Source organism: Sodiomyces alcalophilus (assembly GCF_042370955.1).
Source record: "Sodiomyces alcalophilus JCM 7366 unplaced genomic scaffold ACRALscaffold_10, whole genome shotgun sequence".
Classification (NCBI taxonomy): domain Eukaryota; kingdom Fungi; phylum Ascomycota; class Sordariomycetes; order Glomerellales; family Plectosphaerellaceae; genus Sodiomyces; species Sodiomyces alcalophilus.
The window spans coordinates 115,042-186,128 of record NW_027263541.1 but is presented as its reverse complement, the minus strand read 5'-3'; the positions used below and the strand labels follow the sequence as shown (position 1 = coordinate 186,128).

At 42.3% G+C, this 71,087-nt stretch overlaps 8 protein-coding genes across 8 annotated transcripts in view, besides 3 other annotated features; 4 read left to right on the top strand and 4 right to left on the bottom strand.

The window, feature by feature from the left end:
• Positions 1-860, bottom strand: part of ACRALDRAFT_1045166 (uncharacterized protein) — a gene marked incomplete at its 3' end in the record, with an annotated part of 9,139 nt that extends 8,279 nt beyond the window's left edge. Inside the window, exon 1 of the mRNA XM_071015387.1 lies at positions 1-860. This exon is cut by the window's left edge and continues 756 nt beyond it. Within this exon, the coding sequence (XP_070871012.1) occupies positions 1-354 (354 nt within the window).
• A 287-nt stretch (positions 861-1,147) lies between these two features.
• Positions 1,148-2,962, top strand: ACRALDRAFT_2114603 (uncharacterized protein; the record flags this gene model as incomplete). The annotated part of the gene is made up of 5 exons (XM_071023691.1): positions 1,148-1,319; positions 1,399-1,458; positions 1,534-1,803; positions 1,864-2,232; positions 2,316-2,962. The coding sequence occupies 5 exons, from the start codon at positions 1,148-1,150 to the stop codon at positions 2,960-2,962; spliced, it is 1,518 nt and encodes a 505-aa protein (XP_070871011.1).
• A 28,676-nt stretch (positions 2,963-31,638) lies between these two features.
• On the top strand, positions 31,639-32,071 carry ACRALDRAFT_2023078 (uncharacterized protein; the record flags this gene model as incomplete). The annotated part of the gene is made up of 4 exons (XM_071020123.1): positions 31,639-31,703; positions 31,804-31,813; positions 31,879-31,928; positions 31,999-32,071. 4 exons carry the CDS (start codon positions 31,639-31,641, stop codon positions 32,069-32,071), a joined length of 198 nt encoding a protein of 65 aa, XP_070871010.1.
• Positions 32,072-32,108: 37 nt separating this feature from the next.
• ACRALDRAFT_2113979 (uncharacterized protein) lies at positions 32,109-33,234 on the bottom strand (the record flags this gene model as incomplete). Its single annotated transcript, XM_071023655.1, has 2 exons — positions 32,109-32,333; positions 32,392-33,234. 2 exons carry the CDS (start codon positions 33,232-33,234, stop codon positions 32,109-32,111), a joined length of 1,068 nt encoding a protein of 355 aa, XP_070871009.1.
• A 35-nt stretch (positions 33,235-33,269) lies between these two features.
• On the top strand, positions 33,270-34,539 carry ACRALDRAFT_213467 (uncharacterized protein; the record flags this gene model as incomplete). The annotated part of the gene is made up of 5 exons (XM_071024078.1): positions 33,270-33,323; positions 33,485-33,626; positions 33,651-33,829; positions 33,903-34,472; positions 34,525-34,539. The coding sequence occupies 5 exons, from the start codon at positions 33,270-33,272 to the stop codon at positions 34,537-34,539; spliced, it is 960 nt and encodes a 319-aa protein (XP_070871008.1).
• A 2,174-nt stretch (positions 34,540-36,713) lies between these two features.
• ACRALDRAFT_1045163 (uncharacterized protein) lies at positions 36,714-40,454 on the bottom strand. Its single transcript, XM_071015386.1, has 5 exons — positions 39,893-40,454; positions 38,271-39,829; positions 38,021-38,208; positions 37,831-37,969; positions 36,714-37,773 (listed from the first exon to the last, which is right to left on the bottom strand). The coding sequence occupies exons 1-5, from the start codon at positions 40,071-40,073 to the stop codon at positions 36,904-36,906; spliced, it is 2,937 nt and encodes a 978-aa protein (XP_070871007.1). The 5' UTR covers positions 40,074-40,454; the 3' UTR covers positions 36,714-36,903.
• A 343-nt stretch (positions 40,455-40,797) lies between these two features.
• On the bottom strand, positions 40,798-42,420 carry ACRALDRAFT_1083597 (glycoside hydrolase family 61 protein). The gene is made up of 6 exons (XM_071019475.1): positions 42,223-42,420; positions 41,982-42,155; positions 41,729-41,899; positions 41,516-41,630; positions 41,312-41,452; positions 40,798-41,249 (listed from the first exon to the last, which is right to left on the bottom strand). Exons 1-6 carry the CDS (start codon positions 42,275-42,277, stop codon positions 41,219-41,221), a joined length of 687 nt encoding a protein of 228 aa, XP_070871006.1. The 5' UTR covers positions 42,278-42,420; the 3' UTR covers positions 40,798-41,218.
• A 1,388-nt stretch (positions 42,421-43,808) lies between these two features.
• ACRALDRAFT_213463 (uncharacterized protein) lies at positions 43,809-44,783 on the top strand (the record flags this gene model as incomplete). Its single annotated transcript, XM_071024077.1, has 6 exons — positions 43,809-44,041; positions 44,075-44,113; positions 44,142-44,202; positions 44,303-44,317; positions 44,355-44,718; positions 44,764-44,783. The coding sequence occupies 6 exons, from the start codon at positions 43,809-43,811 to the stop codon at positions 44,781-44,783; spliced, it is 732 nt and encodes a 243-aa protein (XP_070871005.1).
• Positions 44,784-58,420: 13,637 nt separating this feature from the next.
• Positions 58,421-58,531: a sequence feature (Protein overlapping with rRNA (ACRALDRAFT_2114194, KAL2751974.1) was converted to a misc_feature.).
• Positions 58,532-58,549: 18 nt separating this feature from the next.
• Positions 58,550-58,660: a sequence feature (Protein overlapping with rRNA (ACRALDRAFT_2114194, KAL2751974.1) was converted to a misc_feature.).
• A 731-nt stretch (positions 58,661-59,391) lies between these two features.
• Positions 59,392-59,601: a sequence feature (Protein overlapping with rRNA (ACRALDRAFT_1037516, KAL2751973.1) was converted to a misc_feature.).
• Between the last annotated feature and the right edge of the window lie 11,486 nt (positions 59,602-71,087).

Genomic DNA, 71,087 nt, shown 5'->3' with positions numbered 1-71,087 from the left:
CTCCTTCTTTGATACGGGGAAGACGGTTGTGTCGAATTGCTGGATATCCACGTCCTCAAGGAAATACCCTTTGTTGATGGGGATAGTCCCAGCCGTGCCAGACGGGTCATAGAACCCATCCATGTTGAACCGGTCTCGGGGTACGTCGCAGAGCCCGCTTCTCTTTGCGGAAAGGAGGTTCCAAAAATCTGTCTCATTCCTGACGCGCCCGGGGAGACGCATCGCCATCCCAATAATGGCAACTGGTTCAAAACGCTCAGGAGCATGTCGTTGGCTCCGTCCTTGGCAGCTGATCCCGGTTGTTTGGACGTTCGCATCAGCGGACAGTCCGTCCTCTGGTGCCAGAACAGCCATTGTGAGAGGTTGTGTTCAAGCGGCTTGGAGGATCGAGGTAACACACGGGGTGGTAATCCGTTATAAGGGTAGGACCAAGCTCGAACGTGACGGGCAATCACAAAACTGGGTGTTGAAACCTAGGGCCTGAAGTTGAAAAAGATCACGAGGGAAGAAAATGACTATATGTTGGTTGAAGGCTTAACTCCAATGACATGAGAGACGAGACAAGATATGCAGACAACGGTCTATTGTGCAAGACGTCTGCATAAAAAGTAATCAACGCAGATCCCTCCGGATGCCGCTTGACTGTGATGTGGCCCGCGCCGTACCGACTTGAGGTAATGGCCGAGGCAGAAACCGAGTCGACTCGGCGAATATCCCACGGCTCTTGATCCAGTGTGAGTCCATATAATCATAATACACCGGCGCAACGGAGCTTATTTCCATAGCAATCGTCATGCTCAGCCAACTCTCAATCATATAATGTATTTTAATACGGTGCGAGTAGCGTAATATTGTCTCGCTTGAAAATCTGTAGCTGTCGGCCACTGAAGTTTGCTTTGGTCACTTCACAATCGGCATTTTCGTCTCTTCGCGTGTAATTCTGTGAACCCACCCCCACCAGACCTTCTCTCACATCCTGTCTGTTCTTTGGGGGGAGACGATTTATCAGTCCAGTTTCTCAACATGGGATTCCTGGAGGACTCGGTCGTAGCTAGGACAGTCATCGCAGGATGCCTAGCTAGCTGTATTCTCCTTGTAAGTAGAAGCACTTGCTGGCGTTTTTCCACTCAAGAAATATTTCACACTGATGATAACGCTCCTTTGCAAGGCCGTACTTCAACTTGTCTATCGCCTATGGCTTCATCCCCTAGCAAAGTACCCTGGTCCCCTGCTGGCTAGAATTACGAATCTCTATGGTGCATACCATGCATGGAGGGGCGACATTCATCGGGATATCCTTCGTTGCCATCTAAAATACGGTTGGTTTTTTTGGATTCTTTTCTTTTTCTGATGACGAACTCGCTCTTTGAGGATCAGCCAAGGCTAACTCGTGTGTAGGCAATCGCGTACGCTATGCACCCAACCGGGTTTTGATGAATACACCAGCAGGCCTTCGGGGTGCGTTTCTATGACGACCTGTTGTAACAGGAATTCCATGAAGTATTGACTAATCTTGCGTGGGAAACATTGAAGACATCTATGGCCACGGATCGCACGTACGCAAGTATGCGGGATATCAGGTCTTGTCATCGCAGGCGGCCAACACCCTGACCATGTCAGACAAGGTGCAACACGCGCAGCGTAGGAGGATCCTAAGCCAGGCATTTTCGGAGAACAGCTTGCGCAAGCTGGAACCCATGATTCAGCTGAGGATAGAAAGGTTCTGCAACATCCTCAGCAGTAAAACCCGGGATTCCGAGTCTTTGGGCGACTGGTCAGATCCAGTTGATATGGCGAGTTCATGTACGTAAACAAGTCCGCCTGCGTCTTTATCGGATCGCATCCCCTAACAAAGAGCTGCAGTCACCAATCTCGCGTTTGACCTAATGACAGCTGTGTCTTTCGGGGAGGAATACCGCACGATGGAGGAGCCTCAATTTCGATACGTGGCGGAAGCTATCGAGAAGTCCAATGTGCGGCTGGGCGTCCTCATGCAGGCACCCGAGTTGACATTGGGAGGGCTGGACCGAAAACTGTTCCCAGCCGCGACAAAAGCTAGCGCTAGGTTTGTCAAGTTCCTACGCAAGCTGTTGCAGAAGCGCCTTCAACAGGAGCTTTCCAGCGATTCCGTGGACATCTTCTCCTTTCTGCAGCGCTGCAAGGATCCCGATACGGCGGAAGGGCTCAGTTCCATGGAGATTAGCACCGAGACGGCAACATTTATCGTGGCTGGTGAGTAGGCCGTGCGCTGCCGGCAGTTTTATATCCTTGGAGGTTATGTTGCTAACATTGCGTCTCGCCCCCCGCCGTTTCAGGATCCGACACGACGTCAACAACGATGGCAGCCCTGGCGCATTATCTGGCCTGGTCACCACGATGCTACAAGTGCGCGGTCGAGGAGGTACGGACAGCGTTCAGCTCCGCAGACGAGATAGCCTTCGGCCCCAAACTCAACTCATGTCACTTCCTTCGAGCTTGTCTCGACGAGGCGCTGCGGGTGACGCCTCCTGGCGGAGGCCCTCTCTGGCGCGTGGTAGAGCCCGGCGGAGCTACAATTGACGGCGAGTATGTGCCAGCGGGGTGTGAGGTCGGCGCCGGCATATATGCCATGCACCGCAGCCCACGAAACTGGTCCAGTGCTGCCACCTACATGCCCGAGCGCTGGCTTGAGAAGAAGGGGAAGGACGAGAGCGGGAACACGGTGAAACGTGACACCCGCCAGCCATACTTTCCGTTCAATATCGGACCCCGCAGCTGCGTTGGCAAGCCGCTCGCTCTCGCCCAGGTTATGTTGACATTTGCGCACCTTCTTTGGAAGTTTGATCTTCGCAGAGCCGATGCTACGGAGGATTGGTCGGAGTCGGACGCTGATGATACACCGCCGCCCGAGTACATGCTCCAAGATCACGTCACAGGGCAGAAGGGTGGGGGTCCCGTCTTGAAGCTTCGAGCTCGTGTTTGAAGTATCTCCAGCGGGAGACTCGAGACTTTTTCACACTGTTTGTGGATTTAGTTCTGGTTCGCATTGTTTTAAATAAAACAAGCTTATCGTTCTTATCACAGCCCCGCTATAAAAGTTGGCCTTACATGTGAAATATCATTTCTTACATAATAGATAAATAATCCCATAAAAAATCATGGTGTATCAAGACACCTCACACATCATTTTGCACGGGGGGTAATTAGGCGATGACTGGAATTGCATATCTTCACCCCTTATTTCATGGGACATGCTACTTCATCCAGTGCGATGAACAGGCCTACTGCGACAAGAACGGCTTATTTAACTCAGTCCATGGCTAGGTATGCACCGACCAATTTACATCGCATCTAAAACCCAGTTTATGGTAGAGTTACGCCGTAGGATCAGAATGGCTTAATGAGAATGAAGTGTTTTGTGAGTTGAAAACTCACAAATCACAAAAGCCTACGTCTATGTGGACACCGCGAGGCGATTCGATTATGCATAAATTTGTGCCTGGACTTTATGCGCGCAAGCCTTATTTTTTTGAGGAACCGATGGCCAGACTTCGAGACCCCAGATACATAAAGCCTTATCTCAGCAAGCTCAGACGTTTTGGTCCTAGGCGTGGAAAAATTCGTGGTATATATAGTGATATAGTTCTGCTTAAGTTATATAAATATAAAAAATGCACTTAATAGGTGTAAACCTGAGCCACACGCTATAAAAGATATATTAACCTGGTATTTCTAAGATACCTAGGAAAAACGTCTAAGGACTGAACGTAAAGATAGGTACCCCCGGCGAACGTTTTATATAGGTAAAATTTTAAGGCTATGTTTTTAAACTATTATAAGATAATAATAAAAAACATCATAACCTTAATTCTTTTCGTCTAAGTAAGAGAAATAACTAAATATTAGATTCGTGTAATATTTTAAGCCGTAGGCTTATTATAGTTACTTATCGTAATACCCTATTAAGAAAATAGACCGATAAACGCTATATCTTCCTAATAATAACCCCCCTCTAACTTAGCCTATATACTAGATACCGTTAAAAGAATTACAGTCTAAGGATTATCGAATATAGGAGAAGCTTAGACGATAGGTTTTATAGCGTTTCTATAAGTTACTGCTTTAGTAATATACTAATCCTGGTTTTCGGGTATTCTTTTTCCTTTTAGTTCTTCGAGGAATCGACTAAACCCGAAGGTACTAATATAAAAGTTAGTCTAATTCGTTATACCTAGAAGACTGCTTTGTTAGTTTTCTATTATAGGGCCTCTTAAATTTTCACCTTATAAACCGCCTATAATAGTATTAGTTAGTGGCGAGCTTATCGCGATACTAACCTATTAGTAGATAATTACTATTACTATAAAGATATAGCCTGATAGTCCCGATAAGATAGAGTCTTTTAACGAGGGTTCTAATAATAAATTCCGCCGACGCGTTAACTAGCTATATAAGAACGCGATAAATAACCCTAGTACTTAGCGTATAATTGTATCGAAGGTTATTTATCGTATCCTACGCATATAAGAACCGCGCCGGGGGTAGGTTAACTGCGTTTAACGCCTTATATTCGATAAGAAGGACACTATGCTTATAGCTGCTACTGGATATAGTAAGAGTATAATCCTGTACGTATACACGGCTATTATAGCTAAGATTATAATCGTTATCGTCCCTTTATCGCGGCTTAGTATATAGTAGGCTAAAGCTATTAAACGCGATATCCCGGGGTTAATACCTATTTAGATCGAAGCTAAGAATTATCTAAAGGTTCGTTTATACTATTAGTATACTATTCTTTTTTATATAACGACTAACCTAGCCCTAGTAGTATAGAATCGACGTGTTTAGGATAACGTCCGTAAAGGGAAATATTCCTATATTATCCTCTCGCTAAAGTAGTTAATAAGCCCTGGCTTTAAGGCCGTTACTCGCGATCCTGTATTCGGATAGAAGCTAGGACTCCTAGCTATTAATAAAGTCTATATAATTAGCTAGTAGCGTGAATTCCGCCCTAACTTTATATATATATAGGAAGCTTATCTACTTATACCGCTAGGTACTCCGCTCTTTAGTTATACTACGACGCTGGATCGTAAAGGGCAGGACTTTATCCTAGAGTATACCGGCTTTAACTATACGCTTAAGATCTTTAGGATATCTATTAATAGATATAATATCTTTATTATCGTTTAGCCGCTTATCCGGGGGTATATAACGGACCCTTAATATCTTAAGTTTATCTTATAGATAGCGCTAAGACCCTAGGATCTGCCGAAGACTATCGTCTATCTGGATTTAAAGCCGAAGCTATTTACTACTCGTAAATACCTAGTTTATTGGCTATATAAGAACCAGGACCTTAGTAGTTTATAGGCCGCGGCTATTATCCGTCGGTATAATATAGATATCCGCCCGGTAGATTAAGACGCGATATACGATAAGTTTTATAAGGAGGATTCTGTTATTAGGGTGATACTTACTATTATCGCTATAAGTATAGGGGTCGATATCCTAGATATTAAAAATATCGTGTAATTCGGCTTACCCCCCTAGCTAAACCTAGCCGATATTATCCAGAGCTTCGGGCGTGCTATGCGTAAGGACTATAGCAGAGGAGATTAGGGGACCGTATACCTCTTCGCACCCTAATAGTGCTTCGATTATCTTAGGCAGACTAAGACTATCCCTTATTATAGAACTAGGCTTCGCCGGGCTATTCTAAATAAGCCTGCTCGTCTTAGCCACCTTAGGGATTAAGTCCTTTTAGAAAGGGATAATTATAGCGATACTAACTCGTAGGCTTCGGGTATAAGCGACTAGGATTAATAGGCTATTATAACGGGGAAGTTATAGACTCTATTCGGTATTAAGAAGAAGGTTAAATAATAGAAATCGGAACTTAAGCAGCGCGAGGCTCTTACTAAGGATTATCCGGAGGTTATAAAATTCCTAAATATAAAGTGCTTCCGTAAGGCTCTCCTTAACTACCTCTAGGAACTAACCGATAATCTAGGCCTTAAATATAAGCGTGATATTATACTAGAGGTCTGCTATAATAGCTATAACTATAGCCTCCGTAAAATCCTATCTTTATAGCCTCGGGACGCCGGGGAGAAGATACCGTCTATTAGCTCCCTAACCCGCCTAGCTTTTAATATAATTATTAGATCCTGGTATTAAGATAAAGCCTAGAGTCTTATTAGCGTTAAGCAGCGCCGTATAATACTTATCCTAGAGATATAGATAAAAAGCCGACTCCAGTAGGCTATATCGCGGTAATTTTCGGGTCTTATAAAGGGTAAGGGTTAGCTACTATTTACTAATATAGCGGAATTAGTCGATAAGGTCCCGGGTCTAGTAGACTAGGAGTATCGTAAGACTTACGGGCAGGAATTAGTCGATATCTGCTTTACTAAGTTACCTAAGATCTTATAGATATAGGACGAATCTTGGAGGATAAAGAAGGGTTATAAGCGAGCTCGTGGCTCTCCGGGGCCTTAGTCTATTAGCGGGCTAGCTATAAAGAAATAAGAGAGATAATTATAAGTAATTATCTCTAGAAGAGCGATAATTATAGAAGTAATTATTATAGAAGGAAATAAAAGGATAGTTACTATGATTTTAGCGTGAGCCTAGCGTGTAGTCGAATATAGTAAAATTAAGCTTATAACCCTATATATTTCTTATATAATTATAGTAATAATTTAGACGTTGTCTTATATTATTCCTTTTTAATTATTCCTTATTATAAACGTTAACGGGATTTTACTTTAAGATATTAAGGAGCTCGTTAATATCCGGCTTATCCTCCTTTTACTCCCCCTTTTCCTCTACTACGCTGCCTCCCTTATTTAGCTCGGCGAATAATCATAAAGTAAACGGTTATAGTAGCTTAGTGTTAGGTTTATTAGGTTCCTCCTCCTACTACTATTACTGCTTCTGCTATAGCTCGACCTTAGCCTATACTAAGGCCGCTATCTTAATTTAAAGCCTTATCTTAACGCTGGCCCGCTAGGTATCCGTTATCTTTAGATATTCTTCCTTCTTCTATAATAGGTCTAGGCTAGCAGACCTAGGTAGTATAGTACTTAGTAAAACAGCGACTATAGGAGGGAGGGCTGGCGGGCTCGATGGTAGTAGGGGGGCCGCCGGAGTCGATAGTAGTAAGGGGGCCGCCAGAGTCGATAGTAGTAGGGGGGCCGCCGGAGTCGATAGTGGTAGGGGGGGCGCTAGGGTCGAGGAGGGAGGGGGCACCGAGGATATAAGATAATCTACTAAGTTTAAAATATTAGAGGTAAACTAACTAGTATAGTTATCCCGATATATACAATTATAAAAGGTGTATTTACTGCCCTGGCTATTATAATAATAATAGGCGTATACGCCTCTTGTGATACTACGGAGTAAGGGCGGCGGTATAATGTATATAGCCTATAATCCGAACCCGTTATTATATCGAGTATATAAAAAGGGAGTCTTATCGCCGGATACCTATAATATAGCGGTAGGAATATTCTAACTCTTATTAGTAGTGAATTTACCCTTATTACTAGCGATAAGGCCCCTCTTTAATACTAAGTCGGTAAACCGGTAAGCAGCGCCGATGGTAGGGCGGGAGAGACCGGGTATAAGATAGCGTTTAATATATTTATACGCTATATAATATTAGTTCCTATCTATAAAGTATTAGGTGTATTAAAGTCTTAGTTACTAACCTATCTACGGCTCCTCCTTATAAGTCCGAGGGCGCTTCTCTTACTACTTCTGCTTCTGCTTCTTTTTAGGCCTTTTACCCCCTGGTTCACCTATACTTATAACTTAGAATAATACTCTATATAGATAATAATAAAGAATATACGTTATTCCTCTTCCAAGGAAGACAGGATATCGTATATATCGCGGGGTATAGTGAGGATAATAATAATAATAATAATAATAGTGATAGTGACGATAAAACGGTATAGCTTCTGTTACTGCTATTAATACCAGAGATATTAGGATAGTTAGAAGAGGCAGCCCGTAGTTCTAGGGATGATTATAAGTAATTACCCTTTACGATTTATCTATTCCTTACTTTATTATCACTTCTTTATTATAAGCCTAAGCCTATAAAGCTAGTATATATCGTTTAATATTTACTTTGTCTACGCTATACCTGACTATTATTAGATTAATATATCTCTTTATAGTGGTAATTATAAATATAATTATCTGCTTCCAGGACCTTAGACTAGATATAATTATAGGGTAGGCTGTTTATAGTGGTAATTATAAATATAATTATCTGCTTCCAGGACCTAGACTGGATATAATTATAGGGTAGGCTGTTTATAGTAGTAATTATAAATATAATTATCTGCTTCTAGGACCTGGACTGGATATAATTATAGGGTAGGCTATTTATAGTGGTAATTATAAATATAATTATCTGCTTCTAGGGTCTTAGGTTAGATATAATATAGAGGGGTGGATCGGAGACCCAGTGCCATGTCGTTGGGATATCACGTGACGTTATAGGACGCGCGTATCTTTTTCATTTGTCTTGTACATTATATATACGTGGCGACGCCACCCAGACACAGAGGATGCTCATCTATCCCACACAATCATTATCCTTTTAACCCCAAGTTTTGCCACGTTTATTATATTCACTTCGTTTAAGCTATATTACCCTAATCAGAGCAGCGCGCACTCCTAGGAACCTTTTCTGAAGGTCTCCTTATTATATATGTTATTTTGGTTATATACACTTCGTGGTCTTAAGCACTCCTATTATCGAAGACTTATCCGAGATTATACTGCCTAAGCCGTTCTGTATAGTAACGGCTTCGCCTTTCTTTAATTAGTGCTCGGAGGCGGATCTATTCGGTGCCTAGGGAGTCCTGATCCTCTAATTAGGGTAACCGAAAGTACTCGAGGGGAGTTCCGGCCTACCTAAACGAACTACACGTTAATTACGGAAATAGAGAGGGAAGTATACGACTAAGAGGCCGAGATTAAAAATAAAGTATTAATATTTAAAATTAGAACGGAGATTACGATAATAGCCTAGGAAACCTGCCCCCCTAAGTGGCCTTAATAAAACCTAATAACCAGAAAACGGGGACGGATCCTCCCTACTAAAAATAAGATAAGAGCCACGGATAAAGAGATAGGCCCCTACCGCCGATAAGGTAAAGGTGGACAGAAAAGCGAGAGATAGCTAAGAAAAAGGTACGACGAATAAAATAAAGAATAGATTAACTATAAGATAGATTCCGGATATAGTATAGATATAGATACGGAGGGCGCGCTCCCTTACCGGAATAAGAAAAGCTACGGATATAAACTATTAGGGGCTATAGAGCCTAGATATAAAAAAATCTTTTACTATAACCCACTAAGTATAAAACGACGACGGTATAGGGTTAACCTTACTATAATTAGGGTAATAAAAGCCTATACGAATAGCGGTAAGTCCCTAACCCCGAGAATTTTAAGAAAATCTAGTTATATAAGGCCCCGACGGTTAGAAGAACCTATCGAGGAGCCCCGAGATACCGCGCCCTTATAGACCCGGCGGTTAAATAAACCTGCTAGTAAATCCCGGATACGACTTAAACTAATCTCCTATAATAGCTAGCGATACCTTATCCTATTCTTTATAAGTATCTCTGTTAGTCTGACTATAGTAGGTTCCCTCCTAAGCCTTAGCGGAGAGTACTTATATTATATCCTTTAAGGCCCCTAAAAAAAGGGTTCCTCCTACCCCCTATCGCTAAGTAGAATTATCCTTAGACTTATAGACTTAATACACGATTATTTCTTATTTCTTAACCCTTTTTTTCTTAAAGACCCTGATTCCCTTAATCTGCCTAAACCTATTACTATAATAGATTAACCCCCCCCTTTTAATAATATAACGGCTTTATAATAAACCGACTATCGCGACCCTCCCCCTACGGTTATAGTCTATAGCGACTCTAAGCCTAATAATAACAGCACGTACGCGGCTATCCTAACCCTAGCGACCACGGTTACGCCTAATCAGGGTAACGCCGCTCCTACGGCTAACCCTCCTCTCCTAACCGCCTCGCTTAGGTAAGGGGACGTAAACCCTAGTATCGGCCCGTTAATAACCGTCTCTTACGGTTAGGGCGCCCCGGCGTCCGGCTACGGAGCCGTATCGGCCTCCCCTTCGCCTAGTCAGGGTAACCCGACCCCTATCGGCGGGCTAGCTCCCCCCGCTCCCCCCGTTTCCCTTATTCCCCCTATTTCCCCCGGACCGAGCGCTCCCTAGTAGGCCCACGCTCTTAATATAGAGGTCGCGCCCCCTAATAACGTCCTAAAGAACTTTAAGGCGAGTCTTACTATAAAGACGCTCGCGGCTATCCACTAGTATATTAGCCTGTACGACGATAAGAAGACTCGAGCTACTATTATATCTTACGCGCCCCTAAACCCCTTCGCCGTGGGAGCCCCTCGCTTTAGTGGAAGGGCCCTATCTAACTTCCTTAGGGACTATAAAGACTATACTAAGCTTAACCGCCTTAGCGAGGCTAATAAAATCTCCTACGTTAGCCTATTCACGGAGCCTAGTATCCGTCCTACGGTTAATAAGATAATCCGACTAGTCGAAGTATCCGGCGGCCGATAGAAGCACTTAAAGCAGCGGCTTATTAACGAATACTCTTACCTAGATCCCGACTAGCAGCTCGACCTATCCGACTAAGTGCGCCAGTTACAACTTACTTATAAGCATAAAAAGGTTAAGACCGTCTAATAGGTTAAGTAGCTATTAACGAGTATCACGGTTTAAAAGTTAAGAGTAGACGAGGTCGGCGGCACCTTTATTAAAGACCACGAGCTTTACGATATCTTCCTCGCTATCTTATATAGAGATATTAATATATAGCTCGCTAACCGGATAAAATATAAGTTCGTTAACCTAAAGGACCGACTATATAGGTATTATAATCTATCGGATATATTAAAAGAGTAGGCAGAAGACGTCTAGGTAGCCGACAGGCGGCCTATTAACGAAGTAGCGAGTATTATAGATATTCCTACCCCTACGCTAACCACTAAACCGATACTAGCCGTTACGCCTCGGCCTAATTAGGCTAACCCGATAATATATACGCCGACTATCTTACGGAGGCCCACTATAGTGCCTAAACCGGCCATATAGATAAGGAGCGATATAGATAAGTTAACGGAGCTTTTAGAGAAGTACGCTATCTCTATAGTCTATAACGGTACGGGCGTTATTAGGAACGCGGTCCCCTAAGTCGTGGCCCTCTCGCGCCGAGTAGGAGCCGATAAGGTTAACGCGATCCTGGCTACCGACCCCTACCTAAAGACCCCGTTCTATGCCGCCTTAAAATAGTCCACTTCGGAGAGGTAGGACGCCGCTCCGGCAGCTTATTATATTACCCCTAATCAGACTAATATCGGTATATATAAGGACGATATATAGTACGGGTAAGGGCCACCGCGGTATAGGAATAGGAATTCCTACCCCCGTTCCGGCGGTCCGTTATAATACCACCCTATCGATAACTAACCCCCCTATTACTTTTATTATAAATAGGAGCGTTACCGCCGCGAGCAGTACGCGGTATTATAGCTAGATAAGACCTAGCACCTAGTTAGGTTCCGCTACCCCGACTACCTCGCCTTAGACCAGAATAACGAGTAGTAGCCCTGCCCCTAGGATATATACCTTAAGCAGTAAGACTAGCCGTACCGGCGGTCCGTCCTCTACTAGCTCAGCACGCGCCTTTAAGGGAAATATAAAGACCTAGCTAAAGCCCACTATATTAGCACTAACTCCGGAAGCCTCCCTATTAAGATAAAAGACGTTATAAGAGTGACGTTAGAATATTATACTAGGCAGAAAGAGGAAGAAGCGAAGGCTAAGGCTCCCGTAGTAAATACTAGCGTTAATTTCGTGTCTATTACGTCCGATTATTAGTAGGCGGATATCTATACCGCGTCGAAGGATACTCGGAGAGAGTAGCCCCCCTCGTAACCTCTTTATACGACTAGGAGCGGGAGAGTCGTTAAAGCCACTCCTAAAGCCGTCCGTTTCCCTGATCAGGTTATTAAATAACCCCCGTAGAAGTTAAACCCTAGTCCAGGCTACCGGGTCCCGACTCTACTTATAGCGGAGACCGTCGACGAAGAAGTGGATATAAACGAAGCGCCGATATAGTATAAGTAATAGCAACCAGAGACTATTAGTAAACATAAGCCTAGCTACTCCGCGGATTAGCCTTATAATATAAAGTAAGCTTAATTAGATCTAGACAGGTAAATCAGGGACCTCCGTATAAAGGTTCCTATCTAGTACCACTTTCTTACTAACCCGGATATAAAGCTAAGAAATAATAAGAGGATACACGCCGCTAAGACTAATTAACCGTAGCGCGAGATCGTTTATCTAACCGCTAATAAAGCCTTCTTCCTTAATAGACAAGGTCCCCCTAGTATACCCCCTCCTCCACCTACGTTAAAGGGATACACCGTCTTATTCGCCTAACCGGATAATACTAACTTAAGTACCCTTATTATTATAGAGAGAGAGGTAGTCCCTAAAACTAATAACCCCCTAGTTATTACCCGGTATATAGTCTTAAAGTGCCGGCTTACTCGAAAGGGTGCTATAACGTATAACCCTAACGTTTTTATTAAGGCTATTATCGATATAGGGGCCACCTTTAACACTATTTCTATAGCCACCGTTAAACGCTTCGGTTTAGAATATCGTATTAGCCAGACCGAGATCAGAATTAAGGGCGTTAATAACCAGGAAGGGTAACCGTGTACTAGATACCTCGAGGAACGTTTATGGGTCGGCAAGCAGAGCGGCGTTTTTAACTTCTAAGTCCTCCCCGGTCCAGGGCCCGATATACTACTTAGTATACCGTGGATCTAAGAGACTAGAGCGTCCTTTTCTTTCCGGGATAGGTGGATTAATACCGACTTTATGCTTAGTAACGCCCGTATTCTTATGCCTATCGCCTACTATAAATAGATTAAGGAGATACCGAGGAACTAAAGCTAGCCGAACTATAAGGCTAATAAAAGGCGTCGGATTAATAAAGATCGGTCTAATCAGGCTAATTAATATTAGCTCTAGGATAGCGACCCTACCTATTAGCCTAGGGCCGCTGCCTTACTATCTATTAAGGAAAAGGCTAACTATTACCCTTCGGATATCCTAAAGGAGGGCGATAAGATTTAATATATAATTAGGGACGCCGACGCGGCGTCTCTAGTAGCCTTTATGTTCTCTAAGGAGATTAAGCCACTTTTACTAAGGGCGTGCGTGGCCTTAAGGGCGATACCACGGAATTAGGGCCAAGGGTATAGGAAATACGACAAGGAAGCCCGATAACACTATAAACACCGTTTTCTTTTACTACCACTATATTTTTCTATAAATCCTTATCGTAGTTACCCTGATTAGCCTAATTTATACTAAATCACTTATACTAATTTTAAGTCGGAAGCGTGGAAGTCTTACTAGTCGTTAGCGTTATCGGCTTTAAGGGCCGAAGATACGCGTATTACTAGCGCCGTAGTAGTGGCCGTAAGGAAGCTATAGACCCCGAAAAGAAGAAAGTACTAGGACCTGATTAAGGAAGTATATTACGAGCCTGATTAGGCTATCTATACTATATATAAGCCGAAAGCCCTTAAGATTCACCCTATAAACGATACGCCGTCCGATAGTTCTGTCCCCGAAGGCGACCCCCTCTAGAAGCAGAAGATCTTAGCGGAAATCCCCGAGGATATATAGGAGCGAGAAGATAACCGTTTCGTTAGCCTAATCACCCTAAAGTTCTCTAAGATTACCCCTGGCTCGAGACTTATGGAAGAGCGACTTAAAGATATCTTAGACTCTGCCGATTATCTACTGCCTATAGAAAAGGAGCTCTTAACGAAGACCCTCTTAAACCGCGAAGCTACCCTCGCGTAGAATTAGTAAAAGTGCGGGAGACTCGACCCTAGAGTCGCCCCGCTATAAAAGATTAAGGTGGTTCCGTATAAAGCATAGTAGGCGAAAGGGATCCCGATTCCTAGAGCCCTGGAGTCTATTATCGTTAAGATAATTAAGGATAGGAAGGATAAAGGGGTTATTAAGGAAAGCCACGCGGCCTACCGAAACCCCTAGTTCCTCGTAAAAAAAAAAGACAGTAATATACGCCTTATTAACTCTACCACTAAGATTAATGCTATTACCCTATATAATGCCTTTATTCCGCCTAGGGCCGACGAGTTTTCCGAGGACTTCGGTATATACAAAATAGTTTCCCTTCTAGATTTCTTCTCCGGCTATAATTAGGTTACCCTTAATAAGGAATCGAGGGACTTAACGACCTTCGCCACGGTTTTAGGACTCTTTAGGATATATACCCTTTTATAAGGGGCGACTAACTTAGTGGCCTAGTTTATATATACTATAACCCGTATCCTCTATAACCTTATTCCCTAGTGCTATCGACCCTTTATTAACGACATCGCGGTTAAAGGGCCGACTACTACCTACGATAATACCCTGATTAAACCCGGAATTCGCCGTTATATAGCTAAGTATATTAATAATATCGACAGAGTCCTTCTTAATATAGAGCTCGCTAAAGGCATTATAGCTAGCGCTAAAAGCTAATAGTATTAGAAAGCAGCCACTATTATAGGCTACGTATACGGAACCGATAGCCGTTCCCCTAAATAGGCTAAAATAGCTAAGTTAACTAAGTAGTAGAAGTGCCGGACTATTTCCGAAGTCCATTCTTTTCTAGGTCTCGCCACCTTCTACCGTATCTGGATCTACCGCTTCGCTATTATCGTGGGGCTATTAATAGACCTACTAAAAAAGAATTCCACCTTCCTATAAAGCGAACCTTAGCAGTACGCTATAAATACTCTTAAGGTTACCCTAACCTCTATACCGGTCCTGATTATTATCGAGTACGGTAAAGGGGCTAGTATTATCTACGTTATCGTCGACGTATATATCGAGGGCTAGGGCGGGATCTTAGGCTAGTATATCGACGGGAAAAAAGCTATTACCCGGTACGAAAACGGTAAATAGAACCCGGCAAAGAAGGTCTACGATACCAGTAAGCTAAAGCTAAGGGGAGTATTAAAGGTGCTTCGCCGACTCCGTAACTATCTCTATAAAGTCCGTTTTATACTAAAAACAGATACTTAAGCCTTAGTATCCTAGCTTAGCGGCTCTACCACGGACCTACCTAGCGCACTTATCACTTAATGGATTACCTAGATCCGACTCTTCGACTTCGAGGTTAAGTATATAAAAGGAACTAAGAATACTATAGCCGATAGACTTTCGAGGATACCTGCCACTCCGTCTAATCAGGCTAATAACGCTATAAAGGGAGATATTAACGACTTTATTAACGGCCGAATCTTCCTCGTAGATACGGATAAGAGGTTTAATAACCCTACCCTAGCCGAAAACGTTTTAAACCCGGATATCACCTAGAGCCAGTTCTCTCGATAAGTGGCCTTATATTTAACAAGCCTATAGATACCCTCTAGGATAGACCCTCGTAACGCCCGCCGCGTTAAAGATCGATCTACCCGTGTTTTCGTAAAGGACGGCCTGCTATAGATAAGAGTCACTAAGAAAGATTCGACTCCTAAGAGGTGGATTAACGATAAAGAGACTTAGGTTACCCTGATTAGGAAAGCCCACGACGAGTCAGGCCATTATATAAGGGACAGGACGTACCAGAAGCTTACCCCCTTATATACCTAGGACGGTATCTATAAGCAGACTAAGGAGGTTATTAAAGCATACGCCGAGTATTAGAGCCGCCGAGGCAAAGCATACAAGGATCCCCTAATCGCCACTTAACTGCCTTAATAAGCCCTCCCCTTTATATAGGTAAGTCTCGATATCCAGTATCTTAGTGGCTACTATTTAGTAGAGGCTCGATATATATTCACGGGATAGGTTAAAGCCCGTCTACTACAAAAGAACACGTCGCGAGCCGTCGCGATATTCCTATAGGAAGACGTTATCTACCGGTATAGGCTATACTAGTATATTATCGTGGACGGAGGACCTAAGAATAAGGGTAGCGTGATTAAGCTAAATCGGGCGTACCTAATAAAGCGTAAGGTTATCTCTGCCTACTACCCCCGCGCTAATAGCCTAAACGAGGTAGGGTATAAGCCTATCGCCTACGCGCTTACTATCTAGCAGAAGATTTACCGCGGTACGTTATATAAAATCCTGCCTATAATCCTTTTCGTAGACCGCACGACTATCCGAGTATTTACCGGGAGGACCCCCTTTTACCTCCTTTATAGTTACGAGGCCATCACGCCTATTAAGACGACTTACCTTACTTAGAGAGTGCTTAACTAGGGCCGCGTTAAGACCCCCGAGAAAGAGATATTACTACGCCTAAGGGCCTTCGCCTAGTTAGAAGCCGACCGGAGGACTACTACCGATATAGTTAATAAGCAACGGCAGTAGAAGACGGACTCTATTAACCGTTTAAGAGTCAGGACCCTGCGTAAGCAAAGACTCCGAGTCGGAGACCTTGTCCTCGTGCACGATACTAAGCTGGCTATCGATATAAGCCGCGATAAGAAGCTAGACTACCGCTCTAGGGCGTTACTTTTACCGCTAACCGCCTTAAGAAATTCATCCAGGACAAAGACGGACACTAGGAGCCGGAGGACTAGACGATACTAGAAAGGGACTATGCTAGGGAACTAATAATTATATATCCTGCCCGCGGCGTCCCTATTAATAAAGAGCTGGTTAAAGCACCCCTCCTCCTAGGTGAATCCACTAATAAAGATGCTAGGGCCGAGGATAACGAGCGTTAAGATAACGCAGGTTCCCCTGATTAGACCGTTAACGCACTCCTGCGACGGTTAGTAAGACTCCGAGATATACTAGGCGAGTATTATAAGAGGTTAGAAGCGGAGCTCCGGAAAGCGATATAGTCGGGAAGAGTCGAAGTCTATATCCCTAGAGATCCTGACTTTAACCTAAGTGAGTATAAGGACTATACTAGGACCCTATATTTTATCCCCTACTATTACTTCCTACCTAGTTAACCTAATCGTGGTAATACTATACTTAATAGGAGTCTTATATATAGTATTAGGGCCGAGGATATATAAGGCACCGCTATCTGCTTATCGTCGAAAACTAACTACCACCCCCCTAAAACGAAAATACCACCTTTAGGACTCCTTTACTTGCTCTTTTTCCTATTTTTTTCCCGTTTACCCTTTATTACCCTAATTACCCTATTCCACGCCCTTCCACTTATTATTTTATTTATTAGTTCCTTTTATTTATATTTTACTATCACTATTTTCTATTTACACGCACTAACTAAGTAGACACCGTAAAGATATATCTACTAAATATATTTATTATTTATCTATTTTTCCTTTACCTGTTTACGCCGCGCACCGAAATAAAAATATCCTAATCACACTAAGGTTACCCTGATTATAGTAATCACTACCCGAAACACCTATCTATATCTTACTCCGGCTTACTCTTATAGTCGCTATTACTAGGGCCGTATACTTCCGACTTATACCGCTAAACCTAAGCCCTAGAGATAAAGGGAATATAATACCACTCTACTGTCTTTTCTTAATCCCTCTTTATCGGGTTATTCTGAATAGTATAATAGAACTTCTCGAGATCGTCCTTATATTTATACGCTAATATAGGGACCTATACTATTATATAGTCCCACGGTTTAAGACCCCTTCCTTTATAAACGTCGCGTATCTGCCGAGCACTTTTATAGTATAGAGTAATAGTGCTTACTATAAAGACGCCGTATTAAGGCGATAGCCGCGGACGTATCTTATCGTCGTAAACGGATTATAGTAGTATTAGTGAGTCCTTAGTATATAGATCAGAGTAACTAATACCTGTATAGTTACTATCTGGCTATAAGACCTCCTAATTAGACTAATAGAACTGCTTTTGGAGCTTATTATCACGATACGTATAAGCTATCTTATAAAAATAGTAGTTAGCGTAGTCCGGAAATCGATTATTACGCTAGAGCGATACGCACTTAAAAAAAGGATAAGTGATCTTATTATTAACCCGATTACTTATAGCCGACCACCGCTCCTTATAATACTAGTATGGCACCTTATTAATAACCCCGAACCCTTAGATAATTAGGGCTCTAACCGTATAAGCTCGGGTTACCGTCTTTATAATATACTCCTTCTAGGGACTAGCGAGGTCCTTAGCCACGAATACACGGCGATAAAACAGAGAAGAACTATTATTAGACCTTACCTTCTTAAATAGCTCCTATTCTATGTCTTTATTAGTAAGATTTAGTAGGCTATCCTATACCCGGCCTGCGATAGTAGCCTTGGAGTCACCTTGGATAACTTGGCCCACGAAATCCAGTTCGATGTACGAAGCGCCACCCTTGCTGGCCACTTTGTACTAAATAAAGTGCGAGTTTGCCTGTATCTATAATATTAGCTTACCCTAATCAGGGTAACACGACTAAAAGCGTAAAGAGAACTCACCACTATATCTTAAACCGTCGTAAAAATATTATACTTATTAACCGTACCTGCGATAAGTCGTGTCTTAGACTAGAAGCACGGTATAGGACGGACCGACTCCTAATAAGCCACGGCTTTCTTACGTTTATAAAAGCTAAGGTTATTAAGCCCCGTGATTAGAGCTTTAGCGGATATATCGATAATCTTATTATTATTAATAATAAGAAGTTAGTAGGAAAACGCGACGTTAAGTTATAAGATAATATAAAGACGTAGAGCCCGAAAAGATACGCCTCTGGCTAGCAGCCCTCCACCTTATATCCCTTAACGATAAGTAACGTGGCCTAGCGATTTATAGCTTAGTGACTTAAGGAGGCGTAGTTAAATAAACAGCCTATTTTAAGTTACTAAAAAGATTAGGCTTTAAGCGTGATTCACGATTACCTTCCTTATATCGCTTTATTATATAATCGCGATTATAGGTATAATAAAAAAGGTACTATCTAATCTTTTCGTCTAATTAGATCGGTTACACGGTAAGCCGACTTCCGTATTTAGATCCCGCGCCTAATTCACTAAGTTACCTTTATCCGAAAACCATAAATAGTATTAGGATTACCCTTTCTTTAATAATCACGACCCTATTTAACTAATAGCCGTAATAGAAATCCTAGTTAAAGCTAGTCTTATAAGGGAGGCACTGCCTAGAAATATTAGATATCGATAAAGGATATATATCCCCTATCACCACCTCTAGCTAACCCGTTTTCCCTCTTTTCCTTTTTTTTCCTATATCGTTAAGTTCGTTTTTCTAACTTACCCCGATAGCTATTTCTTTATTATTTATTACTCCGCTACCCTTATATATTTCCCTTACGTCCTCTACCTATACGTTACCGTGATTAGGCTAATAAAGATATTAAGAATATCTGTATCCCTTATTAACTACTAGGAGCCGGCTCCCGCCGGTCCTGTCCTTACCGCTAATATTATCCCTACTACCCGCGTCACTATTAATAAGACCATACGCCCCCGCCGTATTAATAACCCTAATAATAGCCGATAGGTATTCCCTATACAAGGATTACCGTATCGTCTATTTAACGTCCCCGATAACGCCGCCCCCTTTATAGGTTTCCCCTAATAGCCTAAAGATAATATACGTATAATCCAACGTCTTCTTAAGAACGTGGTGGATAGCGAACTTAACGCTGCCACGGTTAATATAATACTACCTTATATTCCTATAATAAGCACGTTTAGCGAGAGACTAGGAGATATTTACCCGGTAATGCAGTCTTCTTTTAGGACTTATTATAACCTAATAAATAAGAGGTGGCTTAAAAGAGGTAGTTTAGAAGATATAATACGTGCTATATTTAAGCGTAGATAAGGGGATACCCGTCCTATAGCCTGGATTAGTGTTACGCCTTACTAAGAGCTAAATAGCCGTACTATAGTCTACTCCCCTTAACCACTTAGGGAAATTAACCGTATTAAGAGGAGCCGTTTCGTCCCTATTATTTACCACTTCGATAACCATTTTGTTAGTCTGATTATAGATTAAGAGATATAGTGTATATACGGGTATAATAGTATTTAGAATACTAGTAATACCGAAGATCGCCTTTTACGATTATTTAAGTACGCTATAGGTTAGCTACGCAGCATTAATACACCTAATAAGGCCGTCTCTAGTCTCACACGCCGTTTCTATATTATTCCTGGCCCTTATTAGACTAATAATTACTTATACGGCCTCTTTATTATCGAGTAGATATAAGCGGTTATTTAAGAGGGCTACTTATTCCCTTAAAGCTCTAAGATTCACCGGTTCGTATAAGGACGTTACTATAGGAATAATAGCGTAGCTTATACTCGTTATATTAAAGAAGAGTGGCTATCTTATATTAAAGCGATCCTCGGTTTTAGTTATTAAAAGATACTAGCGGTCCCGGTGATTCCTTAATCCCCTTAGCCACCTCCTCCTAAGAGTATAGGTTTCACCCCTATTAATAAACCTATTATTAAGTCTAAGCCCGCTATCCCTGGTTCCTTTAATTAGGCTAAGAAGAAGACTTAGGCGTTATTTAGGAGCACTCCTAAGAAAGATACTAATATTCCGGTGCGTCCTAAGACGCCTAAGAATATCTCTAAGAAGCCTTTGGTACCGGTTACGCCTAAGAAGGTTACTAAGGTCACGAAGAGTCCTAAGAAGACTCCTAAGTCCTCTAAACCTTTTAAGTTCGCTAGTATTAACTTAAATAGTTATAAGGTTATTTAGATATCGCTAAAAAAAGTCTTAGTATAGCCTAGGAAGATTAATATCCAGGGTAAATGGATTAAGGATATAGAGGAGTAAGATAAGGGTATCGAGATATCTCGTAGTTACCTATTTTATAGACTATATAATCCTCGCCTTATAGACTCTCGCGTTAGCCTGATTAGGCCTAGCTTATTCTCCCGGGATAACTAGGTTCACTTATATAACAGTGTTTACCGTATAATACTTTATAATACCGCCGTTAATAGTTCCTTATATATACCGCCTTTACGCGCGATTCCTTAGGAAGGATAGCTACGATATAATACTAGAATTAAGTGGGATAAGGATATAGTTACGACTACTATAAAGAGAGCTTATACTAAGAAGGAGGACTATATAGTTAGCGGACGGACTCTCCGTAAGCGTAAGTGAGTTTTAGAATAGTTTTATTAGATTATACTTAGCTTAATTAGGGTAACCTAATTATATTTAGAGTTATTATAGCCACGAGGACGTGAGCAAGATAACTAGGGCCGATTATAGAGGGGTGGATCGGAGACCTAGTGCTATATCGTTAGGATATCACGTAACGTTATAGGACGCGCGTATCTTTTTTATTTATCTTATATATTATATATACGTGGCGACGCCACCTAGATATAGAGGATGCTTATCTATCCCATATAATTATTATCCTTTTAACCCTAAGTTTTGCCACGTTTATTATATTCACTTCGTTTAAGCTATGTTGCCCTGATTAGAGTAGCGCGTACTCCTAGGAACCTTTTCTAAAGGTCTCCTTATTATGTGTGTTGTTTTGGTTATGTGCACTTCGTGGTCTTAAGCACTCCTGTTGTCGAAGACTTATCCGAGATCATACTGCCTAAGCCGTTCTGCATAGTGACGGCTTCGCCTTTCTTTAATAATTAAAGGCATTACTATATAATATTATACGACTATAAATCGACGATTACTTAAGGGTAATTATTACTATAATTGCCCCTCTAATCGTCCTAGTTAAAGCCTCTAGCCTAAAAGTTATATTCCTTATCTATAAATAAACGATCACCCTCCTTTTAATAGTTAATCACGTCTTCCTCTCTAACCGTTCTAGGGACGCCGGCCTGTTTACTAAGGTTAAGTGGCTTCTTAACGCTATCGTTAAACTCGTCTATACGCTTAAGAAGAGCCTCTTAGCTAAGCTCGTATATATTAGGCGTATTAAAGGCAGGCCTATTATAGTATTAAGGACGAGTAGCTCTATTATTATACAGCTTATAAGCGTACTCTATAATCTAATAGGCAGCCTGTCTATGCGTGTAAGTGCCTTTCTGTTTAGTACTAAGGAAGCTCTTAATAGCCTTATAGATAATAGCGATATAGTTACTATTTAGGGCTAATCTTTTAAAGGTAGATAAAATATCGTGAGTAGAGTTCTTATTATATTTAATATCGAGCGTATATAAGGCATTAACGTGCTTAATTAGTAAGTTAATTGCCTTATATCCACTACCCGTAATTATATAACGGATAAGTCCACCCTTTAAAATAGCGTCGCTAGCCTTTTAATCGGAGATATCTAGGTATAAGATCTATACGAAGTATAGTATCTTAGGACTATACTTCTAGGACTTACCACCCTAGAAAAAGATAGGTAGCTAGGGGATAATATTATAAAGTAAACCTGTTACGGGCTAACCCCGTGGAGATAATCCGGTAAAGCACCGGATCTTCCGACTAATCATAGTATACTCCTAGTGGGTCGCCGCGATATTATATTTAGGTTATAGGCACCTATAGAGTTTTCCCCTTTCCTTCTTTTCTCCTTAGCTTTAGATAATTTAATTATTCGGCCTTACTCTATAAATAACTCGTGACTAGCCGCTTATATATCTAAAGCTAAGCGAAACCCACACGCTACGCTAATAAAGATAGACTATCACTTCGATCCACCTCCCGGCGCTCCGTCACGCCTAGCGGGCGAGTCGCCCGAGGCTATAGAGTAGAGGAGGGAGATTATTAACCCTTTATAGACTTAAGTCGCGACCTTAACTACCTAGATCTAAGAATAATAGAACGCTATTAACTAGCTATTATAGGCGATATAAAACTAATAACGTATAACCACGCCTTATCTCGCTATACTATTAGAAAAGACTATATAGGGCCCTTAGCCGCCTATTACTACGCCTATACCCGATATAACGCCTATTCCGAACCTTAGGACTAAAGCGCTTCTATTACCCTAGAAGTTTAACAGTAAATACTCCGAGTATATAAGCTAGTCGTCCGAGATTCGCGAAAAGCTCCTACTCGATTAATATCTTTTTTAGAACGCTCGCGAGAAGTGGTATTTTATTAACGCCTACTTAGATAAAGCTCCCCGCCGCGTTATCGCCTCCTTCTAGGCTATAGGCGGAACTAATAATTAATACGACCCCGAAGACTTCCTTAATTACCTTAACCGTATATATAAAGATATTAATAAATAACCCCGCGCGCCTAACACCCTAAGAACGTTATGCTAGCGTAAAGACTAAGCGTTTAGAAGCTTTATACCCGGTTTTAAATAATAGCTTATTATCGCCGGGGGAGGTTAATAGGATAATACTATAAAGATTATATTCCTAAAGGGAGCTCTTAGTAATCGCCTCCGCGCCGCCCTTATCACCGCGAAACTACCAAATAACTACTACGCTTAGGTAACCGAAGTATAAAGCATCGCTTAGAGACTTAAAGCCCTTGCTATAAGGCCATGGTTCGGCTAAGCGCTATATAATAATAATAATAATAGTTACGCTTATAATTATAATAGTAATATAAAAATAGGAGGAGTTAATCGAATATAGACTAAAAAGAAAGAGATAAGAGAGTGCTATAACTATAGAAAGAAAGGATACCTTACTAGAAGATACCGCTTAAAGAAAAAAGACGCTAAGGATTATAAAGAGAACCGTATAGCGAAGGTCTTAGTAGCCTTAGATAATAAAACGATCTATACGGGAGTTATAAATAACGATAAAGACTCGGAAAAAGAATAGCTTTAGTATAAAAACGGGTATTAGAGCCTATTATAAAGGAATAAAGGGATTAAAAAGAGTTTATATTATAGTCGCGTAGTAGTTATTTAGCTCTTATATAAGCGCGGATTAATAAAAAGTTAGTTACCGCTCTTATAGATACTAGATATAATTATTACGTAGCTATAAGTAAACGTCTTATAAAGTCCCTCCGCCTCCTATTAGTCGATAGGACTAAAAGACCCCTCTTAGGGTTCTCTGATACTATAGGGTCTATAAGGAGTTCTGGTATCGCTATATATAATCTTAAGATTAATAGATATATATAATAACTATTCGCTTATATAATACTAGGATTAGATTATAATATATTCCTAGGGAAACTATAGATAGAATATAACGATATTACTTATTACGCGAAAAGACGTTACTTTTATTATAGAGTAGCCCGGATAGATATCCGACTCTAAGGCGAGGAAGAACCCGATAATATCAGAGCTATCCGTGGAGCTTAAGTAGTAACCGGATCGGTATTCGCCGGTATTATACGGCGATTATAAAGGAGATAATAGTTCGGTAAAAAGGAACTCACGCTTTATACCGTTAGTATTAAGGATATCGATAAGGCCCTCCAAAGTAAGTCCTTAATCGACCCCCGGAAGTATATCCTAGAAAAGATACTATAACGATTTCCGGACCTATTCTCTAACTTATAAGTAAACGGCCTTCCCCCTTATCGACCTAGGGTTAACCACGAAATAAACCTTATATAAGGGCCCGATAGTAAGGAGCCAGAATTACCCTAGGGCCCTCTTTATAATATATCTAGAGAGGAACTCTTAGTCCTACAGAAAACCCTTACCGACCTTATTAATAAGGGGTTTATATAAGCTAGTAGCTCCGCCGCTAAAGCTTTAGTTCTATTTATAAAGAAGCTAGGAGGAGGGTTACGATTCTATTACGATTACTATGCCTTAAATATAATCACCTAAAGAGACCGTTATCCTCTCCTACTAATCACGGAGATACTCTAAAACCTATAGTAAGCTAAGTGGTTTATAAAGCTTAATATAGTTACTATATTCTATAAGATCCGAATAGCCGCTAGCCATGAAGCGAAGATAGCGTTCTAAACTCGATTCGGCTTATTTAAATAGTTAGTATACCCTTTTAGACTTAGTAGCGCCCCCGTATCCTTTTAACGATATATTAATAAAACGTTATAACGCTACCTTAACGACTTTATTATTATATATATTAACGATATCCTGATTTACTTAAGCGGGTCCCTCCACGATTATAAGAAAAAGGTTAACCTAATACTATAATCGCTAAGCGATATAGGATTAACGCTTAACCTAGCGAAATACGAGTTTAGCGTAAAGACCGTAAAGTACTTAGGGTTTATAGTTACCGCCGGCTAGGGCGTTTTATATAACCCCGATAAACTAAAGGCGATCCGAGAGTAGGAAGCCCCGACCTCGGTAAAAGGAGTCCGAAGCTTCCTAGGCTTTATAAACTATTACCGTATATTTATAGAGAACTTCGCCTATATTATATCCGCCCTAATAAGACTAATAAAGAAGGATCGAGTATTCTCCTAGGGTCCTAATAAATAAGCGGCCTTTAAAGAGGTTAAGAAAAGGTTCTAGGAGGAACCGATCCTACGATAATAGGTCTTAAGTAATAAAACCTTTATAAAAACCGACTATTTAGGATTCGTATTAGGAGGTGTATTAGTTTAAGAAAACGAATAAGGACGTTATTATATAGTCGCCTATTACTTAAGGCGACTTATAGGAGCCGAGTATAACTACCCTATCCACGATAAGGAGATATTAGCGATTATAAGTTACGTGACGTATTAGAGAGCAGAGCTCCTAAGTTATAGTCGCTTTACGATCCTATCCGACTATAAGGCCCTAGAATACTTTATAATAAAAAAGATACTTAATAAAAGGTAAAGCCGATAAGCCGGCGAGCTCGCCTAGTTTAACTTTATGCTAGAATACCGTAAAGGTGCCGATAACTATACCGCCGACGCTCTCTCGCGAAAAGAATAAGACGAACCGAAGGACTTCTCCGATAAACAGGAATAGGCGCGATATATATAGTTAATCCCTAAGACCTTAATTCCCCTAAAGATCCGCCTCCTTCGCGAAAACCTATAAGTATTCGAAGCTAATAACGAATTATAATAGCTATAGGACGTCACGGTAAAAAAAGATAACTAGTATCGCTAAGCTATATAAGCCGTATCTAAAGGCGATTAATAGTTTTCCCCCTTATTAGGTCTCCGAGCCTAGATTACCGAATACGGGATTACCTTATAAGGACTACTAATATTCCGAGATCGCTTATAGGTATTAGGAGCCTAAGAAAGGAGTATATTATAAACGCGAGTAATCTAATCTATATATAACTCTACGATTAGAGGTTACCCGGGGCGAGATAATATAATTACCCTTATAGCGAGATGCTTCTTCTAGCCGGGAATAAACTAAGATATACGTAGGTTTATACGTAACTATAACGTTTATAACTAAAGCTATACGTGGCGGAACGCTTAATAAGGACTCTTAAAACCACTCCTAATTCCCGAATAAATAAGGAGCGACTTATTAATAGACTTTATAATAGATTTACCCCCCGCTAAAAAGAAAAAGTATAGATACTTATAGGTTATAACTAATCGACTTATAAAGGCTATTACCCTTAAAGCGATAAACTCTATAAAAGCAGAAGCTTATACTAAACGGTTCCTATACTATTATTTTCGGTTCTATAGTATACCTCGCTTAATTATAAGTAATAGAGGTTCTAACTAAATAAATCGCTTTTAGCGATACTTCTATAAATTAGCTAAAATCGAATAACGATTAAGCACTACGTATCACCCCTAGACTAATAGAGCCACCGAATAAGTAAACTAAAAAATATAGGCGTACCTCTAAGCCTTTATCTACTATATATAAGATAATTAGGACCGGTTACTACCCGCTACCTAACTAGCATTAAATAACTAAAAGAGCTCTATTACTAAGATAAGCCTGTTTTTCCTTAAACACGGATACTATATTAACCCGATCTAGATCTATAAGGAACTAAGTAGCGACGCTTAGGAGTTCGTAGCTTATAACCTGCTTCGCTATCTCTAAGAAGCTATAGAGTTCGCCTAAGCCTTAATAGCGGCCACGTAGCTATAATAGGAAGAGTTAGCGAATAAGCGCCGTATCCCCGCTAAACGCCTTTATAAAAGCGACCTTATATAGCTCTTACTCGCGAACTACTTTACCCTAAGACCGTTATATAAGTTAAGCTAGCTATACTAGAAGTATAGGGTTATTAAGGTTATTAACCCGTATATTATAAAACTAAATATGCCTTTAAACGTATACCTAAGGTTTTATATAGACCTTTTACGATATATAAGCGAAGACCCGCTTCTTAGTTAAATTCTATACGACCCCTAACCCGGACTAATTCGTAACGGCCTTAAAGAAAACGAATAGACGGTAAAGGAAATCTTATACGCTAGGAATAGGAGGGTAAGTAGAGGCGTAAGAAGAGAAGCGTTAGTAAAGTAAGAAGGATATACCTAGATATCTTAGGAACCGATAGAGTCCCTATAAGAATTAACCGCCCTGAATTATTACGAAAAGAAGTATAGCCTAATTAAAGTTAATAACGGACTATACGAACGGTATAAGAAGAAAAAGAGTTATAGGAAAGGTAGTAAGGGTTAAGTAAAGGTTAGGATAATAGTAAAGCCGTCCACGTTAATTAAGTCGGGGCGGATAAGCCCCACCCCTAGCTATCGGGTTTAGGTATTAAGATTAATATCGTTACGAGTATCCTTATAACCGTTAACGCTTTTAGCGATAATAGGAGATAACGTAAACGCTATAACCTTAGCCTACCTATCCTTTTTCTTTCCCTTAAAGGACTCGACATCCTTTACCTTAACACGAATAACCCTTATAATATTCTTAACTACCTATAAGAACCGGTTAAGCCGGCATAGGCCTTTTACCCCCGTAAAGGTAATCGTTACGCTAAGAACGGGCGTAATAATAGTAGGAGGCGCTATAATAGGTATAGGTCCACCTACTATAATATAGGAGTCCCTATAGGGGGGGGAGGCGGTGGCTTATATTAATAAGTAAGGCTTACCGGTACCCGAGTCGATAGGCGTTAAGATAGGCTTATCCTCCTATAAAGTGCTAAAGGTCTCTTTTAAAGCCCCGGACGCCTTCTAAAAGGCCGAATAAGCCGCTATAAGCGCCTTTATCGCCTTAGGGCTATAAAAGGGGTTATTATTAACTACCTTTACCGCCTCTAGGAGTGCTACCGATAGACTAGTTATCCTAGGCGGAGGAGGAACGCACCTATAACCGCCCTTCGAGTAATTATAGCACTTAGAATTAGGTATCCTCGCTCCGGGTCCCGACTAGTCGCGGTAGCGCCGCCTATCCTAGCTATTCGTAATAGCCTTTACGTAAAAGTAGTAGAAGACTAAACGGGTCTTTTTAGGAGGATATTTTATTTTATAAGCGCGCTTCGCGGGGCTTTTAACTATTATAGAAGCTTTGCCCACGGAACGCTTACCCTTAGCCTTAGCGGCTCGGGCTAGCTAGGCGCGGCGGTCTATAGCCAAGGCAGGAGAAGTAATCTCCTTACTAGCCGGGGCGGGAGCAGGTGCCTCCTTACCGGTATTATTATTATTATTATTATTAGCCCCTTATATTATATATATAAGTTAGTAAACGTCGCGCGAAGCTCTTAGGAAGAATAGGAAACGTATTTTAGGGGCCGGAGATAATCCTAAAAACTTAAATATCTTCTAGAGAGAGAGATAAGGGGTTAGAATAATAAAACGGCGTGTAAAAGGGTGGTAGGCGATAAAAAACGTACTACTAGTAGTAAAGGATATTATTAAAGAAAAGAAGAAAAAATAAGATAATAGAGGTAATAGTAAAGTTAGTATTATTAATAAACGAGTTACACGGTCAGGGAAGGTACGCCTATCGGTTCCTTATATAAAAGGAACGATCCTACGACCCGTCTATAAATAATAATAATAGCCGTATATAATACGTTAATTAATCGTATAACTATAAAGGCCTACTTTAAGCGCTTTTTAACGAATAAAGAGGTTATTCGGGATTAAAAAGCCACTAAGGGTCGTTATTTAATTAATAAAGAGGCGTTATTCGATTAAATAATAACGCTCCACGAACCTATACCGAAGACTAACGACTCACCGAGGGGGGAGGGGGGTAATATTACGGGCTAACCCCGTAGAGATAATCCGGTAAAGCACCGGATCTTCCGACTAATCATAGTATACTCCTAGTGGGTCGCCGCGATATTATATTTAGGTCGTAGGCACCTATAGAGTTTTCCCCTTTCCTTCTTTTCTCCTTAGCTTTAGATAATTTAATTATTCGGCCTCACTCTATAAACAACTCGTGACCAGCCGCTTATAAAACCAAAGTCTCTATAACACATAGCCTTATATATAATTAGCAGGACCTTAATATATTATAGGAGGCGGTAATAACTACGGAATTTAACGTTAATAGTCCTATTATCTAGTCGTGCTATATTACTAGTCTAGGCTTTAAGAGTAAATAGCTTATTCTATACCCTTATAAGGCACTTATCTAATTCGCTAGCGGAAATCTCCTTTACTACCTCTTTAATAGTCGATAGCATAATAGCTATCCCTTCCTTTTAGGATTCACTAAAGAGCTTATAGATAAGATAGGCTAGAATTCTTACCGTGAAACTATAGAGGAGGGCGGGAAGGGCCTAGTAGTACTTAATATTTTTACGATTAATATAGCGGCCTCTCTAGAACTATATAATATTATAGGATATCGTGGTATTAGACTAAACTCGTTAATCCCCGGTATCCTAAAAATTACGGAATAGTATCTTTAGTATATTTAGTTTAATATAGAAGAACGTGGGGATAAGAAGTATCTAATCACGCCGCTCCCACGGAACCCTAGACTCGAGCTAAGACTACTTAATATTCCGAATAAAGAAGGTTATCTTCTAATCCCTATACACTAGGATAAGTTATTTATTTATAGTGTTCTCGTTATCTAGGCCTAGGCGTGTTTTAAAAAGCTCTTTATATAAAGCATACACGCCAGAAATAGTTCCTTTATTCTTAAAAATCGCACCTAGCTAAAGGTAGGGGCTATTTATATAACTAACCTTCTTAATAGTCGGCAGCTTAGGCTTTTTGATAGGAAGGACCTTAAAGATAGCATAACGGATTATAAAACGGGATACCTTATCGAGTAAGGGCTTACGAGGAATTAGATACTCTAGGACTATCTTCTTCGTGAACGGTTTCGTTAAGTCGACCTATCGCTATATAATAGGCCTATTAAGCTTAGGGTATTAGATAATTAAGGAGTTAGTTAGGTTAATAAAGTAATCCTGCTTACCTCCGGCTAGATCTCGGACACGATTTAAGAAGTTAAAGTTATCGTAAACAATAACGGCGTTCGGATTATAAGCTACACGTTTAATATTAGCCAGTATAATAAGTTAGCTTATTATAATATAGGCGGAGACTCGGAATACTTACCACTATAATCTTCGATATATTATTTAGTATATTATTTAAGTGTCTATAGGATATAGATATACTAAGATAAGCCATACTATTAACTACGCGTCAAGGCGTCCTATTAGATAGCAGGTATAAACTAATAACCTAGCAGAAAAACATAATGCTTCTCTTAGTATATCTAAAGAGTAGGAGGGCCGTGATAATATAGGTAGAAGGTCGATTATAAATATTAATATTATCCGCTATCTGCTTAGTGATAGTATTAACTAAAGCTCTTTACTAGGTTATTAACTGGCTAAGTAAGGCTATAAGATAAGATACGTGTACCTATAGAGTATCCTAAACGCCCTAAAGCGTGCTATATAACTATTCCGTCTTATAAACTTAATTAACTATTATCTCGCCTACTTTTATATTACGATAACTACTTAGATCGAATATATTAAACCCACTCTTATCCTTTAAGTCCCTAAGCTCTTAACGAATATACACGGAATTAAAGACGTGGTTTTCCTGGGTAGTATCGTTATCGGTAATAATAGTAAGGCCCTAGGCCTTTAGATACTCACGAACTTTAGAGTCACTAAGGGCCTCCTTAAGTAGATAAGTCCGATACGAGCTTTTTACCTAAGATAAAAGGAAAGACTTAATCGACTAGGCAGTACTAGATCCACGATGATAAGCTTTTCCGCGTTCCCTATACTAAAGCTCCTAGGTTAATCCGACGATAGGATTATCCTTATTAGTACTTCTATGCTTTTCCGGAAAAGGGTAAGCGACTAGGGTGTTAGCTGCTTTAGTGGCGGCTTAGCTATCGGCTTAGCTATTAGCTTAGCTTAGTCCGCTTAGTATAGTGGCGAGCTCGCTTAGCTTACTACTAAGATTATTAGCTATTATAGCGATAATATCAGTACTATTAAAAAGCCCTGACTTTTACGATCCTTATAGTTAAAGATTAACGACTTTAATAAAGATATAGCGTTATAGGATCGGAAGCCGTAAAAAAGGATTAACCCAGCGTTTGTCGGTATAGGTTTATTTATATTCGGGACTTAGACCTCTTTACGGGAGAGAATACGATAAATAGATTAAAAGCCTCTAATTAGCTAGATTACTAAAACGGACCTATATATACGTACTATACCGGTAATTCTGCATAAATCCATTTCCTGTATATACTACGCTATACTCCTCTCCCCAGGGTGGTCTGAGCTTGCTAAGATAAATAAAGCCCCTAGCAGCGGATGCAGAAGCCTGTTAAAATCGCGGCAAGTTATCGAGCATTGGATCTATACCTTGCCGCTCCACCGTATAAGCGTATCCTAATAATCGGCTTCGCTCTATTGTAAGCGTCAAGTAATTACATTATATATAGTCTCCGGGCGTATATTGGAAATCGGTTCTGAAAGCTGCCGGTCGGTGAATATAGTCTAGTCCCTTAAACTTAAGCATAGTCGCCGGATTCGCCGTTACGATCAATCAAGCGCATCGTCGCTACGATTAATAAGTGTATCGTCGGTATCGTCTGGTCGCTGTGGCCGATTTTAAGCGTATCGTCGCGACGATCAATTGAATTATAATTATGTTTCCACGGAAGTATCTAGGCACAGGCGGTGCGAGCGGGCGGGTGTCACCGGCTGTCAATATCGGACCCCAGTCGGATTATCCTCACCCTAAATAAAGTTAAATAATTTTGATTGTACCCGTATTAAAGCTAAATGCGAGTGTCCTTGACCACCCAGCACCAGTCTGGATCTATAGTGTATGCCCCTCGATGGACTTCAAGAAGCTTTCTTACAAGGTCGTCTCCAGGGCCCTCCGGGATGAAGCTGTACTTCTCGCCAGTGGCCGGACGACTCACTGACCTCAAGGGCACAGCAGTCGCACCAGTGCCCACCGCAAAGATCTGAGAAAAGCGGTCAAGTCCGGCGAACGGAACCTGTTGAGTTGTCAGTGGCCTGAATCCCTTATACAAATATATATAAAGGCTCATTTACCTTTTCGCGGTGCACCTTCCACCCATTATCCCTGGCCACAGCAAGTAGGGAATCGCTGGTGACGCTGGGCACGGCGTTGTTCGTGTCAGGTACCCATACCTCGCGCCTCCCATCGGCGGTCAAAATGCCGACGAAGCCACTGGTGCTGAACTCCTCCACCAAAGACCTCGTGGCGCTGTCCAAGTGCAAGGTAACGGGGAAACCAGCTTCGGCAGCCTTGGTAGAATAAGGCCAAACAGGAGCATAGTTGCCGCCCAGCTTTCCAGCGCCGACACCGCGGGGTGCGGCACGGTCGAAGTCGTCAAGGACAAGAGCGTCCACGGCCGACGTGCCGTGGTAGGGACTGGCCATGGGCGCGACATAGACGGCGAACACAATGTGCTCGGGCGGCCGCAGCATCAACTGCGGACCCGCGCCGAAGAGTACGGGCCGGAGGTACAAGAAGCCTGATTCGCTTTGTACAGGAGGTACAAACTCGGCGTTAGCCGCCACGGCCATCCGCACGCACTCGAGAAACAGGCCCTCAGGGACCTCCGGGAGCAGTACCATGGCCGCAGAATTACGGATCCGCGCAGCGTGTGCGTGCGGTCTGAATATGTGGATCGTGTTTGCCTCCCCTTTGGCCCGGAACGCCTTCATCCCCTCGTAACATTGCTGTCCGTAGTTAAGACCCGGCGCCAGGCCGTGAACCCGCATGTACGGGTCCTTGACAAGGTGCGGCTCACCCCAAGTCTGCGTTGATGCTGAATAGTGCAGCTCGACATGCCCGTTGTTCTCGGGGAGGTTTGCAAGGGTCACTGACGACCAGTCCAGGTCAGCTGGTTCCGGAGGGAATGTACCCATGATCGAGGAGAGCTTTTGTAATGGTGGTAAGCGAGATGTTCTTTCACGCCAAAGGCATCCACAGTGTAAGTATATCCGGATTGATCCCAGTGACTTATATCTGTGAAAAGACAAACTTTTATGAATCAGCCAGACTGACAAGGGGGGGGGGGGGGGGGGGGGGGGGGGTTAAGGAATACCTACATCAAGTCCACGTAAAGTCGGCAGCAGAAAAGTATCGGCGATTAAAAGGCATTCGTGATCTTTATAGACCGAACACTCAAATCGGGTGTCTGGATGTTTATACCAGTCGGCCCACCAAAGACGTAAACTCCTGCGCACCAGATATGAGTTTTCGTACCTGCTGCAACAAGTCTACTATCAGCCCTCGATTCTCTGGATTTGCGAAATTTGTTAGATTGTTCTGAACTGTCCAGACTCGACGTTCGCCTCATGGCCGGATCTGGGGACTGTCAACATGGCCATATACTATAATGACATTCTTCCACTGACCTTGGCGCTCTTCGCGGCGTATCTGACCAACTTCGACCCCTTGCACTCGATCATCTCTGTCTTCATTTGTCTCAACCTCAAGGTGATGCCCCTGGCGTACACGGTATGTCTTTCCCGGTCCAGCATCATCCCGCCATAGCGAGCGAGTAAGTAACGTCATCTCTTCGGGTTCACAGGCCCGACTGGCCCCATCACTGGCCCGCCTGTTCCTGTTCCCAGCGGCCCCTCCACCCAACGACGCCCTCTTTCAGCCCTTATCAACACGGTCTCGCGCCAGCATGCTCGAGTGCGATGTCAACCTGCACAAGTCCAACAGCACATACCTCGCCGACCTGGACACAAACTGCGCGGCGCTGCTCTCACGGCTCCTGGCGCGCCCGCTCCGCCGTGCCCACGCCGGACTCGTCCTGGGCGGCGTCGACGTCTGCTTCCGCCGCGAGATCCGCCCCTTCCAGACGTACGAGACGCACTCGCGCGTCCTGGCCTGGGACAGGAAGTGGATATATGTTCTGTCGTATCACGCCAGGCCCGGGGTCGTGGTGGGTGAAGGGGATGATGACTTGGGGTGGCTCGAGGCCATGCTGGGAAAGGTTTCTACGAAACCCCAGGGGCCTAGAATAAGCGGTGCTGTCTTCACTGTTTCTATTTCGAAGTACGTGGCCAAGGCAGGCAGACGCACGGTTTCACCGGGAGACTTGTTCGAGGCGAGTGGGCTCTTGGGCAGCGAAGACTCGGAAATTAGGCGGGTGAAGAGCCTAAAGATCCTGCTTAATACCGGGTTACAGGAAAATCCGTGAGCAGCAAGTCATGTGACGCAATACTTGTGTAAGCTTCCACAGGATATCGGATCCGGATTATTATAGCGGCCGGCTTAGGGCAGCCGGAACCGGAAGCAGGAAAACGTCGGTGAAGACGCAGGGAAACGTTTATCAGGATGGATTAAAGCTATATGAGGAAAGGTACCTTAAACGGATCGTATTTATATAGGAAAGTCCCTGTGTATAAGTACCTCCACTCAAGCCCACCTGGGATTAAGTGGCCAACAGTTCATAACAGTTCCTTATAATTAACTAGTCCCCTTACGTAACTTCTGCTAGGCTGCTCCTAATCTTATATGGTAGCAACTGGAACTACTGCTTTTGGAGCTCTGGATAGCTCTACGATTCTGCCCTCTTTTTTAAGCTTAATAAAGCTCTTCTTTTTAAGCCTATTCAGGCCTCTCTTTTTAAGCTTTTCAGCTCCGATTTTAACCGCCCGCCCGCCTACGAGACGCCGGCGTTAAGCAGAACGATCTTTTTCAGCCTAGCAGCAGCAGCTCGCCTCTTTAACGGCTTAAGCGTTAACCACGTTAACAGCTCGCCTCTTCTTTAACGGCTTAAGCGTTAACTCGTCAACCCACGGCCTACCCTCCTTCCTAGGCAGCCATAACTATTTAACTCCTTCCCTTCTTATGGACTCTCTTGTCCACCCTTTTTTGCCCTCTTTTTGGCCCTGTCTTTTTAGCCCTACCGACGCGCCCGATTTTCCACGCCGTCGCCAGTCTCCCGAAGACTCTTTTATCCTTTTTACTCGAACCCTTTACTAGTCCCTCGAGCCGCCGACCTACGAGAGCTATCTACGCCGCCTATCGCTATTAGCTGCTTCGAGCCGTATAGACCTGTTATTTTAAGAACCGTCCTTTTAAGGAGCTTGCTAACGTGCGCCCTCTTCTTTTATATACGAGACCGCTAACGAGCGTCGCTACCTATAGAGCTGCTAACGAGCGCCTACCTATAGAGCTGCTAACGAGCGCCTATTTTAGAGACTGCCTACGTGGAGTCCGTTTCGGTTACTCTGGTCTTCTTCTTCTTCTTCTTTACGCTTAGCTATTACGGCCGCCTCCATCGAAAATCACGAAAAGGATATAGTTTATGGATCTGCTAAAAACCATTAAAGGGAAGAGTTACTAGACCTCTCGAAAACCAAGCCTTTTTAGCCCCCTCTAACCACCTAAGTCCCTCCTCCACTAACTGATATCGTTAACCGTTCCTCTTTAGAAAGCCTATTAAATCGCGTTTCGTACTTACGCTATAATTTAAAGGGGAGCGCCGTTCCTCCTATAAAAGCTTAGTAAATCGCTGCTTCGTACCTACACTACGATTCGAAGGGGAGTATAAGCTTTTATAGGATATCGAATCCGGATTATTATAGCGGCCGGCTTAGGGTAGCCGGAACCGGAAGCAGGAAAACGTCGGTAAAGACGCAGGGAAACGTTTATTAGGATAGATTAAAGCTATATAAGGAAAGGTACCTTAAACGGATTGTATTTATATAGGAAAGTCCCTGTGTATAAGTACCTCCACTTAAGCCCACCTGGGATTAAGTGGCCAACAGTTTATAACAGTTCCTTATAATTAACTAGTCCCCTTACGTAACTTCTGCTAGGCTGCTCCTAATCTCATAACTTGATTGTTTGCTATAGTAGACCTTACTGGCTGCAACTATCTAAGTGCTTTGATTTGTCATAATATCCCCATTAATCAAGGGTCTAAGTTATTCCGACTATACCACTTGGTTTAGTAATGTTATTCCGACTGCAGTTCTATAGACCTATATTCACGACCAATTAGATTTATTATCAACCTATTAAGTACTAGTTATCGTTAATTCTATTATCTACTTAAGAAATCGATATTATTAATCTGATTATACTAATCGATTATATTAATATCTTTAATCTAACCGATTAGCGATATAAACGTAGAAGGGGAGGAGGGCGTGGGAAAGGAAGACGAAGAGGGTGCTGCTACTAGTAATAACTTCAATCGAACTGACAAGCTTATCTGCCATTTACAACAAAACAACAACAGTAGTAGCAGCAGTAGTAGCTTTAATGCATTTCAATTAATCAGATATATTAGTTTCATCAAATTAATTCAACATTTTAAAAGGCGTTAGAGCGACGATCAGACTCTGTGCTCCTTTTTTTTTTTTTTTTTCTTTTTTATGTATCGCGATGCGAAAGAGGAAAAAACGGGTCTATGTTGGAACTACAATCGAAATAACCAGATAGTACAGTCGGAATAACCAGATATTACAATCAGAGTAACCAGATATTACAATCAGAATAACCAGATAGTACAGTCGGAATAATGCGACCCTTGATCAAGCGCCCCCGAACATGCTTGGACTGCCAACTCAGATCGAGTCCTGGGCGGACGGTTTCTCAGACGGTTCCGTTCCAACCTCCACGCCGGAGATCAACATGGCACTCACGCCTTCCATCAAGACAACGAATACACACACCAAGCTAGCCACGACAAAGTGGCAAATCGAAGACCCGATCTCGAGCCACGACCCCTCGTCCCTCACGACCCAGAAGAAGTGAAGCGTGAGGATATCGCTTATCCCCACGGCAAACATGAACAATGCCGACGGTGCCACGCCCAAGAGCTTGTTGAGGATGCCGAGGCTCGCGGATACAAAGACGAAAGGGATCATGATCTTGAAGATGAGCATCCCCCCTTGCGCGAAAGGGTCGAACACCGGGAGGAGCCGACAAACGCTCTCCAAACTGAAGCTTGAGATGGACGCGATGTTTCCCGTGCTAAAGAAGGCCGACTGGAAGAGAACGAAGAAGAACAGCGCCACTCGGGCGTCAGATAGTCTCAGAGGGCGGAATCGCAGCCCGTTGCTGGCTGCGCTTGGAGGAGAGTGGGTCTTTCGGGCCTCCTTCGTTGGAGGGTCGGTGGGAGGAGAGCCTGTGAATGCCTGGATGCGACTCTCCAATTGTATCCACGAGAAAAGGGTTGTGGCATAAACGACGTAGAAAAGAGCCTCATACGAGGTGGTGAGGATCACGAACGTCGGCGCGAAGGTCAAAAATATGACCATTAATCGGTGGATGTAGTGGCTGCTGGGCTGCAGTTGATGTGCGAGTGGCACGAGCAGGGAGGCGATTAATACCAGCCACCCGGCCACTTGTTCCGTACGAGGCAAACCTTCCTTCGCCTGCAGAGAAAGCGCGCTGGAGCGCGTAATGATAATTGAAAGCATGACGAGACCCGTCTGATTCAAGGTCAGAAAAAAAAAACGTTCTTAGTTGGAGTGGAGTTTAGCACTCACCTGAACGCCGATCAGGGTCCGGGATATGTGATTCTCGAACGACGGCTTGGAACTGACTCCTGGGAAGTTGGCGACTATTGTACGTTCCAAAAGCAGATATCCGGCTCCAACGGCTACCATAGACAGTCCACCACATACGCTGCTGCGTGTTAGCAACTGGCTCTCGCTCCTCTTCTTGGGGGCTACTTACATCAATGTGATGTTCTCAACCTTATTTGCCGGCAGAAGTGTGAAGATGCCCATGATCGCACACGAGACAAGCCAGGTCGTTGTCAGGACGGGATGCTTTTGAAGGAAAGAAAGGCCATGGGCCAACGGGTAGAACGCGGCAATCCAGAAGAGTACCGTGAGGACTTCACGGTGTGTGTACCCAACCGCCTACAGAGATCACTGGGGGTTAACAACGGTACCAATACTCGCAGATAGGTCGGTCACTTTACCAAAGATTCGACAATTCCGAGGTATACCACAGCCCCTAGAGCCAGAGATAGCAGATCGTTTCCGGATGTAATGTGTCCGAAAACAGCTTTCCGAGCTCTGACCAAGCTTTCCCTTCGCGCATATACTTCTTCCCAGAAAAAAACAGGGAAGAAGGCGTATGCGTAGTACGTCAATGGCGAGCGGGATGCCATAAACAAGGCATACAAAGCAGCCAGGATGGAGGAGAAGACTATCGTGCCGCCGGTTGACCGCTGTGGCTGGGTGGTACCCTGAAGAACATGAAGATCAACCACTGTAGTCAGTGCAAATGCTGTCCAACCAATATATCCAATCGTGATGAGCGCCCGCAGGAACAGCCAGTCGTAGGTCTGGAGGTACCTCAAGCCCTCGAGGGCGGTCTTGATCAGGGTAGCCGTCTCCTCGATAGCTTCTTCAAAGCTTCCTCCGTCGATTAGGGTCCGGATCGCCTGGATTCTCTCTTCGGGGGTACGGTGCTCTGAGCTCAGAGGCTTGTACGGGACGTAACGCAGCTGGTTTGTCTTCTTGATGCGCTCTTTAACGCCGTACATCTCGAGGATTGCCTGTGCGTTAGCGAGTAGAGCCTCTGCCTTTTCCTTGGGCTTCGCGTCGAGGTAGGGAAGAGGCAGTTCTCCAACAGAATTGACCGGGAATTCCACTCCTATCAAGTAGGCCATTAAGGCTGCCACGTCCGCCTGTGCCACGTCGTGCCTCCTGACGTTATCGAGATTCCAGTCGGATGAGTACTCATCGTGACCAGGGGCAACGGAACCTGCCGGATAGACCACAGGCTTTGCGACCCCGGATCCCCAGGCGATAAGGGGGGTCCTTGTATTATCAGGGTGGCCGTCTCCATGACTTCCCCAGTCGCTCATACCATGATCAGCCGTAAAGACGAAAGCTGTCCTATCGTCCGCATAGAACTCGTTGATTAATTCAGTGATCTCTTTGACGCCCTGGTCAACCAGCTTGATGTTGTTGAGGTACTCCTTTGAATAAGGGCGATGGAAATGCCCGGCAGTATCGATCCCCAGTAGGTGCAGGAAGAAAACCACCTTGTCCTGTCTCAAGGCTTCGTTCAGAGTTTTGTTTGTAGCCGCTGCAGCAAACAGATCCTTCACATGGTCGAAGACCCATAGATCGAGTTGGGTAGAATCCTGCGTAAAGTCTTCAAAGTCGGCATCGTAACAGTACGCGTCGATGCGCCCAGGTGTCGCGCCATGCTCGAACATGGGGAGGATGTCAGGGCTGCCCCAGCTCCACGTGTGCCTGCTGCGGTTGAAGACGCTGTCGAAATTAACGGGATTCATCTTCCAGCCCGTGGCAACGGCTGACACGTCCTCGTACAGACCGGCGATGAGCGCGACGTGCCCAGGTCTCGACTCGGTAGGCACCCTCGTCCAAGACACACCAAAGGTACCATGGTCGAGCACCCGCGAGCGCAAGAAAGGCGCCAGATGGCGTGGCGTCAGGTCGTCTTCAGTCTTGGGGTAGGGCTCTGGGAAGGCTTGGAAGGCCTTGTCAGCGCGCAGCCCGTCGCCTATTCGAGTTTCAGATCAGCAAGCTCCCCAAAAATTGCGATTTAGCCACGTGGCGGTCATACCGACGAAGAGAACAAGACGGTCGGCGGGAGCTCTCGTTTCCGGGGGACGCTCTATGGAGACAAGCGGCATTCCCGTGACAATGGGGCTGACGAAGTAAATATCGAAAATGGAATAGATGTACGTCAGGTGAAAGACCATGGCTATTGCCAGGAACTTGACGCGGGTGGTGCCTGCGGCCATGTTGACGGTGTGTGTGTGTTGTGGCCCTATCGAGCGCGCGAGAGGTGAAGTGGCGCCTCAAGCACAGGATCCCGCTATCTCAGGGTGTCAAACAAGGCCTAACTGTCCTATACTCCGACTCGCATCTGTTAGGCAAAACCCTGTAAGGGATAGAGGCGACACGGCGCGCGCGACCTGACGGGAATAGGGGTCCGTCTGAAAAGGACTAACGCGCTTCGGAACGGCCCTCGTTCCGACTCCGCGTAACTAATACGCCCCGTGTCTAGAGTGGCCTGACTGTTCAGCAGGCTACAATAGCAGGGTGTTCGTTTGCTGACGTGGTGGAGGGTTTGATTGACGGCCGACGTGGTGATGCTCACAGGAGACTGTGCGGGGTATTTGGAGAAAGTGGAGTTTCTCTGTATCGTCTTGCTATGAACTTTTATGATGAATACATGTACACTGCACGTGTAATACAAGAACGGAACGGGTTATTCCGTGCCGAAATTAGATACGGGTCACCTGCAGGGTCGGGAGCAGAGTTTTCCCAGAACAGATCCTCTTCTAGAGACGTAAGGGCTTAGCTAGAACGAGCGTAAGTCCTACTATTCTGGCCGTAATTAGTGGGTCTTGGTGGATCCACGCGATAACGTAAAGTACCGACGGCCTTAACGGAGACCTTGGGCATACATAAATGCCTGACAGGTTCTATACTTGCTACTAGTAGGAAGCCCAGAGGTTTATACCAAATCCTCTTTATACCTCTTATAACTGGGGTAAGTAATTACCGTGGTATAATGTATCGTGTGCTTGAGCCTAGTCACAAGGAAAGAACATTTTATTTTGTTCGAGAAGACCAGAACATCAGTCATAAGAATTCGTATTTCTGCTTGGCGTGTCGCGTATATACATGAAAGTAAGCACATTGACGCTCGATAATGCTCCTTTGCAGCAGCGAGGCTTCAGCCTTCGCGCACGGAAAAAAATGTTCATGGAAAAGGAGGGACCTGGAAATCCACGTTTGTTGCACTGCTAGCAAACATGAATCCATTGCCGACGACAACCTCGGACGGCCATCGAAGTATATCAGACGACCGGTCTCCAGTGACTCAAAAGCAGAAGTGGCGGCAGCACTATCTACAGTTGATGTCGTACTGGGCACCGACTTAGCAGGACCCAACGGGACCGCCAGGAGCACTAGAAAGGAATTAGCGTCATTCGGAGTCTAGAAGTGGCACTGGGACCAGGCGTCTACTTACGTGTAAGAGGTGGGAACGGGCCAGTACATGTTCATGTGCAGGCCGGGGTCGTTGGGGCTGTAGGAGCCGGGGAAGCTGAGCATGCCAGCAGGGCGGTATCCGCCGGAGCCGCCCTGGACGTTGATCTGGGCGCAGCTCAGGCTGGTGAAACTGTCAGCATCTCACCCTCAACTGGGAAGCAGTGCAGGGGGAGGAGAGAATTACTAGAGCTGGGCGCCGCCAATGCTGGAAGCGGAGTGGAGACCAATGTGCTCGAAGCGCAGGAGATACTGGCCGTTCTCCAGGCACCTGGGGAGAGGAACATTGACGGCAGCGGCGCCTAAGGGAGAAGAAAAAAGATGATTAGTACTGAATCCCATGATCACCAATCGGAGAGTGCAGACTAAAAGAAAGAAATAGGGGTGGGGGTGGACGAACCCATGTTGGGCCAGCTGATGCCGTTATTGCTGATGATGGCATTGTCTTGCCAGATCTTGAACCAGACGGCACCCTTTCCGTCCCAGGTCGAAGCGCTCTGGCCGGCGGGAACCTTGGCGAGGTAGGCGATGGCGGGGCCGGGGTGGAAGATGGGAGGGCTGGAGGAGAAGGCTGTAGGATTTCGTTATTAGTGTCTCTGCGGCTTTTCCGAGTAACAGGACGGCGGACGCCGTGCGAAGAGGGTGTAACTCACTGACGGTGCTGCCGGCCTGGACGTTCATGACACCGGAGGGGCCACGGCCGGGGTTCAGCTCGTAGCAGGTCATGAGCGGGCTGTAGACATCCTCGATCGGGCCGGTGTGCTGGTGGTTGACAGTCTGGCGGACATATTGCCAGTTGCCGGAGTTGTTGATGGAGGGGAAGATGTCTATTGCCGTTATGTTAGTTTGCAGGCCTTCGGTTGTGTTTGAGTTGAGGGATGCGAATGGACGAACAGTGAGCGGCGGCGGCCTGGGCAAGCGCCAGGGGCAGGATGGCGGAGAACTTCATGGCGATCAATGTAGATCAGTAGGTGATAATCTGGAGTTTGAGAGGAAAACAACGCTGATCAAACACTTGATTGAGAAGACAAGAAGCTCTTGGGTAGTTGATCCTTTCCCTTACGGAAGTCGACTTGACTTATAAGCTCTCCGAAATATGGGGGAAGACGTCCTTGAGGACCCAAGGGCAGGTAAATGCTGGGGTTTGAACCGGATAATACGCCTCCATGGGTCGGTTAATTCTGCACTCCACGGGATAAAAGGCAACAACCATTCATCACTTGCCTATTTCTCCTGACCCCCATTCTAGAAAGAGCTGTCTCAGCTTGGGAGCCAATGGTGAGGACGTCTCGTGATCTGAGGTAGCATTGTGACAATTTAGGCATGTCCCGATACGGACCGGAGCCACCGGGATGAGTCCTCCGCATTGCCGAATTGATGGCACACAATCGTGGGGGATGATGAAACACATCCCACTGGTAGCCCGCTCTGGGGCTCGGCGGCAGTCGAAAACAGGCAATTCCTGGGGTAACTCCGTGATTCTTCCAAGTCCGGACTGCGCAGCAACTCACGATGCAAAAGGTGACAGGAATATGCCGCTTCCCCTGAGAATATCAGCACTCACTCCGTGGGACGGGATTCTGTTAAAGGTTCTAGGGACTTGTGATCAAGTCGACGGAGACAACTAAGAAGGACACATGTAGTCGAGTACCGGTATCCCGCATAGGGCCTGTCCGGTATCCCGCATGCGCTAATTGATTTCTATGTACCTTTAAAGTACCTTTCTAGCTAAATTACGTGGTAAGGTACCTGTAAGATACCTTAAGTGCCCCGCTATATTTGTGGAGAATAGACTATGTATCTTTAAGGTACTGTCCCGGCCAAGTTTAGTGAGAAGATACTTTATGGATACTTTACCCCTAGGGTACATCATAAAATAACAACAATGTATCTTGTATGTACCTTATCAGCTAATATCAGTGACTAGGTACTAAAAATTACTTATACGCTATGATCTATCCTATAATGTATGTACCGGACTTCGGGGTGACTTAATCGGGCTCGGTGAACCTTCCTAAAAGGGATAGGCGCATGCGGGATACCGGACAGGGCCTATGCGGGATACCGGTACTCCATGTAGTCCTGGAAACATACAACGTAGATAACATAGTGCCGACTTGACCCTTGCGCGGATCAAGATTATGGATTCGGCACTTGAGCTCTAAGCTGCAGGCCGTTGTGGAACTTGTGGGATGACAAGGCTCCACTGCCTGCTAGGCGAATTTCTCAGCCAGTGATGGTTCTGGTAAGTTCCGGCGCGAAGCATCATGTCGTAATCCCAACGAGATTCTGGTCTCTTTATTGGGCTCACATTCACCACGATGATGACGATGGCCTCGCAGAAGACGGGGCCGGGACCTTAGCGCTGTCTTGGGCCGAGGTGTACGTGCCATGGGAGGCAGGGAGGACACATACCGACTAGGAAGCGCTTATAGGAATATATCTTCGGCTTGGTCGCAAAGAAATACGGTGTACACCCTATGACTGACGAGACTCTCTATCACATATCTGGTCGATTTACCTTGGCCAACAAAGCCTGTGACTGCAGCCTGCGCCGTGTCCAGACGCTGCCCATGGCTGGTCCTATACCAGGACAGGAATCAACCGACTTTCGCCCATCACCCATGAACCCCTCAGCTTGGCTCACAGTTCCTGACCAAGTCCAGTGCTGCCTCGCGGCCCTTGCCTCTCTTCCCGGTATTCCGACCACTCCGTGCGAATATGGATTGATATCTTGGCAATTGAGGGAACTGGAGCCACTGACACAGCACGCGTCCAATACCAAGTGGCCGCCGAGGACATCTAGACGGTAGGAAAGAGTTGCCTCCTCATCCCCTCGTCGAGTTCAAAGTCGGAGTCCACCGCGTCATCGGCGTATGACAGCCTTCCAGCGTATAAGGCGCACCGAGAAAGACGAAACTGTTATCTGCTCCCATGTATTCTGCCTCGACATAGCTCTCTCCGACGGGCCTAGTTCTGCCACTCAATTGTGGTGGCTGGGGCCTCTGTCCCCTTGACTCCTTGAGCTCCGACCTGGTCTTGGCCTTCTCGCCACCGTCGTCTGTTCTGTTTGCCCTTTCTGGAACTGCCTTGTCGTTTTCGCCGTGCTTCAGGATCCGGACCAAGACCCAACCACGGAGAACAAGCAGCACGGAGAACAGGCAGGAGAACACCTGCCATGGAACGCACGGCAATACCCGCTGCCATGCCGGGAGAAATACCCCCTGAAAAACTGCAGGCTGTTGCATATGCAGTCGCCGAGGGGGAGGAGTCAGGTGTTACTAAAGGAGAGCGGGGTGCTCCGCTTGCTCTCTCGGCGGGGTCAGCTTGTTTCGGCACGGGAAGATGTCTTGACTTTTATTCATGGGTGCCCAGTCAGCATTGGTCGAGGTCACAGGCAGGGGGAATATATTAAGAAGCTTGTGTTACAAACAGCGTACAACTTGATTGCGTAAAATAAGCGATCGATCTGTTAATTTAATTGACTCTGTGGAAATCTCTGATCGTTATGCTAAAATCCTGCCCTTATTTCTGCGGCAGGTCTACTCTTATTTTCGGGCCCGGAATAACCCGTTCCGATCCTGCTTTAGGCCAGCCTATACAACACACACCCTGACTAAACGACTATTCGGCAGTTATTTAGTTAAGGTTATTCACAGGCTCCTTCTATCGGCATATCCCCTTCTATCACATCCATATAGCTTCTATTAAACTTCTCTTCCTGCTTTTCTAAATACGCTAGTAAGATCTTCTTTAGCTTATTTATATAAAGATATCCTTATATATCTATTACTCCTACCTACTTCCTAAAGCTTATATGCTTTTCTCTAGATAGCACCTTTATTAACCTATTAGCGATTATATCTATTACGGGTTAACCCCTTAAAAGGGTAGTTTTATTATAAATAGCATATAACTTAATTACCTAAAGTAAGCGATCGATCTATTAATTTAATTAACTCTATAGAAATCTCTAAGTATAGTGTTAAAATCCTGCCCTTCTTCCTATAGCAGGTCTAATCCACTTTCGGGCCCGGAATAACCTATTCCGAGCCTATATTTAGCTAGCCTATATAATATACCCCCCTAACTAAATTATTAATATTATACTTATAATATATAATAATCATAATAATTATAAGTATAATATCTAAGTCAAAATAAACAGTATATGGTTATAGCTATATAACTAGACGTCTACTTATAACCAGCTTAACCTATACCATAATACTATACGTATTATACGTGTATATATACTTGGCTTATGATATATATAATATAAATACACTAGGTGTCGTAAATACGGTATCTTGGTTATTACTTAAGCTAATAACATGGCGTGATAACCGTCGCGTAGGCTGTTTACGTAACAGTCGCCACCCAATCTTTCAGGGTCTTTTGCCAGCCCCGGATCCAGGAAGAAATCCTAGAAGTCAGCTCTTTACACATAACTACGCGTTTGCGTAATAAGCAGTAATCCTATGGATCTACGAATTCAACAGCTATTTACTTAATATTCCTCTCTTCCGCGCATACAGCCTACTACTTATAGCCTAAGTTATTAAAAGGTTATAAGCCCGGGTTAGCAAAGAAGGAAATCTACTCTTTTCTATCCTATTATTCTACTCGAAATACCAAAAAGACTCCTGCCTTTTTAGGCCGTTTTTGCTTATTCAGGCCGTCTCTTTGTCCTCCCCCGGTCGCAGATCCTTATCTCTGACCGTACAAAATCCCTTTATCTCCCGAAGACAGCCAATCGATTCGAACCGTTTATACCGATACCACGGTTTAAAGCTCTTTGTTCTTCCTAATACGGTTACTAAGAGTCGTGCTAAGATGCTAAGCTCTTCCTGACCGGGAAGAACCATACGATCGGAATAAGACTCTTTGTCATAATCGGATACACTATTCCTTTATTATATAAAGGACTTTTTAAAAAAGAAGAAAAAGGATAACGAATACGTGGATTAAACGCAGCTGCTTTTATAGTTATTATAGCTCCACGAATAACAGCTATAATAATTAAGCCACTTAACCTACCGCGCTGCCTATAATAACAGGATATAGTAATATAGTATATAAGCTTTTAGAAAAAAGTCCGCCTATGGAAATCCTATTATTCGCTTTATACGAGCATCGCTTTTCTTCGTGCCGCGAGATCTATAAATAGCTTTACCGTTTAGACCCTATTTTGAACCCCCTTTTCGAAGCTAGGCTAATCAGAATCAGACCTTTGGCTTAGTATTCTTTGTTTCTGTCCTTTATTAACAACGCAACAAAGAAAAAGGAATAAAGGAAAATAAATAAAAATAATATAAATAAATCCTTAAATAACTTGGTTAATTCTGACTTAAATAAATCATAAAAAATATCGTTCTGCTGCTTGGAAATAGCTAAATAAAAGAGTCTTAAAGCAATCTCTCCCAGAAAGTCATAACACAGTTCTACAACTAATAATAATAATAATACTAACCTTAATATTAATTAGTTAGTAGAAAAGATTCATAAAATACAAGCAGAAAACAGTATCAAGCTTAATCTGAATTTTTGTGTTAACAGCGAGGCTACGGCGTATATAATAACTAATAAAAGACGCTTGTCTACTTATAATACTAAAGAGAGAACTGTTCGTTGAGGTTAGGCAAAGGAAATAAAGATATAAAGTGAAGGAGACTATAGGATAAAATTCAGGGATACTGGAAAGCTTCTGCTCTTAAAAGAGTGCCTTTATATACTGGAAATAGTCACGAATATTATCAGTCTCTCTCGTCTTAATAATGAAGCTCGCGGTCTTACTAGAAATAAAAAGCTCTTATTATTTAATAATAAAGAGCCCTTCTTTCTTTATATAACGGCTCTGCTTTATAACGGGCTATACTAGGCTGCAGCACGGGCACTATCGTACGGGGGGGTTAAGCCTTAGAAAATAAATATAATAAATACCAGAAAAAACATAAAGAAACTGTTATAAAGAGGTATTTTACCTAAAGAATAGTCTTAAGACTTAACTAGAATAAAGAGGTTTCAGAGGTTTAAAGAACAGGTGTTAAAGAAACTAAATAAACAAAGAAATACAAGAAAGGGATTAGTTAAACCTTAACAAAGAAATAATATAACAAAGAAACCTCAACCTCTTTAACCTTAAGAAGAGCTGTATAAACAAAGAGACCGTAATAACCGTCGAAGGAGTACTTCTATAACCAAAAACACAAGGCTATAGCATAACAGGATAGGTTATATTAACCCTGTTACCTTGAAAAGTTTTTATACTAATACTCTTTAAAAAGAATATAATATAACTAATAAAGAGTTAACTAAAATACAGAGTTATAACGCCTATACGAAGAGTAAGTCTATTACACTTAGGAATAAAAATACAGTTAATATATATAAAGACTTTTCCTATTTAGAAACGATTTATATAGACCTTTACGGACCGATCGAACCTCTTTCTTATAATAAAAGGCGTTGGATTTTGTTTATACTAGACCGTTCCACCCGGTTTCTATAGGCATAACTGCTCTTAGATGGATCTGAAACGACGGTAGTTACAGCTATATAAGAGTGGAAAGCTTAGGTGGAAAATAATAATAATAAATATCACTTCTTTATTAAAGAAGTAGATATAGACGGCTAAAAAGAATTTAATAACGCCTCTTTTTAACGCTTCTTTGTAGGTGTAAAGTGTCAAGTAGGTGATCGCGAAGAGTAAAGAGATAATCAAGATAAGAGTATTTAGTGGTCAGGATATAATCGCACGTAAGTTAAGTAGGGGGGTGCTAAAGAGTTAGATTAATCGCTAGCCTCCTTATTCTAAGGGCGGCTATCTATCTCTTTTATATACGCTATCCAGGTCCGGACTAGCTCGGGATCCTATTAGCCGTAATAACTGCCGTCCCGTGACTCGTATAATAACCCGACTCGTGCCCTAAGTCGGTCCGCGATATAACTACCTACTAGTCAGGCTCCTAACCGGACGCTCCGACGTCTTCCGTGACTTGTCCGCTAGCCTAGACCTATATCGTGACTCGTGGCTACTCGGTACCGGGGGAACCGGTAATCCGGCACCTAATAGGGCGCCCCCTCTCCGTGGCTTCCGTCCCGGAAGCCTAATACTATCCCGTTATCCTCCTTTATTCTCCTTTATCCTCCGATTAACTAATAGTCCCTCCGTGATCCTAGCCTATCTATCGCGTCTCCTAATTACCTTTTCCGGAATATCGTTCTTTATAATAATCCATCCTTTATAATAGTCCTATTCTAGTTATAACGTGGTCCTTCGCGGATCGCTTTATTATTCTAATTATATCCTAAGTCCTTTTAGCGAGGCTAGCCTACGATTACCTTTATTATAATATCGGGGTGGTCGTTCCTTCCCTTTATAGGGTCACCTTTATTATTCTTTCCGTATAAGTAGAATAAAAGATTAGTCCTACCTAACCTTATAGATATCCTATTCTATTTTTCCTATAATCCTATTCTTATTATTTTCCTCTTTTTACCCTATTCTAATTAACTTTATTAGATTAGATTACTAGCTTTATAAATAATCCCGCGCTACCCCGCGATAAAGTTAAGACTAGTTAACGATAGCTTTATATCATTTATTCCTCTGCCTATCCTGCTATATATCTTATTACTAACCCCGATTTTATTTTAGTCCTAGTCTTATTCTTTTATTATAGCTATCTTTATCTCATACTATTATAAGTTCCCCCCTTATTATTTAACGCGTAGTTAGAATATAAGCTAACCGCTATCTTAGTATTATCTAACTATTATAGCTCCTAAGAGTAATAAGAAGCGCGCCGCTACTAGTAGTAATAGTGTAGCTAGGACTCCTAGTAAATATTAAAAGAAGTCCGCCGCCGTTAATACCCTGGCCGCTAACGCTAATATACCGCCTACCGCTAGACTTATCGATATAGGCGAAGGCGAGGGCCTTTATGCTCTATGCTTATAGTATGCCGGCTACCTAGCCGACTTAGATCTAAAGGAGGGGGGTATTATCTTATATAAGTCGTGCCGATATAGCGCTAGTACGTGTCCTATTATTAGCCTATATTTAACTCCTTATTTACCTACCTTCTTAAAGAAATTAGCGAAATATTATTACTACTAGGTTAACGGTAATTATTTATACCTTAATATAGGCTTATGCTCCCTCTATTATAAACCGCTTTATAATCCGTTCCTTATTAATAGTTATTTAGTTACTAATAGCGGGTAAGGCCGCCGCTAAAGTCTTATAGGATATTCTAGACGTTACTAAAACACGACCCGGCGGGTTTAATTAAGCCTATCTTATAAGTATACCTTATTCTACGTCTAATTATATACTAATAGCCTTAATAGGAAGCTATGCTTTAGGCTTAGTAAATTTTAAAGGTTAGTATTAGTAAGTATAAGGCCGAGACTACCCGTAGACCCGGTAAGGGTATACGGGCCGAGTAACGCGATAATAAAGAGATTATTACCGCTAAATAAGATACCCTTAAGCGGGTCGTAGCCTTATTAGAGGAGATATCGGCCTCCTTAAAGGCCTAGAAAGAGATCCCGGATCTTTTAAAAAAGTTCCTAGGGGTTTAGGGCGGTATTACCGCTATAGGGTTGGTTACCGGTCTTATCGTAGATAATAACGCCGGGGTAATACTCCCTAACCTAGACGCCGGTAACGGTGTCTATAGCACGCTTACCCCGGGACCGTTATCTACCTAGAAAAAGGGTAAGGCTAAGAAGAAGGCCACCCCTATTCTAGTTAGGGATAACACCACGACTAATAATAACGATAAAGATAAGGGCGGAGATACCCCCTCGCCTACTACTCCTCCTCCTCCTCCTCCCCTTACCGTTAATACGATAGTATAGGAACTCGATAATAACCTATAGCTAAGTCTCGCCGGCCTTACTACCGACTAATTTCCTTTTTTTTTTTTTTTTTTTTTTTAAAGGGAATTTTATTCCTTTTCTTTTTTTTTTTTTTTTTTTTTTTTTTTTTTAATAAAAAATCCTTTTAAGGCACTCCGTGTATCCTTAATCTACTATTATCTTATCCCGATCTAGTCCCCGCCGTGCCGTAGTCGTCGCTAGAATATATATAAAGTATCTATTAATTAGCCCTGTTAGTATATTCCTCGTAGGTTCCTAGGTATTATCTTTATAGCCCCAGCCTGCCTACTTAATAAGATATTCGCGCTATTTACCTTAGTAGCGATAAGTAATAATAGCTTCTACTTTGTATTCGTTTTCTTATAGTTCTATCACGACCTCCTACGGAGCCGGTAGCTAGCCGTCACGTAACTTCTATAATTCGAGTAGGGAGATAGGGAAAATATTATAAATCTTTATGCCGGTAGGCAGCTTAAGCCTATACGCTAGTCCGTGGCTGCCTACTATTCCTATAATCTTATAGGGTCCGATATACTTATCGCTTAGTTTATAGGATAGCCGATATTACTTTAGGTTCTTTATAGAGAGTAGAATATAGTCTCCGACTCGAAACTACTATATCGTCTATCCGCGGTTATAATAACGTTTATATATCGCTTAAGCTCTTTAAATTAATTTAGCTAGGGTCTTATAATTAGCTATAAGCTAAATAGTATATCGGTCCGCCTTTACGGAGCGGATCTCTTTAGCTCGGGGTAACTTTACTTTATCGGGCCCCCTCGGGTTATAGCCTATTAGAGCCTTTACGGGGCTCCTTTTAGTAGCCGAATACTATACTATATTATATATAAACTTAGCGAGTCCTAACTTATCTACTTAGTCGTCCTGCTATAACGTGTAGTAGGCACGAAGGTAGTATTCTAGGTTCTAATTTTATCGTTCCGTTTACCTATCTATCTATGGGTGCTACGCGGTGGATAGGCGGCGATTAGTGCTAAGGTGCCGATAAAGCGCTATCTAAAAGCGACTAATAAAAAGGGCTCCTTTATCCGATACGATACTATCTAGGAGGCCGAACCTATAGAAGATATATATCTATAATATATCCGCTAGGCCGGGCGCTATTAGGCTATTACTTATAAGGATATAGATCGAGTACTTAGTTAGGCGATAGACTATTACTAGGATAGCGTCCTTTTTATAACCGGCCCCTATTATAGGCGGCAGGCCGGTAATAAAATTAATTAAAATCTCCGAAAAGGGATATTCGGGAACGGGAAGACTTACTAAATTACCGTATAGCTTATACTGCCTAGGCTTAGTACGCTAGTATACTAAGCAGTTAGGGATAAACTCCCGAATATCCTTTAACAGGTAGTTCTAGAAGTAATAACCAGAGATCCGATAGACGGTCCTCTTAACCCCGTAGTGCCTAGTAGTTAGGCTATTATAGAAAACTTATAAAACCTTTCGGCGTAGACTATAATAGTTAGGAATAAAAATCTTCCCTCGGAAATATAAAACTCCTTACTTATCTCGGGACTAAGGGCTAGGCCTTTATCGGTTATCGGTGGCTTCACGCTAATTTATATAAAACGGGTCTTTAGCCTATACCTCGATAATTTCTTCGTATAATATAGGCGAGTCGGGATTAGCGACCGCTCCTAGGGTAATTAATCCTAGGATAAACTTTCTTAAAAACTCTTCCGCGGCCTTAGCTTAGTCGGAGGTAACTTCTAACTTATTAGGGGTATACTACGGTTTCCGCGAGAGGCTATCGGCGGGGTTTAATAACCCGGGCCGGTACTTAATTTCGAAATTATAGGCAGTAATTTCTTTAAGCCAGCGCGCGTGCTAGGCCTTTAACTTCGGCTTATCTATTAAATATCGATAATTTAGGTGGTCGGTTAGGACTAACACGGGAGTCTGGCTATAGGTAATATAGTGCCTTTAGGTACGGAACGACTTAATAATCGCTATTAATTCAGAATTAGGCGTGCTATAGTTTAGTTCGGGTCTATATAGCTTCCGGGATATAAAAGCGATAAAGCGTTATATTCTATCTTCGAGCTAGCTAATAACTACGCTAATTATAAACGCTAACGTATTAGGCTTAATATATATTAGTAACTTAGGGTTAAAGTGCCGGAGAATAGGTGCTTTTATAAATAACCTCTTTATCTTAGCGAACACTACCTTTACCTCTAAACCGAAAGCAATAATCCCGGGGTTCCCCCCCTTAGTTAGGTTTATTAATAGCGCGGCTACCTTCGAGTAATTCTTAATAAATCTCTTATAGAATCCGGTAAACCCGGTAAAAACTTAAATCTTCTTAATAGTGTTAGGCTCTTCCTAGTCATGGATAGCTTCGACACGTAGGGGATCTATATAGACTTTATCGGGACTATATATAAACCCGAGGAACTCGACCTCGTGGATCTTAAATTTATACTTCTCGGGGTTAGTATAAAGGGACTATTCGCGTAGTTATTATAGGACCTGCTTTATATATACCCGGTGCTTATCTAGGTCCTAACTATAAATTAGGATATTATCGAGGTATACTATATAGATAGTGTCTATAAGGCTAGATAGGGCCTAATTAATATAGGGTTAGAAACTTACGGGGGTATTAGTAAGCCCGAACGGTATTACTAGGTATTCGAAGTGTCCGTATTTTATACGGAAAGCCGTCTTCTATTCGTTACCTACCCGGATACGGAGCCGGTGGTAGGTATCTTTTAGGTTAAGCTTAGTATAGTAGTTAGCGGCAGACAGCCTATCTAAGATCTTGTGAATTAGGGGAAGGGGGGTGCGGTCCTTAACCGTTACCTTATTAAGCCCGCGATAGTCGATATATAGGCGAAGCTTACCGCCTTTCTTTAGAATAAACAGAATAGGGGCTCCCGCCGGACTACTAGATAGCCTAATCTAGCCCTTAGTAAGAGCGTCCTTAATATATTACCGGAGTGCTTTGAGCTTTTATATCGCGAGGGGGTAAATTAGCCCGAATAATAGTGTTTTCCCCTCTTTTATATTAATAGCGTGGTCCTAATATTAGTAGGCGGGTAGCTAGCCCGCTTCCTCGGTATTAAATACGTTAATAAAGTCCTTATATTAGTTAGGTAAGGAGAAAGGGGTGGCGGAGGAATCTTTATCCGGGGGTTCTTTATCTAAGGGGTTATACTCCCCTTAATCCGGGTCTTATTATAGGCTTATCTAGCCTAAACAAAGGGAGGCCTCCTCTAATAGCTTTAGTATTAATACCTACTACGCGTCGCCTCTCGCTTATCTTATTTACCGCTATAATATAACTAGCTTTAGGTCACCGCTTATAATAAGGTAAGTCTATATCTTCTAAACCTAGTCGATATTAGGATTAACTTAAGTTAACTAGGGTAAGCCTAGGATAATTTTAGGTCCGGACTAGTTAAGGTCTATAATATAGAACTCGTCTTATTAAATCTTTATACGGCCCTAATAGTCTTTTATCTTAATAATTCTCGATACTGTTCTATAGGTATTTATTATTATACCCTTAAATAGCTATCCTACCTTTAATTAGGGTCCCGTAACGACCTAGTCTAGGCCGACCAGGGACCGATCCACTATATTATTATCGGCGCCGCTATCTAAGCGCGCCGGGATAATAACCTAACCCCCGCTATTACGGAGACTAACACAGGCCTCTATGGGTTTTATAAGGGCCTTTCCCTCCTTAGGCAGGGAAGGTTCCTATTATTCCTTAATTATAACACGGCCTAATACTAGACGCGTGCCGGCCACGGGCTATTTATTCGGATTCTGTCTCGGGGCCTATCGCTTAACGCGAGGGTTATTATAAGTGCTCGTGTAGTGGCCCTGTTATTAGCAGTTAAAATAGGTGATATTCTTAATAGGTGGACAAGTAAAGGGGGAGTAAGTATTAGATTCGCCGTGTCCCGATACTAGGTTAGGAGGGCCTTAGGGTTACGCTATAGCCTAGGACTAGCTAGCAGGGGGTCCCGCTTATCCCTAGCGGTTATTTTAGTCGTGATTATTATACTAGTATCGCTAGCTATACCGTGGTTAATACCTACCCCTAAAACGACTCTTTAAGGGTTATATTAGGGCTTCGGCTTTTCGGTATAGGGGTATAAGCTCTTTGTATATATATAGGACTCCCTACGTAATAATATAGTCACGGGTCGCTAGGTAGACTCTGGTTAGGACTATCTAAATACGCTAAAACTTAGGTAGTTCCTCCGGTAACTCGGATTCTAGGGTCTCCTATTTACGGATAAATTATTAAAAGGTTTTATTAGGTTTCTAAGAGGACTCCTGCTCGGATATAATCTAAATAGTAACCTCTTATAGACGGGTATCTTAGTTATCGACTTATTAACTAAGCCAGGCTTCTAAAGCCGGCCATAAGACCCGCGCTGATTTACTATTATACTTATAGCGGACCTTATTCTACTACTATTCCTTAAGATAATAGGGTAAGTAGGAGATAATAAAGTAGTTCTTAGTAGCGTTAGTCGGGAAGCTATAAGGGTCGATTACGAAGCGCTCCTTTATCTCCTAGATAAAGGTCCGATACTTAGCCTAAGATATCCCGTCCTACTTTAGGAGAGGGTAGTTAACCTTAGCCTAATTAGTCTATATTCCGGGGCCTCTTATATACTAGTTACTAGGGACCAGGACCGCCTCTCTGCTAGCGAAACGTTTAATAGCACCGCTAATTAGGTGCTAGTTATTATTAAGTTAGTTTAAAGTCCGAGCTTTAAGCTTAAGTAGTCGTTTAAGTTTTCGCTTTTTCTTTAGTTCTTCTATATAATATAGGCGTTCTTCTAGTTACTTATATATTAGCTAATCTCCCGGGACTCGATTATAAGGGGGCCGGGGTTTAGGGTTCCGGTTATAAGGGGGCCGAAAAGGGAGTGGCTTATAGAATATAGAGGCTAAAGAGACTAAGGGGGCTAGTATCGAGTATATAGTTATCGGGCGCTTTTCCCTAGGTGGTCCGTTATAGGCCTGGACGGGTTTAGAGTTCTATTAGATATCGGATATACTATACTTAGATAATAGGTCCGGCTTCTATTACTAGCCCGAAGGTACCTTAGTGGTGGGTACGGGTAGACTAGTGTCCGGATAGACTTATTCGAGTTACTTAGTGGTATTAAATACCTATTCGTTAATAGGGTTAGATATCTTATCTTAACTTCTTAACGGTCCTCGCGCCCTTAAAGGGTTAGAGCGATTAATATATTAAGTAGGTAATCGCGAAGAGTAAAGAGATAATTAAGATAAGAGTACTTAGTGGTTAGGATATAATCGTATATAAGTTAAGTAGGGGGGTGCTAAAGAGTTAGATTAATCGCTAGCCTCCTTATTCTAAGGGCGGCTATCTATCTTTTTTATATACGCTATCCAGGTCCGGACTAGCTCGGGATCCTATTAGCCGTAATAACTGCCGTCCCGTGACTCGTATAATAACCCGACTTATGCCCTGAGTCGGTCCGCGATATGACCACCTACTAGTCAGGCTCCTAACCGGACGCTCCGACGTCTTCCGTGACTTGTCCGCTAGCCTAGACCTGTGTCGTGACTCGTGGCTACTCGGCACCGGGGGAACCGGCAGTCCGGCACCTAATATAAAGCATAATATAAAGCCATCGTATACTTATAAAGCTTAAGGCTCTATTAAACGAGTTATAAGAACTATAATAGAAAAGGTTCGAGCTCTTCTTTTCCACTTAGGGCTACCTCGATACCTTTAGGGTAAAGCTATTCTCTTAGCTATTTATATATATAATAGATTATCTAATTTAGCTCTTGAATATAAGAGTCTCTATAAGCTTTTATAAGGTTAACAACCTAATATTAATAATATACGGGTCTGGGGTTCTATTATTTATTATAAAAACAACGACCCGAATATAAAGAAACTAGATACAAGGGTATTTCGAGGTGCTTTAATAGGTTTTAATAACTATAACTATAAGGTTTATAACCCAGAAACTAGAAAGACTGGTTGGTTTCGAGATGTTTATATCTTTGAAAATCAGTTTCTTCACTCTTCTTTAGATAACTATAATAATAACTATACGCCTGAACATAAAAATAATAACCTCCCTCCTTATATTAATACTCAGGCATATAATCAGGTTTCTAACCACGGGCCTTATTAACCCGTTAAGTATAATAAAGGAATCACTTTTAGTGAAACTACCGGTTAATTTTAATAAAATATTCCTTTACACGTTTCGATACGTTCTGTCAAGTCTATTTAACCTAAAGAAGAGAATAATAATAATAATAATAATAATAATAATAATAATAATAATAATAATAATAATAATAATAATAATAATAATAATAATAATAATAATAATAATAATAATAATAATAATAATAATAATAATAATAATAATAATAATAATAATAATAGTATTAACTATAGCCCGGATAATAATAATAATAGTAGCTAAAGTACTAGGCTAGAAGTCTAAATACCTTTAAAACCTTTAAAACCAGACTATAAGGATTTAATATCCACTAATAATAGTATACTATACCTTGTTAAAGATACTATACTTAGAAACCTATAGTTTTAAGAAACGGATTGGGTAGGACTACCCGCTAAACTTAAGTATATTAATAAGCGGAGGAAAAGAAACTAATAGGGATTGCCTTAGTAACGGCGAGTAAAGCGGTAATAGCTTGAATTTAAAATCTGGCTCTTTCGGGGCCCGAGTTATAATTTATAGAGGATGCCTTAGGTGCGGGTTCCTTCTAAGTTCCCTAGAACGGGACGCTATAAAGAGTAAGAGCCCTATTAGGTCGGAAACCTAGCCTATATAAGGCTCCCTTAACGAGTCGAGTAGTTTAGAAATACTGCTTTAAGGGGAGGTATACTCCTTCTAAAGCTAAATACCGGCTAAAGACCGATAGCGTATAAATAGAGTAATCGAAAAATAAAAAGCATTTTAAAAAGAGAGTTAAATAGCACGTAAAATTATTAAAAGGGAAGCGCTCGTTACTAGACTTAGGTCTATGGCTTACCCGGTACTCCGTACCGGTATATTCCGCGGGCCTAGGCTAGTATTAGCTCTCTATTAGGTTTAAAGGCTTTAGGAATATAGCTCCCCTTTAGGGGAGTATTATAGCCCGTTATATTATACCTCTCGGAGGGCTAAGGTTCGCGTATCTATAAGGATACTAGTATAATAATAGCTAGTAACCCGTTTTAAAACACGGATTAAGGAGTTAACCTTATATATAAGTACCCGGGCGTTACACCCTAACGCGGAATAAAAGTAAATATAGGTAGGAGCTTTAGCGTATTACTAACCGATCCTAATATCCTTAGACGGATTTAAGTAAGAGTATATAGGGTTAGACCTAAAAAAAGATAAACTATATATATATAGGGTAAAGCTAGAGGAAACTCTAGTAAAGGCTTATAACGGTTCTAATATATAAGTCGATTATTAAATATACGTATAAGGGCAAAAGACTAATCGAATCTTCTAATAGCTGGTTTCTATTAAAGCTTCCTTTACGATAATAGTATTAATCCTAGTTTTATAAGGTAAAACGAATAATTAAGAACCCGGGGACGCTTATTAGACTTTATCTATTCTTAAACTTTAAATATAAGAAGTCCCTGTTTCTTTATTAAACGCGGACGCTAAAATAAAGTAATACTAGTAGGCTATTTTTAATAAGCAGAACTAGCGATACAGGATAAACCGGATATAAGGTTAAGGTGCCGGAGTAAATATTTATTAGATACTATAAAAGGTATTAGTATATCTTAATAGCAGGACGGTAGCTATAAAAGTCGGAATCCGCTAAGGATTATATAATAACTTACTTACCGAATATACTAGCCTTAAAAATAGATAGCGCTTAAGCGTCCTACCTATACCTTACCCTTAGCGCGGGCTTAGCGCGTTAAAGAGTAGGCGGATATAAAGGTTAGTAATAAAGCCTAGGGCGGAAGCCCGGGTAAAACGGCCTTTAATATAGATCTTAATAGTAATAATAAATACTTTAATAAGAACTTAAAGGACTAAAGTAAGAAAAGGTTCTATATAAATAGTGGTTAGACGTGGGTTAGTCGATCCTAAGCTATAGGGAAGTTCCGTTTTAAAGGGGCGCTTCTGCCCCGTATAGCGAAAGGAAAGCTAGTTAATATTCTAGCACCTAGATATAGGTTTTACGCGGTAACGTAACTAAACGCGGAGATAACGGCAAGGGCCCTAGGAAGAGTTCTCTTTTCTTCTTAACGGTCTATTACCCTAGAATCGGTTTATCCGGAGATAGGGTTTAATAGCCGGAAAAGCCTAGCGCTTTTACTAGGTCCGGTACGCTCTTAATATCCCTTAAAAATCCGCGGGAGGGAATAATTCTTATACTAGGTCGTACTTATAACTATAGCAGGTCTCTAAGGTAAATACCCTCTAGTTAATAGAATAATATAAATAAGGGAAGTCGGTAAAATAGATCCGTAACTTCGGGATAAGGATTAGCTTTAAGGGTTAGGCGTATCGGGCCTTAAGTAAACGGTTCGGTGGCGGGAGGCTATTAGCTAAGTAACTAGCCGGGGGCTTCCTACTACTAGGCTCTAATACTCTTAGTAGGCTTTAGCCGTCCGGCGCGCGTTTAACGACTAACTTAGAACTAGCACGGATAAGGGGAATCTAACTATCTAATTAAAATATAGTATTATAATAGCTAGAAAGTGGTGTTAACGTAATATAATTTCTGCCTAGTGCTCTAAATATTAAAATAAAGTAATTTAACTAAGCGCGGGTAAACGGCGGGAGTAACTATAACTCTCTTAAGGTAGCTAAATACCTTATTATCTAATTAGTAACGCGTATAAATGGATTAACGAGATTCCTATTATCCCTATCTACTATCTAGCGAAACTATAGCTAAGGGAACGGGCTTAGTAGAATTAGCGGGGAAAGAAGACCCTATTAAGCTTAACTTTAGTTTAATATTATAAAAAGATATAGGAGGTGTAGGATAGGTAGGAGCTCCGGTGCTAGTAAAATACTATTACTCTTATTATTTTTTTACTTATCCGGTAAAACAGGGCTAGACTTATATCTAACTTCTAGTATTAAGGTCCTTCGCGGGCCGACCCGGGTCGGAGATATTATTAGGTAGGGAGCTTAGCTAGGGCGGTATATCTATTAAACTATAACGCAGGTATCCTAAGGGGGGCTTATAAAGAATAAAAATCTCTAGTAGAATAAAGGGGTAAAAGTCCCCTTGATTTTGATTTTTAGTATAACTATAAACTATAAAAGTATAGCCTATCGATCCTTTAGTCCCTCGGAGTTTAAGGCCAGAGGTGATAGAAAAGTTATTATAGGGATAACTAGCTTATAGCGGCTAAGCGTTTATAGTAACGTCGCTTTTTAATCCTTCGATATCGGCTCTTCCTATTATACTAAAGCAGAATTCGGTAAGCGTTAGATTATTTACCTAATAATAGGGAATATAAGCTGGGTTTAGACCGTTATAAGATAGGTTAGTTTTACCTTACTAATAATCTTATCGTAATAGTAATTCAGTTTAGTATAAAAGGAACCGCTAATTTAGATAATTAGTTTTTACGGCTATCCGACCGGGTAGTGCCGTAAAGCTACTATTTACCGGATAATAGCTAAACGCCTCTAAGCTAGAATCCGTGCTAGAAAGCGACGACGCCTCCCGTATATAGAGATAAACACGAATAGGCTTCGGCTTAGCGTCTTAGTAGGTGGAGAGCGCCGTGGCCTAGGAAGCGGGCTACGGTACTTCGCGAATTATAATTTTACTATAAGCGTGTTCGAATCCCTTATAAACGACTTTAATATATAAAAGGGTGCTATAAGTAGTAGAGTAGCCTTATTATTATAATCTACTAAGAGTAAGCCCTATTTCGCCTAGATTTCTATAATAAGATAATCGCAGACCTATCGGCATATAGTCGGACTAATAGCCGCGCACGGACCACCGATCCGAACCTATCTCTATACGTACGTTAAGGGATTAGTTTAATCCCTTAAGTTAAAGTCTTGGTTTAAAGTCAGCGCTTAGTTAACGAATATACTACGATCACTCTGCGATACTAAGCTATTAAGCCTTTCTATAATATCTTCTCCTTAACTAAAGTCTACGGACTTTCCTTTCGTTATAATTCTTTAACTTCTATACCTTTAAGGTAGTTAGGCCGAAGATACCACTAAAAAGGACTCAAGGAATAAGCGTCCCCCCGGGGGGAGCTAGCGAAGCGGATACCGGGTAGGCGCCTATTATACCGAAACTAATAATAACGGTGCCCGAGTAGGGACCGGATAAAAATAAGGGATTAACGGATACGCCTATTACGCTCGGTCCTAAAAACAGTGGTTTATAGGTTAATCGGCGGTCTATTACCGGCCCCTCAACGTCGACGTAAAAGGCGTTAATTACGATATTTTTATAGTATCTCTAGTAATAGAGCGAGATTAACCGAGTAATTATAAAGAAACTCGCTAAACGACTAGCACCCCGGCGCGATTATAAAAAACCGCTAGTATATAATTATAAGCTAATTAGAGAGTTATCCACGGTTATAGAAATCGACTATTAGTTAGTAGCGATTAAGGCTAGGAATTAGTTTAGACCTAGTGCCCTAGTGCTATAATAGATTAAATAGGCCTTAACGAAGCTCGAATATGTCTTTTAGACGTCCTAAAGGCACTATACCAGGAAGATTACTAACCCGAATTAGGACGACTTTACGGCGTTTATTCGGCGAGAGTATCTATCCCGGGATATATAACGGTACTATTACCGTAAGGAACTTTATAAGCTACGGATAACCGGCGATATAACGCTAATAAAACTATTCGAATAATAAGATAACCTGTATAGGCTATTAGGCCAGGAGATAAGCGGAAATAAAGAATATGTCTATAATTATTTTAATCGGCTACCCCTACGTATTAAGGATAAGATACGAGAGCGGAAGACCGAACTAGATAAGGCCGTAACGCTAGCTTAAGAGGCGTAGCTATTCTAGGATATAAGTCTTATTAAGAAGGCGAGTAGTGAATAGTTAGATACCGGCCGTAAAAGGACCTTATCGAACTTCTAACGTTCGGATAATCGCTTAAGCCGGGTAAGCACTCCGGCGACTAGTCGGCGTACGCCCGCTAAGCCAGGTAAGACGGACTCGAAGGGGGCGCCCCCGACGGGTTAGAAGGTATCGGGCTCGGGCCCAGAGCCTTTATAAGCGTAGCCTAGCACGCGTACCTTTATAGGCAAATGCTATAACTATAGCAAAAAGGGTTACCGTTCTAAGGACTGCTATAGTAATAAGGAATAGCGGATAATAGCCGATAATAAGGCGGCGAAGAGTCATGCCCGTGTTAGTAATATACACGCTATACCTAACGACCTTAATAACGATATTCGGGTCAGGGAACTCTATTCGTTAAGAAATAAGTCGGCGTAGGTAATAAGGGGGCCGGACCTACGCCTAACGACCAGCCAGCGATTATAGTTAGTAAGGTAGCGAGATCTATAGCGATAGTAATCCGTTACGGGAAGGAAATTAAGTTTAGCGTGGACTTAGATACCTATACGCAGGTAGATATGATTAGCCCGGCGTTAGTAGAACGCCTAGGGTTAAAATCGCTTCTAGAGGTCGAGACTCTAGAAATTAAAGGCTTTAATAGCAGCCCGGTAAGGGTTCACGGAGCATATAGCCTAGCCTTTTATCTACTAAATATAGAAGGGCGGCCACGCCTATTAAGAAGGGTCTTCCTATATACGGACCGACCTAAGGGTACCGGATAATTACTACTCTCTAATAATAGTCTAGATTAGGAAGGTATTATAATTAATATAGCTTACCGGACGTTTATCTACGGGCCGATCTTAATTATAGACCCCGAGCTATAGGCTCGCGAGGTTATTAAGAAGCGCGCGAAGGCGTATATTATATATATCGCTACCGCTACTATTATCGTACTAAGAACGCCGGATATAACTATTCCGTCTATAGATAATAAGGTAATATACGGACTAGTCGTCGTACTACCGCCGGAAATCGCTAACTACTAGGATATATTTTCGGAGCAGGCCGCGAAGGAACCGCCCTTATTAAAGGACGCCGAATACACGATTAACTTATAAGATAGGAAGGAACCGCTATTTAGGCCGTTATATCCCTTATCTCGAGCCTAGCTAGAGGAGCTAAAGAAGTATATCGCTAAAGGGATAGCGAGTAGTTATATTTAACGGTCAACGAGCCCTATAGGCTTACTATAAAGGGGCAGACACGTGTTCCGGGTCTGGACGTTATGGATATCACGTGACTACTCGGTCCCAGAGATCTGGTCTTGTATGCGGCTATTCTTCGGAATAGACCCACTATATCTAGCTGGCTTTTCGTCCGATCTTTTACGATCGTTACCTATCACCTATTATAATTATAATTTATATTATCCTCCTTTTTTAGTTATCTAGACGATATAGAAGAGCCGACCGTAGGCCCGCCTACCTATCTATAGCTATTCGTTCCCCTAATCGGACCACTGCCGACCCTTCTAAAGGCCCGGCGACCGTCTCCTCGGGACCCTTTAGCTCTAGATACGGACCCGTGACAAGCCTAACCCTTCCTTCGGCTATATTAGTTAGTTATTTATTTATTTTAGCCCTAGCGGAGCCGTTCTGTATAGTAACGGCTTCGCCTTTCTTTAATTAGTGCTCGGAGGCGGATATATTCGGCGTGGGATCCTTTCCTACGCTCAAGGGTAGTTCCGGCCTACCTAAACGAATAGCCTATTAACACGTCATTAATTAGCGATACGGTCATGGTTTTCCCTTTAAGTCTTCGGTCTTAAGTCTTTGGTTTTAAGCTTTTTAAGTCTTCGAGTTTTAAGAGATTTAGTTACGATATAGCTTCGGTTTCGATATAGATTTGGATATAGCATAGCTTTGGATTACGATATAGTTTTTAGGTATAGAATCGTCCTCTAATAGCGGCCGAAGGGCTTAAGTTAAGGCCCGGAAGAATAGCGCGTTACGTGGGTAGCAGAAAAGAAGAAAGATAAGGTTACGATACGAGTTCTGATTCCGGATATAATATAGTAATAACTATAAAAATAATAAAAATACTATATATAATAAAAGCCATAAAAACAGTTTCCCGGGGCCCGAGTCTCCGGAAGAGCGATCCTAATAGTGCTTTAGAAGAGCAGAGGCTGCCTGCTTACTAATAGCCCCGACCTATCCTAATATAGAGACTGCTTATAGATTAATAGTCCGATACTAGTTCCGATTCGATAGGTCCTAGTACCACGGATACGGAAAAGCAAAGACTACCTGCTTAGAAAGAATAGTCTATCCCAACGCAGAGGCTGCCTGCTTATTAATAGCCGTAACCTAATCCGACGCAGAGACTGCCTATATATTAATAGTCGAATATAAAGAGGAAGATATTATAATAGCGATATCGTGGAAGGAGGAGGATATATACCGGTGGTTAGAGCCGCGCGTAGGATACGTTCTTATTCTTCCTAATCGGGTTAACCTCCTATTTTAAGGTCCTCGCGAGAGTCGCGCTAAAGGCGTGCTAGGTAGCCCTAAAAGAGCTTTATACTCTAAGGTCCTGCCGCGATAAAGACGATATCTCTTTGCCGTTATTTACTTCCTATTCATCTAATTAGACTAACGGTAACGTTATTACCTATAGGCAGCCCACCGTTCTAGGTAGTCTATATAGTCGTAGCCAAAGCAGTAGTCGGAAAAGCCGCCGCCGCGGTAATAGTATAACTCCACGGTAAAGTTAGGAAGAGAGTCCCGCCGCCCGGTATATTTCTATTCGCCTAATTAGGTGTTATTCCTACGGTTAGGATAGTCACCGTCGACGTATATACCCGGAAAGGAAAAGCCCCGTTAGCTCTATAATCCGGAAAAGCTCCCGTAATAGCTCCGCGCTTTAAAAGAACTAGCGCGTTAGTTCCGTTAATCCCGTAGCAAAAAGCTCCTATACTAGCTCCCCTGCCTTTACCGATTCTATAGCACCGGTTCCGAAAAGTCCTTTAATAGACTCCGTGACGAAAGGACCTGCTATTACCGCTATTACCGCCCCTCCCGCCGTTCCTCTAGTCTAGAGTCCTTCTATAGACTCTATAGAGAAGAAGACGCCCGCTACGCCCACCGTTCCTATAATAAAAAAGAGTCCTCCTATAAACGCTACCGTTCCCCCTATTCCCGCCGTTCCCTCCGTTCCGCCGTAAAGCTCCCGTGCTAGCTCTACCGCCCCCGCTATAAAGAAAAGCCCTATTAGCTTTATAGTTCCGAAGAGTCCTCCCGTGGACTCTAGCGCCCCCCTTACCGTTCCTTTGGTTTAGAGTCCTCCTATAGACTCTACCGTTCCTATTAATTAGTCTCTCCGCCTACCTCCTAGCTTAAAAGAGGAAATAGAGGTATACGTTAATAAGTATACGGAAAAGGCTAACAAAGAGGAATACCGATATACTATAAGTCTGCCTCCTACTATAAAAGCCGGTCCCGATCTATTCGTTAACCTCTTTACCCGCCTACTTAAATAAACGGCTTTCCTTCTACCCGATAACTTCGAAAATCCTTATCTATAATAATATATAGGCTATTATAGTCTATTAAGCCGGCTATAAATCAAAGAGATATTCGGTAGCTCCTTTAAAAAGGAAGTTAAGATAGTAAAGATATAAGCTTTATAGTAGGTGATTAACGTAATAGAAGTAAAGGTATAGCGAAAGCAGGGCCTTTATAATTAGACATTAACGTAATCGTTTTTAGGAGATAAAGACGTTTATAAAATTATATAAGCTGTTCTAGTTCCTAATAGGGGCCGTATCGGTGGATTTACCTCTAGGGCTAAGGGATTTTTAATCCTATTCTCCTTACTATCTTCCTCCCTCCACCTCCCTCTTTTCCCTTTTCCTTTTCCCACCCTTTTCCTTTTCCCGGCCTTTTCCTTTTCCCGCCCTTTTCCTTTTTCCTCCTTTTCCCTTTACTTATTCCTTTACCTAATTAGGGTAATAGAATCGTTTTCGGAAGCAGAAGTCGTTTATAGAGTCCATAGGAGCTTTTCTAGTTCCTAATAGGGGCCGCGTTTATAAACTCGTATCTAGGGCCGCGTGCCTTTTAGATTATACCCTAGAGCCAGATTTCTTTTTCCTAAAGCTACTCCGTTAACCTAATCAGGACCTCTTATTTTTATTTGTTTTTAGGTTATTTAGAAAGCTACCCTCGAGGGGAACCTCTTCGTATAGCTTTAGGGCTAATAGATATAGAGTCCTGCCCTTCCCCTGATTTTACCCTACCCGATTTTTATTCCTTTCTTTTCTTTTCCTTTTAGAAAGCTATACGCGTAGGAGCTTCTTTGTATAGCTTTAGGGCCGATAGATAACTAGGCCCTAGGCCTAGCTAAAAGGCTATAGGAGTAACCTACCGAATTTTCAGCTTTTCCTTAGGCTATATCTTTTATAGTTCTCTACTATTTCTTTTGCTTATAACTATATTAGGGTAATTAGAAGAAGACGAGTCGAACGGCTCTGATTTTAATTAATTTAGCCTGCTAGTTATTACGTTATATATAGGTTAGTTAGTTACTATTCCTGCCGCCTACTCCTTTTAATCCTGCCTGCCGTTTTCTGCCGGTAGAGTTACTACGAGCTTTTCCTTTTTTCCTCTTTTTCCTACCCTTTTTTTTCTACTCTTCTTTTTCCCTAATATCTTTATTCCTTTAATTAGCCCGAGCCTAATCCGCCTACCTACCTATAGTTAATCCGATAGATCCTGTTAATCCGATTAATCTAGTTAATCCCGTTAATCCTACTACTTCTTTTTCCTATTCCTTTAAGCCCGGCCACGAATTCTGCCGCCTCGAAGAGTCCTGCCGCGATTCCTGCCTTTAATAAATAGACCCGACCTACATGCTATGCTATACCGCCGAAAAGATCCGACCTGCGTGCTTTACGCCTATAAACCGAGAAGTAGACTACCTGCCTTAATATAGGTAATAAAAAGAGATAGATATACTCTACGTCGCTTAGTTCTACGTTCTACGTCGTTAATCTTTTATTAGGGCCGCCGCGTTACCTTATTGCTATAGTTATAACCCGGAACCAAAAAGGCCGCCGCCGCCTACCCTATATGCGTTTAAGGTTATATCTTCTACGTCACGGTCTTCTTAAAGAATACGCTAGGGCCGCCGCCTATTTACCGCCGCTTACTATTACCGCCGCCGCGTTACTTATTCCTATAGTCACGATTAGGAACCAAGGAAGCCGCCGCCGCGCCGCCTAGCTTATATATAAAGGACCTACAAGGTCACCTCTACGTCTTTAAGGTTACCGTCCTTTAAGCCTGCGTTTTCGAGAGGCGTTTTTAGGAATACCGCGCGAGGAAAGAAGGACTGCGTATTACTAGATAGGTTACTTATAGGATACCCTGATTACTGTAATAAAGATATATTTAGGATAGTTACTATTTATATTTATATTAAAATTATTAAGACCACAAGGCGTGGCTTAATAATTTAGGGCCGATTATAGAGGGGCAGACCCGTGTTCCGGGTCTAGACGTTATGGATATCACGTAACTACTCGGTCCTAGAGATCTAGTCTTATATACGGCTATTCTTTAGAATAGACCCACTATATCTAGCTAGCTTTTTATCCGATCTTTTACAATCATCACCTATCACCTATTATAATTATAATTTATATTATCCTCCCTTTTTAGTTATCTAGACGATACAGAAAAGCCGACCGTAGGCCCGCCTGCCTATCTATAGCTATTTATTCCCCTAATCGGACCACTGCCGACCCTTCTAGAGGCCCGGCGACCGTCTCCTCGGGATCCTTTAGCTCTAGATACGGACCCGTGACGAGCCTAACCCTTCCTTCGGCTATATTAGTTGGTTATTTATTTGTTTTGGCCCTAGCGGAGCCGTTCTGCATAGTGACGGCTTCGCCTTTCTTTATTACCCGTGCTATTTATGCCTAAGAAGGATAGCAGCTTACGACTCTACGTTGATTATTAAGGGTTAAACGCTATAATAATTAAAAACAGGTACCCTTTACCCCTAGTAGGCGAGCTATTAGATCGGCTCGCCGGGGTAAAGTACTTTTCTAAGGTGGATATCTAAGATACCTATTATAGGATCCGGATTAAGAAGGAGGACCGTTAAAAAACGGCGTTTAGAACGCGATATAGCTACTATGAGTATACGGTTATGCTATTCGGGCTAATAAATACTCCGGCTACTTTCTAGGTATACGTTTACTAAGTACTCGCCGGTTTACTAGATATATATTATATTGCTTACCTCGATAATATCCTTATATATTCTATATTAAAGGAATAGTATATAAAGAACCTAAAGAAGGTTTTAGATTAGCTTTATAGGGCCTAGCTATACGCGTAGCTATTAAAATACGAATTCTACTATAACCGGGTAGACTTCTTAGGGTTTATAGTAACCCGCGAAGGTATCGCGATAGATCCGGAACGTGTATATACGGTCGCCGAGTAGCCGGCGCCTAAGTTATTCCGAGACGTTTAAGTTTTCCTCGGTTTTACTAATTTCTATAAGAGGTTTATTAAGGGATACTCTAGAGTCACCACGCCGTTAACTACGCTACTAAAAGGCAGTTAGGCGGGTAAAAAGAAAGGACCTTTTAAATTCCCGGATAACGTTAAGAAGGCGTTTAAGTTACTAAATATCGCTTTCGGGTTAGCGACTATTCTATAGTATTAAAACCCGGTACTAGATATAAGGGTTAAGATAAGCGCCTTAAATAAGGCTATTTCCGGGATCCTAAGTTAGAAGTATAAGACTAGATAACGACCGGTCGCCTATTTCTCGCGGAAGCTTTCTAAAACGGAATAACGATAGGGTATAGGATAGTAGGAGCTATTAGTTATAATAGAGAGCCTTAAGTATTAGCGCCACTATCTTAAAGGTATAGGATAGGCGTTCACGGTGCTAATAGACTATTAGGCGCTTTAAGGCGTACTAAACACGCCGGTATAGGACCTTCGTGGAAGGCTTACTAGATAGGTATACCGATTATCGTTATTCGATTTTAAGGTTTAATACCGCCCGGGTAAGATAAACCCGGTAGACGGCCTATTAAGACGGCCGGATTATATAATGGATAAGACGCTATACGATAATATACTTCCTACCTTATTATAAAGATTACGACTAATTAGCGACCTCCCGATACGCGTCCGCTAACGGATCGCGAGTATCCACCTTACCCTAATAAGTAATATAGTAAAGATCGTATACGTTTAAGCCGCTTAGGTAACGCTACCCGAATATAGGCCTAGTAAATATAAGCGGGCATAGACTCTATAGGAGGGGGCCCTGCCTAGCTTAAGAGATAAGGACGGAAGAGGGCTATAACCCCTATATCCTATTAACGGCACCCGGTATATTATCGTCGCTACTATTACCCGCTCCTAAATATAAGACGTAGGGTATAGGGCGACTACTTAGCGAAGGGTCGCTAATAAGATATCGCTAACGCCTAAGGCTAATATCACGGGTATAATTCGTCGAAGCCAGGGATAGCCTGAATAGGAGGGAAGGATATATATTAACGGTCACGAAGGGGATTAGATAGGGTATAGTGTTCGGGGATAGGCGGTCGAGTCGGCTCCGGGACTAGTACTATCCGGGTCGGTCGGGTATAGTGTGATAAGGAGGACCACCGGCGCATAGATTATAGTTCGGGGAATAGCTTCGAGGGGATTCTATAAGGTTCTAGGGGAGAGGCTCTGGTTATCTATAAAAGGGGTGGGTAAAGCTAAACTCCTAACTTAGAGGTTTAGCGAATAATTTAACTCTTAATCCAACCTATTAGTTTTATATTACCTTTTTAATTATCTTATAACATCTCTTTACTCTTTATATAAAAACCCCTAATATATTATTCGCTTAACCGTTCTAATAGGTATAATAACCGTTAAGAGTTATAAGTATAATTCACCTTTACTAGTTAGCTAACGAATAACTATACCTCCTTGCACGCGCTTTAGTATTACTCCTCCCGAGGATAGAGATCACGAATCGGTTCGTAAGCACACGCTATCTCCTAGTCCTGGAAGCGATACCACCGCGCCTCTACCTAGTAAATAGGAGACTATTATCCCGTAGGGCCCTCTAGAGCTATAACCAGAACCGTCTCTAGCACCTTAGCGTGAGTCTCCTATAGCCTCTTAGCGTGAAATATCCATAGCTCCCCCGGTTAATACTATAAAGCCACTATCTTACCCTTTATCGGATATACGTTTTAATATCCAGGAATTAAAGAACTATCCTCCGGATTAACTACTTCCTAAGGAACTAGACTTCCTCCTAAACTATTATAAGGAACGTAAACAGCGATAGCGTTATAGAGGGGTGGATCGGAGACCCAGTGCCATGTCGTTGGGACGTTACGTGACGTTATAAGACGCGCGCTTTTTTATTTATCTTATATATTATATATATATACGTGGCGACGCCACCTAGATATAGAGGATGCTTATTATCCTATATAATTATTATCCTTTTAACCCTAAGTTTTTACTACGTTTATTATATTCACTTTATTTAAGCTATATTGCCCTGATTAGAGTAGCACGCACCTCTAGGAACCTCTTTTAAAGGTCTCCTTATTATATGTGTTGTTTTGGTTATATACACTTCGTGGTCTTAAGTACTCCTGTTATCGAAGACTTATCCGAGATTATACTACCTAAGCCGTTCTGTATAGTGACGGCTTCGCCTTTCTTTAATTAGTGCTTAGAGGCGGATCTATTCGGTGCCTAGGAAGTCCTGATCGTCTAATCAGGGTAACTAAAAGTACTTAAGGGGAGTTCCGGCCTACCTAAACGAACTATATATTAATTACGGAAGTGGGAAGGGAAGTATACGGCTAAGGGGCGGAGATTAAAATAAAGCTTTAATATTTAAAATTAGTATTAAGATTACGATAATAGCCTAGGAAACCTGCCCCCTACGTGGCCTTAATAAAAACCTAGTAACCAGGAAACAGGGATAGATCCTCCTTACTAAAAATAAAATAAGAGCTATAGACGGAGAGATAGGCCCTTACCGCCGATAAGGTAGAGGTAGGAAGAAAAGCGAAAGATAGTTAAGAAAAAGGTACGATAAATAGAACGAAGAATAGATTAACTATAAGATAGATTCCGGATATAGTATAGATATAGATACGGAGGGCGCGCTCCCTTACTAGAATAGGAAAAGCTATAGATATAGACTATTAAGGGCCGTAAAGCCTAGATATAAAAAAATCCTTTATTATAACCCTCTAAGTACGAAATAATAAAGGCGTAGGGTTAACCTTACTATAATTAGGGTAATAAAGGCCTATACGAATAGCGGTAAGTCTTTAGCCCCGAGAATTTTAAGAAAATCTAGTTATATAAGGCCCTAACGGTTAAAAGAACCTATTAAGGAGCCCCGAGATACCGCGCCCTTATAGACCCGGCGGTTAAGTAAACCTGCTAGTAGATCCTGGATACGACTTAAACTAATCTCCTATAATAGCTAGTAATACCTTATCCTATTCCTTATAAGTATCTCCGTTAGTTTAACCACGGTAAATTCCTTCCTAAGCCTTAGCGGAGAGTACTTATATTATATCCTTTAGGGCCCCTAAGAAAAGGGTTCCTCCTACCCCTTATCGCTAAGTAGAATTATCCTTAGACTTATAGACTTAATGCACGACTGCTTTTCGTTTCTTAACCCTTTCTTTCTTAAAGACCCTGATTCCCCTAATCTGCCTAAACCTGTTATTATAATAGATTAACCCCCCCCTTTTAAT

Excerpts from the sequence above, each read along its gene's own strand:
- ACRALDRAFT_1045163 (XM_071015386.1), bottom strand. The coding sequence starts at position 40,073 with ATGGCCGCAGGCACCACCCGCGTCAAGTTCCTGGCAATAGCCATGGTC. Across the intron at positions 39,830-39,892 it reads CCGTCTTGTTCTCTTCGTCG|GCGACGGGCTGCGCGCTGAC; the intron begins GTATGACCGCCA and ends AAACTCGAATAG. Across the intron at positions 38,209-38,270 it reads TCGGAATTGTCGAATCTTTG|GCGGTTGGGTACACACACCG; the intron begins GTAAAGTGACCG and ends TGATCTCTGTAG.
- ACRALDRAFT_1083597 (XM_071019475.1), bottom strand. The coding sequence starts at position 42,277 with ATGAAGTTCTCCGCCATCCTGCCCCTGGCGCTTGCCCAGGCCGCCGCC. Across the intron at positions 41,900-41,981 it reads CCAGGCCGGCAGCACCGTCA|CCTTCTCCTCCAGCCCTCCC; the intron begins GTGAGTTACACC and ends GAAATCCTACAG. Across the intron at positions 41,453-41,515 it reads ATTGGCGGCGCCCAGCTCTA|CCTGAGCTGCGCCCAGATCA; the intron begins GTAATTCTCTCC and ends CAGTTTCACCAG.